This window comes from Ziziphus jujuba, chromosome 12 (assembly GCF_031755915.1).
Source record: "Ziziphus jujuba cultivar Dongzao chromosome 12, ASM3175591v1".
Classification (NCBI taxonomy): domain Eukaryota; kingdom Viridiplantae; phylum Streptophyta; class Magnoliopsida; order Rosales; family Rhamnaceae; genus Ziziphus; species Ziziphus jujuba.
The window spans coordinates 26,876,938-26,948,440 of record NC_083390.1 but is presented as its reverse complement, the minus strand read 5'-3'; the positions used below and the strand labels follow the sequence as shown (position 1 = coordinate 26,948,440).

General features: G+C 34.4%; 1 pseudogene; it reads left to right on the top strand.

Annotated features, from left to right (window-relative positions):
* The first annotated feature begins 32,330 nt into the window (after nucleotides 1-32,330).
* LOC125418535 (ATP synthase subunit beta, chloroplastic-like) lies at nucleotides 32,331-34,217 on the top strand (annotated as a pseudogene).
* The last annotated feature ends 37,286 nt before the right edge of the window (nucleotides 34,218-71,503 follow it).

The window sequence follows — 71,503 nt, the reverse complement described above, 5'->3', positions numbered from 1 at the left end:
ACGCGCTATCTCAGAGTCCCTAAACCCTAAACCTAACCCTAAACCCTAAACCAACCCTAAACCCCTAAACCCTAAACCCTAAACCCTAAACCCCTAAACCCTAAACCCTACCAACCCTAAACCCTAAACCTAAACCCTAAACCCTAAACCCTACCCCTAAACCCCTAAACCCTAAACCCTAACCCTAAACCCACCTAAACCCTAAACCCCTAACCCACCCTAAACCCTAAACCCTAAACCCTAAACCCTAAACCCTAAACCCTAAACCCTAAACCCTAAACCCTAAACCCTAAACCCTAAACCCTAAACCCTAAACCCTAAACCCTAAACCCTAAACCCTAAACCCTAAACCCTAAACCCTAAACCCTAAACCCTAAACCCTAAACCCTAAACCCTAAACCCTAAACCCTAAACCCTAAACCCTAAACCCTAAACCCTAAACCCTAAACCCTAAACCCTAAACCCTAAACCCTAAACCCTAAACCCTAAACCCTAAACCCTAAACCCTAAACCCTAAACCCTAAACCCTAAACCCTAAACCCTAAACCCTAAACCCTAAACCCTAAACCCTAAACCCTAAACCCTAAACCCTAAACCCTAAACCCTAAACCCTAAACCCTAAACCCTAAACCCTAAACCCTAAACCCTAAACCCTAAACCCTAAACCCTAAACCCTAAACCCTAAACCCTAAACCCTAAACCCTAAACCCTAAACCCTAAACCCTAAACCCTAAACCCTAAACCCTAAACCCTAAACCCTAAACCCTAAACCCTAAACCCTAAACCCTAAACCCTAAACCCTAAACCCTAAACCCTAAACCCTAAACCCTAAACCCTAAACCCTAAACCCTAAACCCTAAACCCTAAACCCTAAACCCTAAACCCTAAACCCTAAACCCTAAACCCTAAACCCTAAACCCTAAACCCTAAACCCTAAACCCTAAACCCTAAACCCTAAACCCTAAACCCTAAACCCTAAACCCTAAACCCTAAACCCTAAACCCTAAACCCTAAACCCTAAACCCTAAACCCTAAACCCTAAACCCTAAACCCTAAACCCTAAACCCTAAACCCTAAACCCTAAACCCTAAACCCTAAACCCTAAACCCTAAACCCTAAACCCTAAACCCTAAACCCTAAACCCTAAACCCTAAACCCTAAACCCTAAACCCTAAACCCTAAACCCTAAACCCTAAACCCTAAACCCTAAACCCTAAACCCTAAACCCTAAACCCTAAACCCTAAACCCTAAACCCTAAACCCTAAACCCTAAACCCTAAACCCTAAACCCTAAACCCTAAACCCTAAACCCTAAACCCTAAACCCTAAACCCTAAACCCTAAACCCTAAACCCTAAACCCTAAACCCTAAACCCTAAACCCTAAACCCTAAACCCTAAACCCTAAACCCTAAACCCTAAACCCTAAACCCTAAACCCTAAACCCTAAACCCTAAACCCTAAACCCTAAACCCTAAACCCTAAACCCTAAACCCTAAACCCTAAACCCTAAACCCTAAACCCTAAACCCTAAACCCTAAACCCTAAACCCTAAACCCTAAACCCTAAACCCTAAACCCTAAACCCTAAACCCTAAACCCTAAACCCTAAACCCTAAACCCTAAACCCTAAACCCTAAACCCTAAACCCTAAACCCTAAACCCTAAACCCTAAACCCTAAACCCTAAACCCTAAACCCTAAACCCTAAACCCTAAACCCTAAACCCTAAACCCTAAACCCTAAACCCTAAACCCTAAACCCTAAACCCTAAACCCTAAACCCTAAACCCTAAACCCTAAACCCTAAACCCTAAACCCTAAACCCTAAACCCTAAACCCTAAACCCTAAACCCTAAACCCTAAACCCTAAACCCTAAACCCTAAACCCTAAACCCTAAACCCTAAACCCTAAACCCTAAACCCTAAACCCTAAACCCTAAACCCTAAACCCTAAACCCTAAACCCTAAACCCTAAACCCTAAACCCTAAACCCTAAACCCTAAACCCTAAACCCTAAACCCTAAACCCTAAACCCTAAACCCTAAACCCTAAACCCTAAACCCTAAACCCTAAACCCTAAACCCTAAACCCTAAACCCTAAACCCTAAACCCTAAACCCTAAACCCTAAACCCTAAACCCTAAACCCTAAACCCTAAACCCTAAACCCTAAACCCTAAACCCTAAACCCTAAACCCTAAACCCTAAACCCTAAACCCTAAACCCTAAACCCTAAACCCTAAACCCTAAACCCTAAACCCTAAACCCTAAACCCTAAACCCTAAACCCTAAACCCTAAACCCTAAACCCTAAACCCTAAACCCTAAACCCTAAACCCTAAACCCTAAACCCTAAACCCTAAACCCTAAACCCTAAACCCTAAACCCTAAACCCTAAACCCTAAACCCTAAACCCTAAACCCTAAACCCTAAACCCTAAACCCTAAACCCTAAACCCTAAACCCTAAACCCTAAACCCTAAACCCTAAACCCTAAACCCTAAACCCTAAACCCTAAACCCTAAACCCTAAACCCTAAACCCTAAACCCTAAACCCTAAACCCTAAACCCTAAACCCTAAACCCTAAACCCTAAACCCTAAACCCTAAACCCTAAACCCTAAACCCTAAACCCTAAACCCTAAACCCTAAACCCTAAACCCTAAACCCTAAACCCTAAACCCTAAACCCTAAACCCTAAACCCTAAACCCTAAACCCTAAACCCTAAACCCTAAACCCTAAACCCTAAACCCTAAACCCTAAACCCTAAACCCTAAACCCTAAACCCTAAACCCTAAACCCTAAACCCTAAACCCTAAACCCTAAACCCTAAACCCTAAACCCTAAACCCTAAACCCTAAACCCTAAACCCTAAACCCTAAACCCTAAACCCTAAACCCTAAACCCTAAACCCTAAACCCTAAACCCTAAACCCTAAACCCTAAACCCTAAACCCTAAACCCTAAACCCTAAACCCTAAACCCTAAACCCTAAACCCTAAACCCTAAACCCTAAACCCTAAACCCTAAACCCTAAACCCTAAACCCTAAACCCTAAACCCTAAACCCTAAACCCTAAACCCTAAACCCTAAACCCTAAACCCTAAACCCTAAACCCTAAACCCTAAACCCTAAACCCTAAACCCTAAACCCTAAACCCTAAACCCTAAACCCTAAACCCTAAACCCTAAACCCTAAACCCTAAACCCTAAACCCTAAACCCTAAACCCTAAACCCTAAACCCTAAACCCTAAACCCTAAACCCTAAACCCTAAACCCTAAACCCTAAACCCTAAACCCTAAACCCTAAACCCTAAACCCTAAACCCTAAACCCTAAACCCTAAACCCTAAACCCTAAACCCTAAACCCTAAACCCTAAACCCTAAACCCTAAACCCTAAACCCTAAACCCTAAACCCTAAACCCTAAACCCTAAACCCTAAACCCTAAACCCTAAACCCTAAACCCTAAACCCTAAACCCTAAACCCTAAACCCTAAACCCTAAACCCTAAACCCTAAACCCTAAACCCTAAACCCTAAACCCTAAACCCTAAACCCTAAACCCTAAACCCTAAACCCTAAACCCTAAACCCTAAACCCTAAACCCTAAACCCTAAACCCTAAACCCTAAACCCTAAACCCTAAACCCTAAACCCTAAACCCTAAACCCTAAACCCTAAACCCTAAACCCTAAACCCTAAACCCTAAACCCTAAACCCTAAACCCTAAACCCTAAACCCTAAACCCTAAACCCTAAACCCTAAACCCTAAACCCTAAACCCTAAACCCTAAACCCTAAACCCTAAACCCTAAACCCTAAACCCTAAACCCTAAACCCTAAACCCTAAACCCTAAACCCTAAACCCTAAACCCTAAACCCTAAACCCTAAACCCTAAACCCTAAACCCTAAACCCTAAACCCTAAACCCTAAACCCTAAACCCTAAACCCTAAACCCTAAACCCTAAACCCTAAACCCTAAACCCTAAACCCTAAACCCTAAACCCTAAACCCTAAACCCTAAACCCTAAACCCTAAACCCTAAACCCTAAACCCTAAACCCTAAACCCTAAACCCTAAACCCTAAACCCTAAACCCTAAACCCTAAACCCTAAACCCTAAACCCTAAACCCTAAACCCTAAACCCTAAACCCTAAACCCTAAACCCTAAACCCTAAACCCTAAACCCTAAACCCTAAACCCTAAACCCTAAACCCTAAACCCTAAACCCTAAACCCTAAACCCTAAACCCTAAACCCTAAACCCTAAACCCTAAACCCTAAACCCTAAACCCTAAACCCTAAACCCTAAACCCTAAACCCTAAACCCTAAACCCTAAACCCTAAACCCTAAACCCTAAACCCTAAACCCTAAACCCTAAACCCTAAACCCTAAACCCTAAACCCTAAACCCTAAACCCTAAACCCTAAACCCTAAACCCTAAACCCTAAACCCTAAACCCTAAACCCTAAACCCTAAACCCTAAACCCTAAACCCTAAACCCTAAACCCTAAACCCTAAACCCTAAACCCTAAACCCTAAACCCTAAACCCTAAACCCTAAACCCTAAACCCTAAACCCTAAACCCTAAACCCTAAACCCTAAACCCTAAACCCTAAACCCTAAACCCTAAACCCTAAACCCTAAACCCTAAACCCTAAACCCTAAACCCTAAACCCTAAACCCTAAACCCTAAACCCTAAACCCTAAACCCTAAACCCTAAACCCTAAACCCTAAACCCTAAACCCTAAACCCTAAACCCTAAACCCTAAACCCTAAACCCTAAACCCTAAACCCTAAACCCTAAACCCTAAACCCTAAACCCTAAACCCTAAACCCTAAACCCTAAACCCTAAACCCTAAACCCTAAACCCTAAACCCTAAACCCTAAACCCTAAACCCTAAACCCTAAACCCTAAACCCTAAAACCCTAAACCCTAAACCCTAAACCCTAAACCCTAAACCCTAAACCCTAAACCCTAAACCCTAAACCCTAAACCCTAAACCCTAAACCCTAAACCCTAAACCCTAATTTTCAATAAGAATACAAGCTTGAGTTGTATAAGCCTTTGCAATTCCTACCTATCCTTGGGTAGATTTGTCTATGGATTTTATTCTGGGTTTGCCTAGGTCAAGGACAGGTAAGGATTCAATATTTGTTGTAGTAGATAGGTTTTCCAAAATGGCACATTTTATTGCATGTAATAAAATTGATGACGCATCCAATGTTGCTAATTTATTTTTCAAGGAAATTGTGAGATTGCATGAAATGCCAAGAACTATTGTTTCGGATAGGGATTCTAAGTTCTTAAGTTATTTTTGGAAGACTTTGTGGGCTAAGTTAGGTACTATACTTTTATTTTCAACTACTTGCCATCCACAAACAGATGGGCAAACTGAAGTTGTGAATAGAACCTTGTCCGCTTTGTTATGTGCTTTAATTAGTAGAAATTTGAGAGCTTCGGAAGAATGTTTGCCACATGTTGAATTTGCTTATAATAGGTCTTTACATTCAGCTACTAAATATACACCATTTGAAAATGTTTATGGTTTTAATCCTTTGACTCCATTAGATCTAACATCTTTACCTTTGAGTAAGCGTGCTAATCTAGATGGAAAACAAAAAGCTGATTTTGTAAAAAAGATTCATGAGAAGACAAAGGCAAATATTGAGAGAAGGACCAAGCAATATGCAAAGGTGGCTAATCAAGGCTGAAAACCAATGGTCTTTGAACGTAGAGATTGGGTGTGGCTGCATTTAAGGAAATAAAGATTTCCCGAACAAAGGAAATCAAAACTCATGACGAGGGATGATGGACCTTTTCAAGTTTTGGAAAGGATGAACGATAATGCCTACAAACTTGATCGACCAGGTGAGTATAATTTTAGTGCCACCTTCAATGTTGCTGATTTGTCTCCTTTTGCTGTAGGTGATGACTTTGATTTTAGGGCAAATCCTTTTCAAGAAGAGGGGAATGATCCAAATCCGCCCGAGCTCGCACAACCGACAACTCACTAGGGTACTGATCCGATACGGATGAAGACTGGACCAATCACTAAGGTTCAAGCTAGGAGGTTTAAGGACAACCTTGCTGCCTTTATCCAGAAAGTAATTCATTCTCAAAAGGGCTTGTCCATACCTAAAGATATAAGACCTGTTTTAAGTATCCAAGTGGTGGAGGCGAATACATCGGACACCCATACATCGGACATTTTATATTGGACACCCATGCCTTGGACATCTGACCTCGGACTTTGGACATCAGACATAACTTAGTTCGGACATCAGGCAGACATAAGTTAGCTCAGACAGTCATGAGTTAGCTCGGACAGTCATAAGTTAGCTCGGACAGACATAAGTTAGCTCGGACAGTCATCAGTTAGCTCGGACAATCATAAATTAGCTCGGACAGACATAAGTTAGCTCGAATAGTCATGAGTTAGCTCGGTTGAAGACATAATTCAGCCTAGATGTCAAAGTCAACTCGTTACCTAATTTGCGTTTGACTTTGGGTTTTTATTTATTTATTTGCTGGACAAATAAGTTTAGGAAAGTTTTTATTTTATTATTTTGTTTATAAATTAATTAATTCCTAGTTGAAAATAAGGGAATGAATTAATTAGATTAGGAAAAGAAAAGATTCGGTCAAGCTAGAACTCTTCATTGTGTGTCCGGTTTTTCCTAGGGTTTTTAGGGTTTATTTTGTTTCTTTCAAAGCCTATTTAAAGGCTTAATTTTCAATAAGAATCCAACTTTGATTTGATTGAGAAAATACTTATGGGATTAATTATCTCTTTGTTCTTTGGGAACACCTAAAACACCATTAGAGAATTGGTTGTTTTAGCTTGACTTATCAATAGGTTTTCCATCCCATATTGTGGCGTCTACATTATACCAAGGTTTCTAACCACAGGTTGTACAGGGGTTGAGGTCAATTCCATTAGAACTTGAACTTAATTAAGATCCGGGCTAATATAATACGGGTTTAGGAGCAGGTCGTCCTAGATTCGTATCAAATGTCATCAAACTCCTGCAACAAAGAAAAAATAGAGCTGGGTAATTCTTGTCACTCTCGGGTTTAGAAAGCTTACCTGAGTGATGTGGATTGGCCTTGTCCTCTCGTTTGCTTGTTGAAGTCGTGGGTGGCATAATGGTTTTCTCCTTTTGTCATTTGGCCTCCCTCCTTTGTTGCATTTGCATTTGATCTCCAAACACCTAACTTGGTTTCAACGATTCAAGCTTAATTTTCTTACCTTTAAATTGGAAGACAATGGAATTTTCTTGACCATAGCATATGATATTTTTGTCAAATTGCCATGGTCTTCCCAATAAAATATGTCCCGCATGCATAGGTACAACATCACACAAAACCACATCCGCATATTTATCAATACTAAACTTTACCTTGGCTTGTTTATTTACCTTCATCTCTCCACTATCATTAAGCCATTGAAATCTATATGGTTCTGGATGTTTGATTGTTATTAACACTAATTTCTCCACCACAATAGTGCTAATAACATTGGCATAACTCCCACTATCTATAATCATACTACAAATATTACCTTGGATATCATATCCAGTATGGAAGATGTTTTCTCTTTGCACATGTTCTTCATCTTTATACATGGTCAAAACTCTTCATGCCACTCAACTTAACTCGGCCTTTGAAGCCTTTTGAGTTACGGGTTCATCATGTTCTTCATCTTCGGGTTCTCCTTCATCATGCTCATCTTCGGCTTTTGACTCTTCACTGTCTAACTCCAGCTTTCCATTATCCTTCAGCACGATAATTCTTCTATTTGGACATTGGTTGGCAATATGTCCACAGCCTTGACATTTAAAACACACAATATCAAGAGCTCTAGATGGTTTAGGATCATCCTTACCCTTCTATTTTGGTGTTTGTATAGGTTTGGCCTGGTTGTCTCTCCTTGGCCGAATGGCACTTCGTTCCTCTTGCTTCAACTTTGGTCTTGGCTCAAATGCGGGATTGCTTCTCCAACTTGTTGAACCAGTCCTCCAACTACTTAAAACTCCTCCAAGCCATGTGTTACTACCCCTTCTCTTGAGATGGTGCTCAATTTTGATCGCTACGTACAGCATCTCTTCCAACTCCATATATGGTTATAGATCCACTTGGTTTGCAATCTCTCAGTGAAGCCTTCTAAGAAACCTAGCCATTGTTGCCTCTTGGTCTTCATTCAAACTCAACCTCATCATGAGCATTCCCATCTCCTTGTAGTAATTCTCTACCGACCTGCTTCTTTGAGATAAAGATTGCAATATTTGAGGCAACTTCCTATTATAATGGCTTGGTACGATTCTTTTCCTCATGGCTCCTTTCATACGTCCCCAAGTGGTTACTAACTCATCACCAACTCTCCTTTAGGTATTTTGCTCATTGTTCCACCATTGTAAAGCATAATGTCCAAATTCTACGGCTGCTAACTTAACATTTTTTGCCTCTAAATAGTTATGGCAATAAAAAATCATCTCCATGTGTTCTTCCCATTCCAAGTAAGCCTTCAGATCACTTTTTTTTTCTCAAAAATGATGGTATACTAACCTTGATATTTCCTAAATCATCATCTTCCTCCCTGTTCTGCCTACCACGGGTTTGCCTTCCTTGGAGTGCAAATATGTCTTTGAACTCCTCCTCAAAATTGCCTCCAAATTCTCTTTCTTCAATTTCCTCCCGATAACATCTACGGCCTCCACTTCTTCGACCAGTCCTCCTTGTGGTTCCATCCTAAGGTTCGGCTTTCTCTGTGTGTTCTCAAACTTTTCCATCCTTTGATCGAATTTATCAAGCCGAGCATTCATCCTTTGCAATTGCTCCAACACCGCCTGCATTTTAGTACATTCTTATGAACTCCTTGACACTCTAGACTCTCACTTGAACCCCACGGAATCCTCTCCAAGTTTTCTTAAAGAATCACCTCATCTTTGTACTCTTGAACCTGTCATGTTAGTGAAATAATGCACCAAGTTCACTCCTTCACGTGTAACACTCAAATAAGGTCTCATTCACTCGTGTTTCACACTAGATTTGCCTATTAACCCTCCTATGAGCTCACACTCTCTTGCCTTTTTTTTTTTTTTTTAACTTCAAAGATTATCTTAAAGTTATAATAAAACACACTTAAAACCAGTAACTAGATCACAAGTATGTCCTAATTAAACTTATGAATAGATAGAAGCAAGAAGCAAGCAAATTTCAAGTGAATTATAAATCCTAATTCTCGGCTTTACTGTTCAAAAACAATGAAAAATAATAAAGCAATTTTCAGATTCAATAAAGAATCAAACCAGAATATTAAGATATCAACATTCAAGGATAAAATTTAGAAAAGGATTCAAACAATTAACAAGAACACAATTCGAACAAAATATGAGATAGTTGGTTGTAATTCTCATAATTTAGGTCTTTGTCTCAAATCCTTAAACCAATTTCAATCCAATCAATCGGCATAAATATTCCAATATCTAGCAACCAATATTGATTAAACAGAAACTACAACTATCACAATTGAATTTTTCCTAAATCCAAACAAACTCAAATTTGCAATTCTCAAAACTGGCCTTTTGCATAAATTTTTTTTTTTTAAATTCGGCTTTTATTTTTTATTTTTATATCACAAATAGAATAATATCATATGAATTCCAGCAGCACAATCACCATAAAAAAAATGCAACTCCAATGCCTAACAATTTCTGAAATCAGAATTACACCTTCTAACAAAACAAATTGCAATAATTTAGGGTTTTGCAATATGTTTTTTGAAATTCCTTTTTTTTTTTTTTTTAATGTATGAGTGCAACTAATTAAAATTAAAACCAACAAAGGAAAATCAACAATAAACTAATGAAAAAGAACTAATATGCAAAACCAACAAATAAGCTAGAAAGTAAACAAAAATTCGGCTAAGCGAAAGGAAACCCTACTTCAGTTATGAATTTTTTTTTTTAAATGCAGAACGTGTATGGGTAGAAAACAACCTTAACCTAATGCTAAAGTTACAGAATAACACAAAAATAAAACAAAGCAAATAAGATAGATCAAACCTGAACAGAATTCGACTCTGATACCAAATAGATGAACCTAGGTCGATTACTTCTAAACCCGTATTATATTAGTCTGGATCGAAATTAAATTCAAATTCTAATGGTTATCTTGACTCCTATCAACCTGCGATTAGAAACATTGGTACATGTTAAAGACACCACAATAGGTTATAGATTGTCCTATTGATAAGTCAAACTAAAACACTCGTTCTCTATTCAGTGTTTAGGTGTTCTAAGAGAATAAAGAGAAATCTTTCTTACAATAATTTTTCTGAATAAATAATGTAGTGTCATTTATTGAGAAAATAAGCCTTTAAATAGGCTAAAGTAACAAAAATCAAAAACCCTAAAACAATAGGAAAAATTGGCCAATATAGCTAAAACCATGATGTGACAGAATTTCACATTAATTAATTTACAATAAAAAATATTAAAATTCAACCTTCCTAAATAAATTTGTCCACCAAATAATTAAATAAAAAAATAAAAGATTATTTCCTAAAACAACAGTCAAATTTCATATTTGGAAAGTAGTTGACTGGCTTTCCCAATAAGCTGTCCTTGTCGAATCTCTTGCAGATTTAGGCTTCAAATCTGATCCAATATGCCTTGTAAAATGCCTATAGAATTAGAACTGGTCCCCACATGTTGCCATTGGTTGGAATGATCAAACCTTGCTTGGATTCCAAGTAAATCCCTTCCTAGCGCGAATAATGCAAAATCCAGCCAATGTGGAAGCTTAGACGTTAATGTCATACTTCGGTGCCCTTGTTTCTACCTTGGCATGATTTCATGGCCTCTTGGTGAGCTCAAACATGCTCATAAGCCAACAAACTCACCCCTTGCTATCTGGAGTCCTCAAATGCAGCAAAACAGCTTCCCGAGTCCATTTCTGCCTTCATAACTTGCATACTCAGCACGTGCTTAGAATCTTCTGATATTAATACTCCTTATTGAGATTTAATTACTCTTTGTATGAAGCTAACAAGATTGTCGTTAAACCTCTTTGCTTAAGCTTTAGTAATTGGCCCGGTCTTCAGTTACACAAGATCAGCACCCTAGCAAGTAGTTGATTATATAGGTATGGGGGGGTTATCATACCCATACAATCATTAGGCGATGCTTAGTTGTTTAAATTAATGATTTTTTAAATTAAAATAAACTTCGAGAAGTTTAATTGCTTTAAAATTGAAAAGCATTAAGCGACACTTTTAACATCAAAAGCGTCGCCTGTTGTCTTAATTTTTGGAATTTTATGTAATTCTATGTTTTATTCATATGCATATTAATGTTAAATAAATTAATTAGTAATAAGAAGTAAAATAATTAATCTGTGCATTTAATTTATTTGTGTTTATATTTTAAATTGATGATTTTTTAAATTACTATAAAGTTTGATAAATTTAATTATTTCAAAATTGAAAGCATCAAGCAACGCTTTTAGCATTAGAAGCATAGCCTGTTATATTAACTTTTAGTATTTTAATTAATTTTATGTTTTAATATTTTGTATATAAAGATTAAGCATATTAAATGGCAATATAAAGCAAAGTAATTAATCTATTCATTTAATTTATTTTTATTTGAATTTTAAATTAATTCTTTTTTAAAGTAATAAAATTTTGGCAAGATTAATTATTTTATAATTTAAAAGGATTAGGCGACGCTTTTATAATTTATTTTTATTTGAATTTTAATTAATTATATATTTTACTCATATGTATATAAATATTAAATATATTAATTAGTAATATGAAACAAAATATTTTATATTTTAAAAGTATTAGACGACATTTTTAACATCAAAAGCATTGCCTATTATCTTAAATCTTGAAATGTTATATAATTTTATGTTTCATTCACATGTATATGAATATTAAATATATTAATTAGTAATATGAAGTAAAAAACAATTGATCTATGCGTCTAGTTTATTTATGTTTCAATTTTAAATCAATAAAAAGTTTGATAAATTTAATTATTTTAAACTTAAAAACCATCAAGTGACACTTTTAGCATTAAATTTGTCGCCTATTGTGTTAATTTTTTATATTTTAATTAATTTTCTTTTTTGTTATTGTGCATATAAATTTTAATTTTAATAATTTAAAATAATTTATTTATGCTTCATTTTTGAATTAATTATTTTCTAAACTAATAAATTGTTGGCAAAATTAATTATTTTAAAATTTAAAAGCATTATGCGATGCCTTTAGCATAAAAAGCATCGCCTAATCTCTCAATTTTTGGAATTTTATTTAATTTTATGTCTTATTCATATGTATATATATATATTAATTATATTAATTAACAACATGAAGTAAAATAATTAATCTATGCTTTTAACTGATTTGTGTTTCAATTTTAATTTAATAATTTTTGAAACTAACAAAAAATTTAATAAATTTAATTATTTTAAAATTTAAAATCCCTAGGCGATGCTTTTAGCATCAAAAGCATAACCTGTTGTGTTAACTTTTATTATTTTAATTAATTTAATATTATGTATATAAATATTTAGTATATTAAATAGTAATATGAAACAAAATAATTAATCTATTATTTAATTTATTTGTGTTTCAATTTTAAGTTAATTATTTTTGAAAATAATAAAATTTTGACAAGATAAACTATTTTATATTTTTAAAGGATTAGGCAACACTTTTAACATCAAAAGCATCACCTATTGTCTTAATTTTTGAAATTTTAATTAATTTTATATTTTATTCACATGTATATAAATATTAAATATATTAATTAGGAATACGAAGCAAAAAAATTAATTTATTTATTTTTCAGTTTTAAATAAAATATTTCTTAAATTAATAAGAGCTTGACAAAATTAGATGTATTATAATTGAAAAGCATTAGACGATGTTTTTTAACATTAAAATCATTGCCTATTATCTTAATTCTTGGAATTTTATTTAATTTTAAGTTTTATTTGTATGCATATAAATATTAAATATTAATCAGTAATATGAAGCAAAATAGTTAATATACGCATTTAATTTAATAAAAGGTTTAATAAATTTAATTATTTTAAAATTGAAAACCATCAAGTGTCGCTTCTAGCATCAAAGGTGTCATCTGTTGAGTTAATTTGTTGTATTTTAAATAATTTTATTTGTTAGTTTATGTATATAAATATTAAATATTTTAATTTGCAATATGAAGCAAAATAATTAATATATTTATTTATTTATTTTTCATATTTCATTTTTAAGTTAATTATTTTTTAACTAATAAAAATTTGGTAAAATTAATTATTTTATAATTTAAAAGCGCTATGCGATGCTTTTAGCATCAAATGTATCGTCTATTCTCTTAATTTTTGAAATTTTATTTAAATTTATGTTTTATTCATATGTATGTATATATATATTAAATATATTAATTAGCAATATGAAGCAAAATAACTAATCTATACTTTCAATTAGATTGTGTTTCAATTTTGAATTAATGATTTTTTTAAATTAATAAAAAATTTGATAAATTTAATTATTTTAAAATTAAAACGCATAAGGCGATACTTTTAGCATCAAAAGCGTAATCTATTGTGTTAGCTTTTGATATTTTAATTAATTTTTTGTTTGAATATTATGTATATAAATATTAATTATATTAATAGCAATATGAAGTAAAATAATTAATCTATTCATTAAATTTATTTGTATTTTGATTTTACAAAATTAATTATTTTATAATTTAAAAGGATTAGCTGACACTTTTAACATCAAAAACCTCGCCTATTGTTTTAAGTTTTGGAATTCTATTTAATTTTTTATTTTATTCATATGTATATAAATATTAAATATATTAATTAGAAGTATAGAGTAAAACAACTAATCTATTCGTGCTTCAATTTTAAATTAATAAGAGTTTGACAAAATTAAATATTTTATAATTTAAAAGTATTAGGAGATGCTTTCAAAAGCATTGCCTATTATCTTAATTTTTGGAATTGTATTTATTTTTATATTTTATTCATATTTAATCTATGTATTTAATTATTTGTATTACAATTTTAAATTAATGTTTTTTAAAAATAAAAAGTTTGATAAATTTAATTATTTTAAAATTGAAAACCATCAGACAACACTTTTAGCATCAAAAGCATTGCCTGTTGTGTTAATGTTTGATAGTTTAATTAATCTTATGTTTCATTATTATATATATAAAATTAAATATATTAATTAGCAGTGTGAAGTAAAATAATGAATTTATTCATTTAATTTATTTGTGTTTCATTTCTATATTAATCATTTTTTAAATAAATTAAATTTTGATAAAATTAATTATTTTACATTTTAAAAGCATTACACGACACTTTTAACATTAGGCGATGCTTTTAACATCAAAAGCTTTGCCTATTCTTTTAATTTTTGGAATTTTATTTAATTTTATGTTTTATTCATCTGTATATATATATTAAATATATTAATTAGCAATATGAAGTAAAACAAATTAATCTATGCATTGAATTAATTTGTGTTTCAAATTTAAATTAATGATTTTTTAAATTAATAAAGAGCTTGGGAAGTTTAATTGTTTTAAAATTGAAAACCATTATGCAATTCTTTTAACATAAAAAGTGTTGCCTATTGTGTTAATTTTGGATATTTTAATTATTTTTATGCTTTATTATTATGTATATAAATATTAAATACATTAATTAGCAATATGAAACAAAATAGTTAATTAATAAATTTAATTTATTTATGTTTGAATTTAAAATTGATAATTCTTTAAATTAATAAAAATATTTGATAAATTTAATTGTTTTAAAATTGAAAAGCACAGGGCAACGTTTTTAGCATCCAAAGCATCACCTGTTGTGTTAATTTTTACTATTTTAATTAATTTTACTTTTTCTTATTATGTATATAAATATTAAATAAATTAATTAGGAATAGGAAGTAAAATAATTAATCTATCGATTTAATTGATTTGTGTTTCAATTTTAAGTTAGTTATTTTTTAGATTGATAAAAAGTTTGAGAAATTTAATTATTTTACAATTAAAAAGCGTTAGGTAACGTTTTTAATATCAAATGCGTCGCTTGCTGTGTTAATTTTTGGTATTTTAACTAATTTTATATTTTATTCAATATATTAATTAATAATACGAAGTAAAATAGTTAATCTCATTTAATTTATTTGTACATCACTTTTAAACTAATGAATTTTTAAACTAATAACAAATTTGAGAAGTTGAATTGTTTTAAAATTGAAAAACTTAAGACGAACTTTTTAGCATAAAAACATTGCCTATTATTCTAATTTTTGGTATTTTAACTAATTTTTATATTTATTACAATGTATATAAATATTAAATATATAATTAGCAATATGAAGAAAAATAATGAATCTATTGATTTAATTTATTTGCCTTTCAATTTTAAACTAATTATTTTTTTTATTAATAAAAGTTTGAGAAATTTAATTGTTTTAAAATTGAAAAGTATCGGGCGATGCTTTTAACATCAAAAGCATTGCCTTTTATCTTAATTCTTAAAATTTTATTTAATTTTGTATGTTTATTCATATGTATATAAATAATAAATATATTAATTAATAATTTGAAGCAAAATAATTAATTTATGCATTTAATTAATTCATTTCTCAATTTTAAATTAATGATTTTTTAAATTAATAAAAAGTTTGACAAATTTAATTATTTTAAAATTGAAAAGCAGCAGGTGAAGCTTTTAGGATCAAAAGCGTCGCCTATTGTGTTATCTTCTGGCATTTGAATTAATTTTATGTTTTAATATTATGTATATAAATATTAAGCATATTAAATAGCAATATAAAGAAAATAACTAATCTACTGATTTAATGTATTTGTGTTTCATTTTTAAATTAATTATTTTTAAAATTACTAAAAAGTGTGAGAAATTTAATTATTTGAAAACTGAAAAGCATCAGGCGGCGCTTTTAACATCAAAAGCATCGCCTATTGCATCACGTTAATAAAAAGAGAGATTTGAAGTCATATTGCATCAAAAAACTAAAAATTGTGCAATTTGTTTTTGTTTGGAGAGTGGATCGGGTTTGGTGATATTTTGGCATTGGAATTGCAATTTTGGTGTTGTTTCTTGCTACTATAGTTGGTTTTTATATTCTGGGAGTGATTTTTTTTGAAAAAAAAAAAAGGAACAAAAGACAATGATTAAAAAAAATAAAAAATTATGCGCAAAGGCTGGTTTTGGTAGATTATTGTTGGAAAATTGATTGTTTTTAGAAAACACAATTGTAACTGCTGAGTTGTTGATTATTTGTTTGATTATTTGTTCAATATTTGGTTGCTGGATTTTGAATTTTGAGTGCTAAATTTGTTTGGATTAAAATTGTTAAAGGATTTGAGACAAAGACTTAAATTACAAGAACTACAACCAACAACTTTTCCGTATTTTATTCAAATTATTTCTTGTTCGTTGTTTAAATCTCATTTCCAGATTTTATCCTTGAATTATTGATCCTTAATATTTTGATTTATCTCTTGCTAAATCCAAAAATTTACTTTTATTAATTTTACCTTTGATTTGGTTAGATTGACTGAGACTAAGTTTTGTCAAATCACTCGGTATTTGCTTATTTTAGTTGCTGTTTTGTTGATAAGTTTAATTAGAGCATACTTGTGGTTTAGTTGCTATTTTGAGTGTGTTTTAATAGAACTTTGAGATATTCTTATGAATGAAAAAAAAGTAAGAGAGTATGAGCTTAAAAGAGGGATAAAAGCCAAAATTAGCATGCAAACACGAGTGTCGAGATCCTGTTTGAGTGAAACACGTGAGGAAGTGAATTTAATAAGGTTTTTTGCATTATTTTTATAAACATGATTGATTCAATATTAAAAAAAGGAGGTGATTCATTAAGAAATATTGAAGAGGAATCCATGGGATTCAAAGAGGATTCTAGAGTTACAGAAAGTGGAGGTGAACCTACCGACATAATGGTGGTTTTGGAACAACTTCAAAGGATAAATGCTCGCTTTGATCACCTAGATCAAAGGATGGACATGTTAGAAACACCACAAGGAGGACCGAACCCAAGGCAAGAATTTCATGGAGGCCGAGGTCGAGGTCGAGGAGGCCACGGACGTTATGGGGATGACTTCGAAGGAGGTAATTATGGAGATAACCTAAAGGATGTGTTTGAAGATATTTTTGCACTCCAAGGAAGGCAAACCCGTGGGAGACAAGTTAGGGAGGAAGATGATGATCTTGGAAATATTAAGGTCAACATAGCACCTTTTATGGGAAAGAACAATCCGGAGGCTTACTTAGAGTGGGAGGAGCATATGGAGATGATATTCGATTGCCACAACTATTCCGAGGCAAAGAAAGTTAAATTGGCTGCTTTGGAATTTGGACATTATGTCCTCCAATGATTGAATAATGAACAAGGTACCCAAAGGAGAGTTGGCGATGAATTAATTACAACTTGGCAACAAATGAAATGAGCCACAAGAAAGAGATTTACGCCGACTCATTACCATAGGTTGCTGTATCAAAAACTTCAATCATTATCACAAGCAAGTAGGACTATGGAGGACTACTACAAGGAGATGGAGATGCTCATGATGACGTTGAGCATGAATGAGGATCGGGAGGCAACCATGGCAAGGTTTTTGGGAGGTGTGAATCGAGAGATAGCCAACGAAGTGGAATACAGCAATATGTACAATTGGAAGAGATGTTACATGTGGCCATTAAAATTGAGAACCAATTTAAGAATAAGGTATAAGCTCATGGTTTGGAGTAGTTTCCAGCAGCAGGAGACCTAATTCAAGTGTTTGGAGAAGGAATCCCACATATAACACAAAGCCAAAACTAAAACATGGTGAAAAGAGCTCCAACCGGCTAAGGAAAGACAACCTGGCCAAACACCCACTAGCATCTAAATCGAGTAGTAAGCTTGATTGTAGACCTTTTAGAACTCGTGACATTATTTGTTTTAAGTGCCAGGGTCAAGGACATATTGCCAATCAATGTCCAAATCAAAGAATAATGGTGCTGAAAGGCAATGGAGAGTTGGAGTCCGAAAGTGAAGAATCGGGGGAAGAGACCGAATTTGTTGATGAAGAACATGAAGAACCCGAGACACTTAAAGCCTCAAAATTTGAACTGAGCTTGGTAGTAAGGAAGGTTCTAACCATGTATAAAGATGAAGATCAAACTCAAAGAGAAAACATCTTCTATACTTGATGTAAAATACAAGGTAACATTTGTAGTATGATAATTGATAGTGGAAGTTGTGCTAATATAATTAGTAATGTGGTAGTTGAGAAATTAGGGTTAATAACCATTAAACATCCCCCAACCATATAGTTACAATGGCTTAATGATAGTGGTAAGATGAAAGTAAACAAACAAGCCAAGGTAAAATTCAGCATTGATAAATATGTGGATGTTGTTTTATGTGATGTTGTTCCTATGCATGCTGGCCATATTTTATTGGGTAGGCCATGGAAATTTGATAAAGATACCATACATTATGGTAGAGAGAATTCCATTGTATTTAAATTTAAGGGAAGTAAGATTAAGCTGGAGTCATTAACTCCAAAGGAAGTATTTAGAGACCAACTTCAAATGCAACAAAGGAGGGAGCCGAACGCTCAAGGACAAAGCAAGCATGACACCACGGCTTCACCATTTGTGAAGGGACGTAAGGTCGACTCATCCATCCAAGGTAAGTCTTCAAAAATTGAATTTGAGGGAAAAAGGAAAGATGAACCCGAGAGAGAGAAAAATGGTGAGAAAGTCGAGAATGAGGGAAAAATAGTGGTGGCCGAGAGAGGTAAAGAAAAAGAGAGAAAAGAGGAGAAAAAGAAAATTTTTTATCTTAGTTTAGGTGAGGTTAAAAAGGCAACTTTAAGTAATAAATCATTTCCGGTCATGATTTATAAAGATGTTTATCTAAATTATCAAGCTAAGCTTAAAAGCGCTTTGAATTGCCAAGTTCTATTTCTTCTTTTTTGCAGGACTTTAATGATGTCTTTTTGGAGGAAATTCCTAATGGTTTACCACCTCTTCGAGGGGTTGACTATCAAATTGATTTTATTCCTGAAACTGCATTTCCTAATAGGCCTACATATAGAAGTAATCCCAAGGAGACAAGTGAGCTACAAAGCTAGGTCAGTGAATTGCTTGAAAAAAGTTACATTAGAGAAAGCATGAGTCCATGTGCTGTCCCTGTTTTATTAATGCCTAAGAAAGATGGTTCATGGTGCATGTGTGTAGATTATAGGGCCATTAATAATATAACCATTAAGTATAGGCATCATGTTCATAGATTAGATGATATACTTGATGAATTGTATAGTGTATGCATGTTTTCTAAAATTGATCTTAGGAGTGGGTATTATCAAATTAGGATGAAAGAGGGGGATGAATGGAAAACCACATTTAAGTCTAAGTATGGTTTGCATGAGTGGCTAGTAATGCCTTTTAGTTTAACTGATGCATTTAGCACTTTCATGAGATTAATGAACCATGTCATGCATCCATTCATTGGAAAATTTGTGGTTCTTTACTTTGATGATATTCTTGTATATAGCCGAAATTTAAATGATCATGTAGGACATCTTAGGTTAGTTTTAGAAGTACTTAGGAACGAAAGATTGTTTGTAATATCAAAATTTGTAATTTTTGCAAAAATGAGCTTGTATTTCTAGGATTTGTTGTGATAGTGTTTAATCTAAGAGATTGGGTTTGGTTGCACTTAAGAAAGGAAAGGTTTCTGAAACAATGAAAGTCAAAGCTTATGCCTCCAGGGGATGGACATTTTTAAGTCTTGGAGAGGATCAATGAAAATGCTTATAAACTTTACTTACTAGGTGAATATAATGTGAGTGCTACCTTTAATGTTGTTGATTTATCTGCATTTGCTGTAGGTAATGATTTTGATTTGAGGGCAACTCCTTTTCAAGAGGAGGGGAATGATGAGAATCCGCCTGTACCCGTACAACCAACTACCTGTCGAGGAGCTGATCCGATACAACTGAAGACGAGGCGAATCACAAAGGTGCAAGTGAAGAGATTTAAGGATAACCTGGTTAGCTTCATTCAAAGTGTGATTAAATCTCAAGAGGGCATGGTAAAACCTGAAGATCCAAAGCCTGTCTCATCCATCTAAGTTATGAAGGCGGAAATGGACTTGACAAGTTGTTTTGGTGCATCCAAGGGTTCCAGACAGCAAAGGATTACTTTGTTAAATTGTGAACATGATTAAACTCAACAAGGAACCATGGAATTATGTCAAGGCAGAACTGAAGCTATTCAAATGAGGCATTTGCATATGGGGTTCAATTTGGCCGAAAATGCATGGTTTTGGTGCTGACTTTGACCTTTCTTGTGAATCAAGCAAGTTTTCCTTATTCCAATCAAGGGAAACGTATGGGAACCTATATTAATCCTATTTGACATCCTACATGGCATATTGGAGCTGATTTGGAGTATAAACTAGCTGGTGGTTAGTCAAAAATAGCTTATTTGACAAACTAGTCAACTAGTTTCCTAATTTGAAACTTTGACTTTTGTTTTAGGAAATAGTCTTTATTTTGGTTATTTATTTATTTATTTGCTGGACAAATTACTTTAGAAAAGCTAGAATTTTATTATTTTGGTTCTAAATTAATTAATTCGTAATTCAAAATAAAGAAACTAATTAATACATTAGATTAGAAAAGTAAAGGAAATTCACCCACATCATGTTTCCTGAAGCTATGGCCGATTTTCCTAATGTGATTTAGGGTTTTTGTTTTATAAACCTTAGCCTATTTAAGGGCTTATTTTTCAATGAGAAAACAGTTTAGATTATTATTCAAAAATCATTTGTGAGAAGAATTCTCTTTGTTCTCTTTGAACACCTAAAAAACTTAATAGAGATCAAATGTTTTAGTTTGACTTATCAATAAGACACCCATCACCTATTATGGCGTCTTCATCATATACCAAGGTTTCTAGTCACAATTTGATTAGGGGTTAAGGTGACCATTAGAATTTGAACTTAATTTCGATCCGGACTAGTATAATATGGTTTAGGAGTGAGTCGACCTAGGTTTGTATCAACCAACTAACCATATATACATATTCATTATTGCTGCATCAGCTAGGCAGCCTCAACATATGATTAAGTTGACATAAAAGGCTATGATAATATGCATATAATGGTATCTTATATTATTTTTAAACAAAGATTATACATATGGTGAATAAAAGTCTATTAAAATAATATCTTTTTTACTAAAATATCAATTATATACATACGTACGTTGTTCGGCAACTATAAATTATACATCTTTTTTATTAAAAGAAAAAAATCTATCTTTCCTAACAAAGAACCAACTAAAAAAAACGTACGGAAGATATATTTCATTTTTTGATAACTTGTTTTTAGATACAATACTTTTTTAGGTGACGCTGCATGATAAAATAATTTAATTACTTTGTATAAGTTTTTGAGATGGTTGCATCGACAAATTAGCTATTGAAATATGATGCTCAGATTAATTAAATTGAAAAATTATGTTAAAATTAGTACCAGAGGACCAATGGAGTGCATATATGTGAGGTGTAGTGAGTAGTGTCCAACAGAATATGTTAAAATTATGGCATGCCAGAGGAGCAGTGGAGTGCATGCATGTGAGGTGTGGTGATTAATGTCCAAGAAAATATGGTAGAATTTTTCTCCCGTCTCAGAGTGTCCCTTTTAATTATTTATAATAATTTCTCCTTCTTGCATATTTTAAATTTATAATTTTTAAATTATAAATATAAATAATTTATCAATTGATTATTTAACATTTTATACTATTTTAAATAAAAAATATAGATATTATGAATAAAAATATATTAAAATAATATTCTTTTTAATGAAATATCAATTTCATACATATATACCGCGGTCCAGAAACTAAAAATTATGCACTTCTATATTCAAAATAAAAAATAATGATCTATACATATATTTTATTTTATTTATTTATTTATTTTTGTTTTCATATCTAAATCTAGATATAGTACTTTTTCAATTGACGATAGCATGTTTAAATTAATTTAACCACTTTATATAAGTTTTTGAGATAGTTGCGTCAACAAATTAGCTAATAAAATATGACACTAAGATTAATTAAATAAAAATAAAATTTGTTCGCTCTAGAGCATTGCAGACTCCCTAGTACTTTCTTTTATTCTTATCTAGAGCAACTTAATTTCCAATTGGTACGTGATGTTACGGTACATGACATCCGCAATGTGGAAGAAAAATTTAATACATGTCACATTAAATTATGGAGTACCAGAGGAGCAGTGAAGTGCATACTTCTGAGGTGTCGAAGAAAATAAGTTATAATTTTCATCCGTCTTACACTGTGTTCCTTTTAATTATTTAAAATATTTTTTTTCACTAATTTAAATTTATAATTTTTAAGTTATAGATGTAAGTAGTTTATCAACTAAAAGTATCTCATATAAAACTATTTTTTAACACAAAAAAAAAAAACATGCTATAAACAAAAATATACTAAAATAATATATTTCTTACTAAAGTATCAATTATATATGTACTTATCTTTGTTCAGCAACTATAAATTATACATCTTTGTTATTCAACAAAAAAAAAAAATGATCCATAAAAAAATAAAAAGTTGTTTATAAAATTTAAAAGAAAAATCGGAAAAATATTTTAAATAAGTGATTATATTTATTGCATGTATTTTTATATGGTTTTGTTAAATTTAAAACATGTGGTTTTTATTTTTATTTTTTCTTATGATCAATTAACATTGTATATTACAATTTTTTATTGTATTTAAAAAAAAAAAAAAAAAAAACTTTGCCCTCAAGGGTCCACCCCTGGTTACATGCATAAGTAAAATTGGTTCTCAAAATATTTGCAGACCATAGGATAACACAATTTAATAATATTTCATTTGAAAGACCATAGCATTAACAAAAGTAATATAAAGTTGCCATATCATAAACTGTAATGGCACCATAATTACATACAAACATATTAATTATGACTGCATTAGCTAGGCAGTCTCAATATACAATAACATCAAAGGCCATGATAATATGCATATCATGGCATTATTCCACATACAATACATGCATGCATGCTTGCTTATTACTTATATATATGACCAGTGCTAGCTAGCAACCTAGTTGTTGCTTTTGAACTATGGTGAGAGTACTGCTTGAATTGAAGAAGGTAACTAACTGTGTGTATTATTTTGTGTATTTAAGCTTTACAGAATGGATAGAATTTATAAAGGTGTGGTTTTGAGCAAAAAAGGAAGCTAATTAACATCTTCCTATGTTAGAAAAAATTCAAAAATATTAAAAGAGGTAAACTAATGTCTTAAAGGCATTTGTTGTCAATGGAAATCTTGTAAGTCTTGCCATATGGGAAATCTCTTGACTTAGAAAGTGAACATTGCTTTTTTATGATCGAGCAATCGTAGTTGTTGATGATGTTAATGCAGTGGATATGTTTGTGTTTGACTTCTCTTATTCTTTATCATGCCCCCTAAAGCTTGGAGAAGGTGCTATATAAACTCCAAGCTTATTCCTTAATAGTTGAAAGACTGCTCCCGAAAGTGGCTTCATTTGTATATTTGTAACTTGTAAATGTGAAAGGATATAGCGACTGATGAGCTATCCAACTTCTACTTTTTCTCTGAAACAGTGGTAATCGATCTGAATGTGCTTCATTTGTCCATGTAAAATAGGATTAATGGTCATGTGTAAAGTTTGTCACACAGTAGGTGAGGTTGTCTGTATAGAGCTATGCCAATGTCTCTTAGCATGTAGGTAAGCCATGTTATTTCTGTCGTTGCTATTGCCATAGCTTGATATTCAGCCTCAATGCTGGAACAAGCTATTGTTGGTTGCTTCTTGGAGACCAAGAGAAGCAATTCGCACCAAGAAAGATGCAGTAGCCACTCATGCTTTGTCTTGTGGTTGGACAGCTTGTCCGGTCCGCATCGTAGTATCTTGTCAAGTTGAAGGAACTTTGAGATAGAAAATGTAACCCATACATGATGGTACCCTTGAGATATCTTAGTATTCTTTTAACTTCTCTATAATGTTTCAGGTGTTATTTGAGAGATATTATGATATGTAGTTGGTGCTAATTCACCGTTTTCATGTGTTGGAGTTTTTTAGAAGGTCTGGTCTTCTTTGTTTGTGTGTGTTACAGGGTATGAGTTTTTAGATTTGTCTATTGGTTCACTATGTGTATGGGTTGTACATATGGGAGTTGAATTTCTTGGAGAAGAATCTAATATGGGGTTCCACGATGTGGTAAATGGATAAAGGCAATCAGGAACATTAAGCGCTGTGTCTTCTAAGTTATTTTCTAGAAAATTAACAAGCTCAAGATGTTTTTATGAGTTAATATGGTAGATAAGTATGGAAAATATTGTTCGTCAAAAACAACATGCCTGTTGATGTAGACCCGATTGGTTGTTGGATGGAAACAACAAATCCTATATGTTGGGAGCTGTATCCAATGAAGATGCAAGGAAAAGTTTTCTTTGAAAATTTATTTACTGCATAATTCCAAAGATAAGGGTAGCACCTGCAACCAAAGACTCTTAAACTTTGATAATTTGGATGCCTTTGAAGGAGACAAAAACATGGGGTTTTAGTTTTTAAAACAGATGAAGGTAATATGTTAATGAGAAAAGTTGCAGTTAAGAAAGATTCCACCCATAGTTTCATGGGTACATTACATGGAACATCATAGTTAGATCCATTTCCGCCACATGCCTGTGTTTCCTATCCGCAACCCCATTTTGTTCTGAGGTTTCTGGACCGGACATTTGATGAACAATTCCATGCTTACCTAATTGACCTTTAAATGTTGAAGATATAAGCTTACCTCCTTCATCAATCTGAAGAATTTTAATTCATCTGTTGAATTGGTTCTCTACCATTCTTTGAAATTTGAGGAAACATTCAAAACATTCTGATTTTTTTACATAAAGGAAATAGCCAAGTGTACCTGGAATAATCATCAATGAAAGCAACATAGAAATGGTATTTTTGTGTGGAAAATGTTGGGGCTTCCAAATATCAAAATGGATCCAAAGGAAACAATGAAATTTTATTAGATAAAGAAAAAGGAAGTTTGCAGCTTTTCCCTAATAGACAACTAGTATGAATGCTAAACTTAAATTGTCCAACTAGAAACATTAATAACATTATTGGAATGTAAACTTTTTAAGGCCTTTAAACTGGGATGTCCCAAGTGTTGGTGCCAAGGATCTGCCGAGGTGTTTGTTGCACTCAAAGCATGATGCTTTCCTTTATTCAGAACGTACAACTTTCCCTTCTTGTTCACCATTGCTATGATTCTTTGATTGCAATCCTTTATCATAAAACCATTGGATGAGAATTCAAAAATACAATCATTATCTGTTGTTAGTTGGCTAACTGATAAGAGGTTCTTTTTCAATTCTGGAACTACAAGAACATTTTGAAGATCTAAAAATCCATTTTCAGTTTTTGGTTTAGCATTACCAATGTAAGATATTGCAAGGCTATTCCCGTTGCCGACATATGTACTATCACTACCTTTATAAGGATAAGAATTACCTATTTTACCATTGTCATTTGTCATGTGTGCAGTGGCACCCGAATCTTCATAGAAGTTTGGATTGGAGTTGTCTGCAATGTTAAGTGTTGCTAGTGCTTATGGGATGTTGTCCTTGATATTTGAATGATCAAACCTATGCCAGCAATTTATGGCACTATGGTTAAGTTTATCACATACACTACAACAAATTTGGGCAACTACTACACAGCTAATTTATCAGGTGAGGGCCATTTTTGTCCATTTATCGCATTTAGGTGGCAAAATTAGATCATTTTACGTTTGCCGTGATAGACTTGTCACAAAGCAGTTTAGTGATAAACTGTGTAATTTGTAACATCCCACATCGGTTGGAAAGGGGAACGAAGCACGCCATATAAGTGGGTGTGGATACCTTTCCCTTGCGAGGCCTTTTCCTGTGACCCACCGTTGTTCTGGGGTCAAGAAGAGCAAAACCGTGCGGGCCGGGCCCAAAGCGGACAATATCGCAAGCGGGTGGTCTGGACTGTTACAGTGGTATTAGAGCTAGTACCCGGATCGGTGTGCCAGGGAGGACGCTGGGCCCTAAGGAGGGTGGATTGTAACATCCGACATCGGTTGGAAAGGGGAACGAAGCACGCCATATAAGTGGGTGTGGATACCTTTCCCTTGCAAGGCCTTTTCCTGTGACCCACCGTTGTTCTGGGGTCGGGAAGAGCAAAATCGTGTGGGCCGGGCCCAAAGCGGATAATATCGCAAGTGGGTGGTCTGGGCTGTTACAAATTTGTAATCGAATGAGCATGCAATTATGAGAAAAAAATATCTTTATCATGGATTAAAGCTTTATTGTGACATCAATTTTTGTCACTTAACCTTCCTCTTTTTGTCATTGTATGTACACATTTTATTACCAATATAGTTGTAGGAATCAGTCAAACTTATCCATCAGTGACAATACATACAGTGCTAGGACCCGCCCCGGGAATCCTCCCAGGATCTCCCGAGTGGTCCCGCCTGGTGAAACTCCACTGGACAATCCTTAAAGGATATCCAATGGAACCTCACTTAAAACGTGGACAACCGAACACAAGCATTATCAATAATACCTCAATATATAGATTAAAAAAAAAAAAAAAACCACAACAACATAACTATACATAAGGTCAATACTATGTCCAAAATTAGATCAGAGCATTCCAAAAGTATTTGTAAAATGTAGAAGAATAGCTCATACAAAGAAGTCTCAAAGGATAAAGATAAATAGAGAAAGATAAGTACTGCTGCTGCGGTGGAAAGTACGCAATAACAAGCGATGCGCGAGGTAGACTGCTACTAACTGCCTGGGCCTAGGGGAACAAATTTAACACGAATAAAACATGAGATAAAGAAATCTTAGTGGGTGACATAATATAATAGAAAAATAATAATGTATTTCCATAATACTTTATCTCAAGACCTCTCGTCCCACTCGTTTGAAAAGTTCCCCGTTTAAAGATCATTTCGTAAAATCCAAACTTGTACCCTAATATAATATCATAAAGTTGATGCTCAAAGGTATAAAGTGGACGATCAATACAATATTATAAAATATCTTAGTCAAGATATAAGTATTAAGCATAAAATAGTATAAACACAATTTCACAAAATAATTATGAAAGTGTACTAATAACCACCATATTGGAAAACCAACAATATACTCAAAACATATACAATGTACCATTTGATGTACCAAACTGTAACCCATGAGATATACCCACCTCACGATCCTTAATATAGGAAAGGCATCGTGGAAATAGTAAACCATCGGGATGTACCCAACCTCATGGTCTGTGGCAATAAATAACTTGTGCGATGAATCAAACCTCACGGTATCGTGCCAATGATAAACCCGTGGGATAAACCCAACCTCTCGGTCCGTGGCAATAAATAACCTGTGGGATGAACCCAACCTCATGGCATCGTGGCAAACCCAGCGCGCTGTAATATAATACTGAACCGAAACTCTGGTAATATATGGTCCATTAATTAAAAATAACCAATACAATATCCTTAAAACAATCTTGTAACATCATATATACTTTTCCAATAATACTGTATCATAAATAATACTTTAACATTCAAATTCAACCGCTTATTTAAATATTTCAAAATTTTCAAATCATCGTATCATAAACCAATTTTAAGCACATAAAATTATAAAATATTTGAGCAGGCTTAAAATCATATAATTTTCAATCTGCTTTCTCAAATCAATTAATTTTCAAAATGATTTAAAACCTCAATTCAAATACCAAGATATTTAAATACCACAAGTTCATTTATGAACTCATTAGAATTGGAAATCATTTAAAATATTGTCAAAAGTCACATAAAATGATAACACATATATGTGGAAGCAGATATTTATATATGCATAAAACAAACATTTCAATTAAGTGGTATATACTTAAAATATTCGAAGCACATATATTATACTATATACCTAAAATATTTTAAAATAATATAACCATTCACAGTACTGTAGATGCTCACTCCTGCTTCCCTACAGGACCGCCTCTAGATTCAACCCGAGTGTCTGTAATATTATAAAAACATTTCTCAGGCTCCAACAACTAAACCAATGACATTTATGGACATCAAATGTCTCAAATAATTTATACCACTATAAAATTTCATAAATTGGACACCGAACGGTCCAATTATACTGTGCATAGGAATGGCAATTTGCCCCGCATGGCTCGACAACCAGGGTGCACCACCCCTAATGGGATGGTTTTTCCCCAAAAAATCGGGATTACAGGGCGGGCTCGGGGCAAAGGTTTAAAACCTGTATTGAGGACGGGCCGGGGACAAGGAATAAATACTCTGCCTCGAACTGGCTCGATATTTTTGTTGCATTAAAAAAAAAATACCCTAAAAAAATTATATGAATGATAAAAAAAAAAAAAAGCAGGGAAAACCACCCCGCCCCGTCCCTTATTAGGGAATCCCCGTCCCCACCCCGCTTATAAAGAAACGGGGAAAACCGCAGGGATGGGATAGAAAATTCCTCGTAGAGATGGGGATGGAATTTTAAAAACTGGCCCCACCCCCTCCCGTTGACATTCCTAACTGCGCACCCTTAGGATTTGATACCCAAAATTGGGGCTTTTCATCCAAAGCCTAATCTTTCAAAATTGAACCTTCTAATAGGTCCTAATAATATTTAATTTCACTAATCCAACTTCAATTTTGTCCAATTTGACCAATTTTGTCCAAATATAGTCCGAATTTATCCGGTATTTAACTAATTAGCCTAAGAATGCAAAAATTATCAAACGACGTCCAAAATTCACAAACTTTATATCTATGGAAAGCCCAAGAGATAAGGAATGCAATGGTGTACTCGCCTCGGTCCAAAAGTGTCACTGGTGGCCTAAAAACTCATCGCAGTACTCGGCCGAACTCCACATTGACGTATCTCTCAAACAGTGAGGAATCTTGTCAAATGGACCACAGAAATGAGTTCAGAGGGTCCCAAAATGGTGGGATATGTGTATAGCTTGGCCTGAAAATGCCAAAAAATGGCCAAACAGCCGAAAAATGCCAAACAGCCACCGCAGGCTTCAAACGACCAATCCTTGCACGTTGGCCGATGGTTTGGCCTGAAATTTGGCTGGTAAGGTTGCCCTATGTGGGTAAGGAGGTTTTTCAGTGTGTACATAAGGAGGGTGGCTGGAATTGGGCAAAATGGTGATGACCCAGTTAGGCGTAAAACGGGTTCAAAACAACCCGATTAGGATCTGTGGGTTTGAAGAGAAATTTCTTAGGTTTGGGTGACAAAATGGGTATTTTGGAACTTATTTCCTACTGGACACACTTTCTACCATTTATATAAAGCCTTGAGTCACTAACAGATGAAAATTTGGGACTGGTTTGGACACTAATATAAAATTGATATTTGAAATTTTACAGAACCATAACTTTTTATTCGTAACTCAGAATTTGGCGTGCTACCAGTCTATGAACTCGTATCGGCGAGCTCTACACAATGGTACATTAGTTAAACCAAAAATCGTATCCATAGAAAAAGTCAACTTAGACCCACATATTGTTCACTTGTTCAAACCTGGTCAAACTTGTACAACAGGGGTATTTTGGTATGGATTGTTACATACAGTCAGCTGACAAAATATTATTTGTCACTTAAACCATCAATGGCACATTTGATTTGTCATTTAAAATGTTAATGACACATTTGATTTGTCTTTGAGCCTTTCCAATGACAAGTAAACAACCTTTTGTCACCGACTTGTTATGATATGACATAAACCATGGTAAAGTTATTCAATTTGTCACCGAAACTACTTTTTTTATTTGCTAACAATAGTTTTGTAACTAAAAATAATATATCAATTATCAATTTTATTTGATAAAAAAAGTTTTTTATTAGATCTTACAAATTAATTATAGTGTCGTTAATTGCCATTTACAAATATAAAATGACACTTCTGAAATGCAATTAACATAAAAGAATAGTACTTTATTAAACGTTTATCTAGTACTAAAAAATTCATTAAACACCAACTAATACTAATATAACGTGTATGAAATACAATAAGATTACATTAAAAGGAAAATATAAACAAAAACAGTTTGTAATTCTAGGGAAAAATATATATATATACAAGATCGTTGCCTGTACACACTAAATCTTTACAATCTCCATGTTCCAATGCAGTTCATCAATATATTCTCCAAGGATCCTACATTATAAAAAAATGAATCATTTAGTAAAAATCTAATTTAATTAGCAAGGAGAAAAGAACAAGATCAAGACTTCCTAAGTTCCTATAAGTTGGCAATCCTTTACCTATAAAGCATTCCCACCTCTTCTTCAATGTGGGTCAATCTAGTCCCATTCCATTTGTCTTTTACCTTTTCCAAGGGATTAATCATATCATGTTATTACAGACAAAGTGTGAAAGTTTCAGCTTATATTACTATATATGCACTTGAACATATATATATATTTGTATACTATGCAAGGTGTACCAAATACAGTAAGCTTACGCTAAAAGGCAAAAAATAAAGAAAAACATTCTCTATTTCTAAGGGGAAAAGACATGATTGTTGCCTATACCATCTAACTAATGTCTATCTCCATCTTTCGAAGTAGCAATCATCTCCAAAGATCCTAAATAAAAAAAAATGAATTAAATATATAGGGCATATATAATTGACCTTTTTCATTAACGATGTTTCTTGACCATGTTCCTCAAAATCATTGAGCTAAACATACTCAATTACATCTAGTCAATTACATCTAGAGCTAACAACATATATATATAGTCATGGTAAAGAAATGAATTAAGCTTGGAGAAAACCAATAACAAAAGCATACAATATCATGCATTGAGTACTATCATATACAGTTGGCAGTATATTTGAATGAAACTTCCATTCTCATTTCAAGAAAAATCACAGTTCAAAAAAGGAAAAATCTTAAATAACCAATAATAATGGATAAATTATTTACGAAATTGAAGCCTCAGAAGGGAGTAACAACTTATTGAGCGTAATTTTGAAATGTGCTTGAAATGTGCTGTCAGAGTGGGTTCCTTCATACTTTGCAAACGAGCATATTTTGAGCCAATTTGAGCTTCGATTCGACGGCGATCGAACTTAAATAGTGATCACCTGAGTTCAGCTCTTCTTGAGCACGTCGGGTAGTCATTTGTAGTATTCTCACCATGATTAATTCGCTAGTAGACTAGGCTTGGCGGCTGAGGCAGCGGTGTGGTGGATCAGCATCGAGATTAGAGTGATTTTCCTGTGGAAGTCTAGCCTGCATGGGTTTTGTAAAGCATCGAGGTTGCTTGCTGGAGAAGAAGAAAGCTTCATCGAAGGGGGTGTCCTCTTTTTTTTAATATTTATATTTAAATTAGTTACAAGAAATATTTGTCACCATTGTCATCACACAAATTAAAAACGTTTTCCCTCCAAAGAGCAATTAGTTACAAATATAGGTGACAAACTAAGAATTTATCACTAATTAAATGACCAAATCATTAAATGTAATAATGAAAATTTTTGCCACTAGTCGCCTAAAGTTATCTGTGCCATCCAATATCTTTTCATCGTTATCTATTTAGTAAAATTAGTTACAAAGGTAAAATATTTGTCACCATTGATGTCAAATAAATTAAAAAAAAATATAGTGCCTTCAATTGGCAATTAGTTACAAATGTAAGTGACAAAGTAAGAATTTATCGTTAATTAAATGATCCAATCATTAAATGTGACAAAGAAAATTTTTATCACCAATTGCCGATATAAACTGATAGATTTTTATTTGTCAAAGTAGTATCTAAAGTTATCTACAATACCCAATATCTTAAAATTAGTTACAAACATAAAATTTTTGTCACTATTAACACCAAGTAAAGTCAAAAAAATTTTGCCTCCAAACTGTAAAAGGTAATTAGTTACAAAAGTAGTTGACCACGTAAGAATTGATCACTAATTAAATGACCCTACTAGACTCTCTCCATCTAGGGTGCAGCACTCCACCGCTTTGCCTAGCAGTACGACGCTTGTATTGCTCTCCCATAAACCCATTTTCATGGTTTAGGATACTCCCATTTAGCTCGCCGCTGCTATGGGAATCGCTTTTGCTTTCTTTTCCTCTGGCTATTAAGATGTTTCAGTTTGCCAGGTTGTCTCTTGCCTACCCATGTATTCAGCAGCAGTTTGAAAGGTTGATCTATTCAGGAATCTCCGGATCTACGATTATTTTCAACTCCCCGAAGCATTTCATCATTTATTACGCCCTTCCTTATCTCTGGGTGCCTAGGTATCCACCGTAAGCCTTTCCTCGTTTGAACCTTGCCCTTAACTTTAAGGCTGTGCCATCCCCTAAGGTGCTGCTAAATGGGAGGATCTTATCAACGTCCATGAATGTAAAATCATAGCATAGATCGAACTGCTGGATTAGAAAAATTGGGTGCTATCATATAGCTTTGTATCGGCTAAGTTCACGAGTTTGAGATAAGCGGACTCAAACCGCTGACATCCGCCATAGGGTAAACCACCGCCTCTCAGGCTCTAGGCTGATTCTACCATAGAGGCCAATGATAGACAATAACTCCTTCCCGAACACAGCTTCCAACTTTAATTGTACTATGCTCTCTAAAGAGCAATTCTTCTCGAAATCTTAAAAGGTGCTGAGTTGGAAGCCCATTCTAACTAAGGATTCTTATGGTTCTGGAAGATCTAGCTATAGGAGAACCAAGAACAGAGAGCTTTCCCCCTTTTTCCACCTGACTCTTTGGTCTTAAGAATGCTGGTTTTAAGAATGAGTCATTGCCCTTCTTCGACCCTTACTGTCCAACCTGAAAGCTGACAGCTAATGCATTCCACTTATTGAAGAGGGTTTTATGATGGGTCCGCGATCCCTGGAGAAACTCACACAACATCTTCTATCCATACATCTATGCCTACCTTTATATAATTAGATACAGAATTATGGATTTTTGAAATAGGAATTAAAGTAGTAAATCTTTTAGCCCCTTATCGCCATGGAGGAAAAATAGGACTATTCAGGGGAGCGGGAGTGGGCAAAACAGTACTCATTATGGAATTGATCAACAACATTGCCAAAGTTCATAGGGGGTGTATCCGTATTTGGTGGAGTAGGTGAACGTACTTGTGAAGGCAATGATCTATACATAGAAATGAAAGACTCTGGCATAATTCATGAAAAAAATATTTCAGAATCAACAGTAGCACTAGTCTACAGTCACATGAATGAACCGCCGTGAGCACATATGAGAGTTGGTTTAACTGCCCTAACTATGGCGGAATATTTCGGAGATGTTAATGAACAAGACATACTTCTATTTATTAACAATATCTTTTATTTTGTCCAAGCACGATCAAAAGTATCAGCCTTGCTAGGTAGAATGCCCTCCACTGTGGGATATCAACCCACTCTTAGTACGGAAATGGGTTCTTTATAGGAAAGAATTACTTCTACCAAAGGGGGGTCCATAACTTCTATTCAAGCAGTTTATGTACCCATGGACGATTTGACCGATCCCACTCCGACCACAGCATTTGCACATTTAGATACTACTACCATACTATCAAAAGGATTGGCTGCCAAAGGTATCTATCCAGTAGTAAATCCTTTAGATTCAACGACAACTATGCTCCAACCTTGGATCGTTGGTGGAGAACATTATGAAACTGCGTAAAGAGTTAAACAAACTTTACAATGTTACAAAGAACTTCAGGACATTATAGCTATCCTTGGGTTGGACGAATTATCCGAAGAAGATCGCTTAACTGTAGCATGAGCATGAAAAATTGAGCGTTTCCTATCACAACCCTTTTTCGTAGTAGATGTATTTACCGGTTCACCAAGGAAATATGTTGGTCTAGCAAAAATGATTAAAAGATTTAAGTCGATCCTTTCTAGCAAATTAGATGGTCTCTCTGAACAGGTTTTTTATTTGGTAGGTAACATCGACGACGCAACTGCAAAGGCTACGAACTTAGAAACACAGAGCAAATTGAAGAAATGACCTTAAATCTTTGTGTACTGACCCCGAATCGAATTGTTTGGGATTCAAAAGTGAAAGAAATAATTTTATCTACTAATAGTGGACAAATCCGCATATTACCAAACCACACGCCTATTACCACAGCTCTATATATCGGTATTTTGAGAATACGCCTTAACGACCAATGGTTAACGATGGCTCTAATGGGTGATTTTGAGATCACTGTTTTAGTAAATGATGCAGAGAAGGGTAGTGACATTGATCCACAAGAAGCTCAGCAAACTCATGAAATAGCGGAAGCTAACTTGAGTAAAGCCGAAGGCAATAGACAAACAATTGAAACAAATCTCACTCTCAGACGAGCTAGGACACGAGTAGAGGCTATCAATGTGACATTGTAACTAGGTGGTGGGTACGAATAAGCAAAATAAGGTGTATAACAGAAGTTCTGTTTATACACCTTATTTTGTTTGCTTCTACCATTGAAATTGAATAAGAATAAAATATAATCAAGAAGAATTGAATTTCTATTAAAACAAAAAAAATATTTAATTCGAAATTAAATGGATACATAGAGTAGGATGAAAAAGATACAAAATCAATAAAAGAGCATGAGTAGAAAAATGTATTAGAGACTATTCACGCAGGTATCGAATAAGTTCTACCTACTATTGGATTTTAACTAATGACTCCCATCGTCTAAAAGCAATACTCTAACCACTGAGTTAAGTTGGTCATTTATCATCACAAAGAGAAACAATTGTGACCTATCGCATTGATAGGTTATAAATGGATTATTTTTAATAATAACCAATACCAATCAAACGAATCAAAGAGATATGATGTTGGATCATGTAATATTCATCTTGACAAGAAATTATATACATGATAAAATATGTATCACAAGCATAAAGGCTATAGCTCAGTTAGGTAGAACCTCATTTACCCGCGCCCTAATGTTTTTCAGAGGAGTCCATCATGGAATCAAAAGATTTGATCTTATTGAAAAATGGATGTCTTACTCTATGACGTTTAGGGAACAAAATAAGAGAACAATAGCCTAACAAATGGTTTGGTCCGATTCGGATTCGGGCGCCCATGTAAGCGCCAATATAGAACCCATCATTAAGTTGAGATAGTGATAAGGTGAATATGTTTAAGTGTGGCAATTTTGCCACTTGATGGTGCATGTCACCGGCTAGCATGCACACCTTGGTATCAAATCCTTTCCTTTTATGAGTTTATATTTTTTGTTTGTTTTTAATTGATGCAAGGTATATTTTGATAATGTTTTGTGCCTAAGTTATGTATGCAAAAGTATAGGCAAAATTATGCACAAAAGAGTAGGAATGTTATGCTTGAAATGCCTATGGTGCTGAATTCATAATTTCCAGCAACATAGTTCCACTATTTATCTTGTATCTCAGGTTGCAAATGGAGTTTTGGGCTGAAATTTTGAGAGATGTCTACAGACATATATAGAAGACTATGCTATATCTGATGGGCCCAGTATGCAGAGTATGGGTCCGTTTTGGAGCTTTTTGGCCCATGATCCGGTTCCAGAACTTTCCTAGCTCTTGGAAAAATATTTACTGATGACAAAGGCTGCTTCAAACCAAGTTTCATAAGCAGATAAAAAGGGGAACTAAGTAGGTGAAGCTAGTTTGGTTGTTTACCCAAACTAGTTAAACAATAGTAACTTAGTTCAAACCATGTGCCACTTTTTACTATATTTGGAATAGACATGTTGCAGCTGGTTTTTACCTCTTTTGTGTATGAAAAGTTAGGTGTTGACCATTTTACATTTTAAATTTCAAATACTTTACTCATTTTGTAAGCTCACATGCTTGGCATGTGTGAACTAGTTGTAATTTCAAGCTTATATTGCAAAATGAATGAAATGGCTACACATCCAAGCCTTATTTTCAAAAGCCAACGTGGACCCCTTCTTCTTATCTCTTCTTCAACACCTTAGAACACTTTAGGAACCCTAAAAACCAGAAAACACCGTAACCAAAACCTAAAAACACAACTCACACACAACCATTCCCAAGAGCATCACCAAAAGCTTGCTTGTTGCTAACACTTCAAGCTAACTTGCTCTTGGTCATAACCTTCTCACCCTAACAAAGTGGTATCAGAGCAAGGCACATTTTTGTGAGATTTGTGAGATTTTTAGGCTGGTTCATTCCTTTAGAGTGAAGAGATACTTGAAAGCACAAATATATTTTCATATTCCTTCATATTCGAAACCAACATTCACATGGCTTCTTCAAGTTTTTCAACTCCTTCTCCTCCTATCTTCAATGGGGAGAACTGCAACATTTGGAGTATCAAGATGCAAGCCTACTTGAAAGCTTATGGTCTTTGGGAGGTCACCATAAATCCCCAAGAACCCGAGCCTTTGAGACAAGGGGCAACGGTCAACCAAATCAAGCACCATGAGGAGGAATTGGCTAAAGGTTTCAAGGCTCTCACCGCCATTCATTCTTGTATTAGTGATACCATTTTCACAAGGATAATGGCATGTGAGAGTGCCAAAGAAGCTTGGGACAAACTTCAAGATGAGTTCCAAGGGAGTGCAAGGACAAGGCAAATGCAAATCCTTAACCTAAGGAGGGAGTTTGAGACTATCAAGATGAAAGACAAAGAAACGGTTAAGGAGTTCACCACAAGGCTTCTTAATGTGGTGAATCAAATTAGGGTGCTAGGTGAAAGATTAAGTGACCAAAGGATTGTGGAGAAGGTGTTGGTCTCCTTGCCCAAGAGGTTTGAAGCTAATATATCTTCATTGGAGGAGTCAAGGAACCTAAATGAAATTTCCTTGACCGAGTTGGTGAATGCCTTGCAAGCTACGGAGTAAAGGAGGAGGATTAGACATGAAGAATCAATGGAGGCTGTATTTGTGTCTAAACAACATCAAAAAACACAATCAAAAGAAGAACAAGCTTAAGGTCATAAAGGAGAAAGGTGAAACTAGCAAACCCGAGAGGAAGTCCTATGAACCTTGTCACCATTGCAAGAAGAAAGGTCATCATCCAAGAAGGTGTTGGTGGAGGCCGGATGCATTTTGCCATAAATTTCAACAAAAGGGTCATGTGGAGAGAGTATGCAAGGCTAACAAGAAAGATAAGCAACAAGAAAATGTTGCTAAAGATAATGCAAGTGATAGTGAATCTAAAGAGTTGTTTGTTGCTACTTGTTTTAGAAGCATCAAGAATGATGAATGATGGATCATTGATAGTGAAGCAACATACCATATGTCTCACAAGCATGAGTGGTTCACAAACTTGGACAGGAGAAGCCACAACAATGTTAAAATTGGAAATGGAGCCTTGATGGAAGTGAAAGGCAAAGGAGATGTGGTGATACACACCACCAAAGGTATCAAAACTATCCATGATATTCTCTATGTACCTTCTTTATGTGAGAACTTACTTAGTGTAGGTCAAATGCTTGAGAACAAATATGCATTACACTTCTCAAACATGACATGCACTATAGTTGATCCACATGGAAATGAATTAATGTGTGTTGGAATGAAGAACAAGAATTTTAGGTTGAATATGGATGAAAATGGTGCATCGGTTGCATTGAACACCAAAGTTGAGAACACCTCTCAACCTTGGCATAAAAGACTAGGCCATGCTAGCTTTAAGTCATTGGCAGGCACACATGAACTTGTTAGAGACATGCCATTGGTGGAGAAGCAAGAACATGTGTGTGAAGTGTGTCAAAAAGGAAAGCATACTAGGCTAGCATTTCAATCTTGTTCTTGGAGATCAAAGGAGAAGCTAGGACTTATACACTCGGATATTTGTGGTCCTATGAGTGTTCCATCCTTAAATGGCAGCAAGTATTTCATAACTTTCATTGATGATTACTCAAGAATGTGTTGGGTGTATTTCCTTGAAAGAAAATCACAAGCTTTGGAAAAGTTTGTAGAATTTATGAAGTTAGTGTAAAATCAATCCGGTTGCACTATAAAGGTGTTAAGGACAGACAATGGTGGGGAATACACAAGTGAGGCTTTCTGATGCGAATCCACCCGAGACAGCTCGACCAACAACCCGCTGGGGTGCTGACCCAATAAAAATGAAGGTGGGACCGATCACTAGGGCCCAAGCCAAGAGGTTCAAGGACAATCTTGCTGTCTTCATACAAGGAATAAGTCATAGCCAAGAGGGGTTGGCCACATCTAAAGAACCAAGGCCTATTTTACTCATACAAGCAATAGAAGCCAAAACAGGGTCGGGTGACGTTTTTGGTGCTAATAAGGAGGCCGGGTTGTATGAATTGGAACCCCATCTTTATGGGTTCAATTCATATGGAGGATGAGTCATAGAAACCAGCCAAAGCAGCTTCAAAGCCGACCAACAAGGTGGTTTGCGCACAAGGAGAAGGAAAGGGCCGGATTTGTTGTATTCTCCACGGGTTTTACTGTATTTTACTGTATTAACCTTTTCTCATACTTCCAAGCAAGGGAAACGTGGGGAACTTCACAATAAGCTTATTTGGCATCCTACAAAGCATATAGAAGCTGATTTGGAGCTCACTTTGGTCAAAGAATGGTCAAAGTCAAATTAGTCAAAAAGCTAGTATTTTAGTTTCTATTTATTTATTTTTTGGACAAATAAGATTAGGAAAGTTATTATTTTATTATTTCCATTGTAAATTAATTAATTCCTAAATTCAACATAAAGGAATTAATTAATCCAAATTAGTTTAGGAATAGGAAAGTTTCGGCCAAGGTAGAATTCTTCTTTGTGTGGCCGGTTTTTCCTAGGGTTTTTAGGGTTTATTTTGTTTCTTTCAAAGCCTATTTAAAGGCATACTTTTCATTAATAATAAAACTTTAAAACTTTGATTTGATTGAGAAAATACTTGTGAGATTAATTATCTCTTTGTTCTTTGAGAACACCTAAAACACCATTAGAGAATTGGTTGTTTTAGCTTAACTTATCAATAGGTTTTCCATCCCCTATTGTGGCGTCTACATTATACGAAGGTTTCTAACCACAGGTTGGTTAGGGGTTGAGGTCCATTCCATTAGAACTTGAACTTAATTAAAGATCCGGGCTAATATAATACGGGTTTAGGAGCAAGTCGTCCTAGGTTCGTATCACTTTCAAACAACTTTGTAAGGATCATGGTATAGTTCATCAATTCACTACACCATACACACCACAACAAAATGGTGTATGTGAAAGGAAGAACCATACCATCATGGAGATGGCTAGATGTTTGTTGTTTGAAAGTGGATTGCCAAAGAAGTTTTGGGCTGAAGGAGTTAATACATCCCTCTACATCCAAAATAGGCTTTACTCCAAGTCTTTGAGGAGTAAAACCCCATTTGAGCTTTGGTTTGGATATAAGCCTTCTCTTGATCATCTAAGGGTATTTGGAAGCATTTGTTACATCCTAGTACCACAAAAGAAGAGAGGAAAGCTTGATGAAAGGTCATAAGTTGGTGTCTTGGTTGGCTATAGTGATGTGACCAAGGGATATAGAGTGTATAACTTGGAAACCAAGAAACTTGTGATAAGTATAGATGTGAAAGTTGATGAGGAAGCTAAATGGGTTTGTAGTAAGGAAGAGTTGTCTAGTATGGATGAAGACAATTGGCTTGAAGCTCATGATAACGATGAGGAACAAGGAAATGATGAAGGTGCTGCCCATGATGATGAATATGATGAGAATGAACTAGAAATCTCCATAGAGGCTGATTTGGATGTTGGTTATGGTGTGAGAGGCACAATACCTCTTGATGAGATTTATGAAAGGTGTAATGTGGCATTGAGTGATCCAATCAATGTCCATGAGGCTATGGCAATAAAAGAGTGGAGACAAGCCATGCAAGATGAAATCGATGTGATAAACAAGAATGACACTTGGAGCTTGGTAACAAAACCGAAGGGAAAGAATGCTATTGGGGTGAAGTGGATCTTTAGGACCAAGTACAATCCGGATGGGTCCATAAATAAGCACAAGCAAGGTTTGTTGTCAAAGGATATGCACAACAAGCCGATGTGGATTATGGAGAGACTTTTGCACCGGTTGCAATGATGGAAACCATAAGACTTCTCCTTGCAATTTCGGCATAAAAGTCTTGGAAAGTATATCACCTTGATGTGAAGTCAGCCTTCTTGAATGGAATATTGAAGGAGGAGGTCTATGTTATGCAACCCGAAGGTTTTGTGAAGAAAGGAAGTGAAGAGAAGGTATACAAGCTACAAAAGGCCTTGTATGGCCTTAAACAAGCTCCTAGGGCATGGTATGCCAAGATAGATGGTTTTTTGACAAAGCATGGATTTAGGAGGAGTCCTAATGAGTCTAAATTGTATATTAGGACTCATGGTTGCATGGTGTTGGTGTCTCTTTATGTTGATGACCTCCTAGTGACTGGTGGTAATGAGAAAGAAGTGAGGAATTTCAAAAGTGAGCTAGCATTGAACTTTGAGATGTCTAGCCTTGGAGAGATGAAATACTTTCTTGGAATTGAAGTTATCCAATCATCCAAGGGCATCTTCATATCTCAAGAAAGCTATGTGAAGGAGTTGCTCAAGAAGTTTGACATGGAGGATTGTAATAGCGTTGCCACACCTATGAATGAAGACACCAAGTTGGTGAAGGATGATGATTCTCCAAAGGTAAATCCTTCCATCTATAGAAGTTTAATTGGTAGCCTTTTATATGTATGCTCTACTAGACCGGATATCATGTTTAGTGTGGCTGTTTTGTCAACATTTATGCATAGTCCATCACAAAATCATCTTAGTTGTGCAAAAAGAATCCTAAGGTATTTGAAAGGTACTAGTGATTTTGGTATATGGTATAAGGATGGCATGAATGAAGCTTTGCTTGGTTATAGTGATAGTGATTGGGCTGGTTCTTTGGATGATAGCAAGAGCACATCGGGCTACATTTACACTCTTGGAAATGGTCCTTTCTCATAGAATTCCAAGAAGCAACAAACCGTTGCACAAAGCACCGCGCAAGCCGAGTATATTGCTTGCTCAAGTTGTGCTAATCAAGGTGTTTAGCTTAGGAAATTATTGGGAGGACTTGAGCTTGAAGCAAGAGGAAGCCACGGTAATATTGTGTGACAATACTTCAGCAATAGCAATTGCACAATATCCAGTCCAACATGGGAGGACCAAGCACATACCGGTCAAGTATCATTCCTTAAGGGAATTTGAAGCAAGTGGTAAAGTGAAGTTGGAGTATGTGACTTCTGAGGAGAACTTGGCGGATATCTTCATCAAGCCATTGGGAAAGAAGAGATTTGAGATATTGAGAGGACTTCTCAATGTCTCATACAAAATTGCCAAGGAGGAGTGTTGAAGTGTGGCAATTTTGCCACTTGATGGTGCATGTCACCGGCTAGCATGCACACCTTGGTATCAAATCCTTTCCTTTTATGAGTTTATATTTTTTGTATGTTTTTAATTGATGCAAGGTATATTTTGATAATGTTTTGTGCCTAAGTTATGTATGCAAAAGTATAGGCAAAATTATGCACAAAAGAATAGGAATGTTATGCTTGAAATGCCTATGGTGCTGGATTCATAATCTCCAGCAACATAGGTCCACTATTTATGTTATATCTCATGTTACAAATGGATTTTTGGGCTGCAATTTTGAGGGTTATCTTCAAACATATCTAGAAGACTATTGTTCAAATTTCGGGTCAAAATGACATGGGAAAGTCCATTTTATAGTCCAAAAAGATTGCTCTATCTAATGGGCCTAGTATGCAGAGTATGGGTCAGTTTTGGAGCTGTTTGGCCCATGATCCGATTCAAGAAATTTCCTAGCTCTTGGAACAATATTTATTGATGACAAAGGATGCTTCAAACCAAGTTTCATAAGCAGATAAAAAGGAGAACTAAGTAGGTGAAGCTAGTTTGGTTGTTTACCCAAACTAGTTAAACAATAGGAACTTAGTTCAAACCATGTGCCACTTTTTACTATATTTGAAATAGACATGTTGCAGCTGATTTTTACCTCTTTTGTGTATGAAAAGTTAGGTGTTGACCATTTTACTTTTTAAATTTCAAATACTATACTCATTTTGTAAGCTCACATGCTTGGCATGTGTGAACTAGTTGTAATTTCAAGCTTATATTGCAAAATGAATGAAATGGCTACACATCCAAGCCTTATTTTCAAAAGCCAACGTGGTCCCCTTCTTCTTTTCTCTTCTTCAACACCTTAGAACACTTTAGGAACCCTAAAAACCAGAAAACACCATAACCAAAACCTAAAAACACAACTCACACATAACCATTCCCAAGAGCATCACCAAAAGCTTGCTTGTTGCTAACACTTCAAGCTAGCTTGCTCTTGGTCATAACCTTCTCACCCTAACAGAATACCCTGTTTATTCAATGCTAGGCATAATGAGTATAATGACCTCAAAAAAATTATCTTTTCGTTCTATCTTATGAACTTTATGGTGTATGAAGTTTCATATTTGATTTAAACGGGGCGATAGAGACTCCATTTAACTTAAGTTGATCTAGGCCTGAAGCAGACCTACGTCAGAATAACCTTTCTTTGAAACACTTTGGTAGTGCTCCCAGATTGGAATTCACATAATGAATCGAAGCACATGGAGCCATTTTTTTATCTTTCTGTCATTCAAAAAATATGATAGACTAACCGATATTTATACCGGTTAAAGAAAGAGCCCAATGCACAAAAATGCATGTTGGGTCTTTGAAACAGTTCAAATCATTTTGAAAACAATAAGTTTGATATGTTTTACCGAGAACGTCTACGGTTCAAGTTCTTATAGCCTTATAAACCTAAAACCTATAATTATAATTAAATTTAATATTTATAGAATATTAAAATATTAATAATTTTTAATAATTTGTATAATATTCTATATTCTATTTTAGAATTTTATTTATAATACAGAATGAATAAAAAAAATAGAATTTTGAAGTCATTTTCTTTAATTCTTTAGATTTAGTTAGATTTAGAGATAATCTAATCAGACTATCTAAAGTGAGGCGAAACCAAGGGAAGTTTATTTATTTGATTTTTATTTCTTTGTTTTTTCAATCCAAATTGAAGCAGTATGATTATGTCAATATTGTTAGATTTCAATGTCATAGAATGAATCAATAGTTTTCTATTCGGTTGGATACAAAAAATTAAGAGATAAATAAGCGTAGAATGTAAACCAAAGTATAAAAGAAATGAGAGGAACATAAGTAGTGATAGTGGACAAACAAAAAATATAGCAAACTTAGTGAGCAAATAGAACTTCTTCAATGAACTTAGAAAACTTATTCTCAAAAATAGATATAATTGTGGCTGTGTCATCCAAAAAGAGGAAATAGAGTGATTCTGATGCGAATCCACCCGAGACAGCTCGACCAACAACCCGCTGGGGTGCTGACCCATTACAAATGAAGGTGGGGCCGATCACTAGGGCCCAAGCCAAGAAGTTCAAGGACAATCTTGCTGTCTTCATACAAGGAATAAGTCATAGTCAAGAGGGGTTGGCCATATTTAAAGAACAAAGGCCTGTTTTACTCATACAAGCAATAGAAGCCAAAACGGGGTCGGGTGACGTTTTTGGTAACAATAAAGAGGCCGGGTTGTATGAATTGGAACCCCATCTTTATGGGTTTAATTTATATGGAGGATGAGTCATAGAAACCAGCCAAAGCAGCTTCAAAGCCGACCAACAAGGAGGTTTGCGCACAAGGAGAATGAAAGGCCGGATTTGCTGTATTCTTCGCGGGCTTTACTGTATTTTACTGTATTAGCCTTTTCTCTTACTTCCAAGCAAGGGCAACGTGAGGAACTTCACAATAAGCTTATTTGGCATCCTACAAAGCATATTGAAGCTGATTTGGAGCTCACTTGGGTCAAAGAATTGGTCAAAGTCAATGTAGTCAAAAAGCTAGTATTTTAGTTTCCTAATTTTATTCTACTTTTTGTTTTAGGAAACTACCATTATTTTTAGTTTCTATTTATTTATTTTCTGGACAAATAAGATTAGGAAAGTTATTATTTTATTATTTTCTTTGTAAATTAATTAATTCCTAATTCAAAATAAAGGAATTAATTAATCCAAATTAGATTAGGAAAAGGAAAGTTTCGGCCAAGGTAGAATTCTTCATTGAGTGGCCGGTTTTTCCTAGGGTTTTTAGGGTTTATTTTGTTTCTTTCAAAGCCTATTTAAAGGCTTATTTTTCATTAATAAGATAACTTTAAACTTTGATTTGATTAAGAAAATACTTGTGAGATTAATTATCTCTTTGTTCTTTGAGAACACCTAAACCACCATTAGAGAATTGGTTGTTTTAGCTTAACTTATCAATAGGTTTTCCATCCCCTATTGTGGCGTCTACATTATACGAAGGTTTCTAACCACAGGTTGGTTAGGGGTTGAGGTCCATTCCATTAGAACTTGAACTTAATTAAAGATCCGGGCTAATATAATACGGGTTTAGGAGCAGGTCGTCCTAGGTTCGTATCATTTGGTATCAGAGCTAAGTTTTGTTCAGGTTTGATCTATCTTTATTTGCTTTAATTGTTTTTGTGTTATTCTGCAATTTTAGCATTAGGTTAAGGTTGCATCCATCCTATCCACGTTCTGCATCTTAAAAAAAAAATAAAAAAAAATTCATTCCTAGTTGAATTAGGATTTCCTAGTTTTACCATATTTTTTGTTTCCTAGTTTGTTGGTTGTCTTTCATCATTGTTCTTGTTAATTTTTGTTTTTGTTGATTTTTCTTTGCTGTTTTAGTCTTAAATATTTGCATTCATATATTCAAAAAAAAAAAAAAAAAAAAGAAGTTTGCGGCAACATTTAAAAAAAAAAAAAAAACTGCACATTTTGTTTATTTGGAGGTCACGGGTTTGGTGTTTGTTTTGGATTTGGAATTGCAATTTTGGTACTTACTCTTGCTACTGCAGTTGTTTATGTCCTGTGAGTGAAAAAAAAAAAAAAAAAGAAGAAGAAGAGACAAAGCCGAATAAAAAAAAAAAAAAAAAGAAGAAGAAAAAAAAAATATTTCGGTTTGTTGGAGTTTGATTTGTTTGCTGGAAATTTGTTGGAGCTGCTGGTTTTTTTTATTATTTATTCAATATTTGAGTTTCTGGAGAGTTATTTTTGTTGCTGGATATTTGAGTTTGAGTGTTGAATTTTTTGGATTAAAATTAGTTAAAGGAATTGATACAAAACTTGAATTACAAGAACAACAACCAACACTTTTCTATATTTTTGTTCTCTTTGATTCTTGTTCGTATTTGACTTTCTTTTTCTGGAATTTTATTCTTGAACTCATAATCTACTACCATCTGGTGCAGTTTTCAAAAATTTCAACGTTTTCCCATTATTTTGTGTTTTCTTGTCTAGAAAGCCGAAAAATTAGGATTTGTTGGATTCTTTCGGTATTGCCTACTTTTTTTTCTACTGTTTTGTTGATAAGTTTAATTAAAACATACTAGTGATCTAATTGCTGTTTTGTGGGTGTTTTAATTAGAACTTTGAGATAATTCATTGAGTGGAAAAAGGCAAGAGTGTGTGAGCTTAAAAGAGGGTAAAAGCCGAAACTAGTGTGCAAACACGAGTGTCGAGACCTTGTTTGAGTGAAACACGTGAGGGAGTGAATATTGTGAGGATTTATTTTATTTTTTTTTTGTAGTATTTTACTAACATGGTAGATTCTAGAATAAGAAGAGGGGATCCACCCTTGACGATCAATGAGGAAGAGTCCGTAGCATTTCATGGCGATGACCGAGCTACCGGAAGTGGAGACCAAGTGGACTTGAGAACTATTTTGGAATCAATACAGCGGATGAGTGCTCAATTTGAGCATGTAAACCAAAGAGTGGGAAGATTAGAAGCCTCACAAGGAAGGCCGAATACAAGAAATAGGCAAGAATTCCATGGAGGACGAGGACGAGGCCGAGGACGAGGAGGTCGCGAGAGGCCGAGAGAGGAATTTGATGAGGAGCCATTGGACGGTGACTTTGAGGAAGGTATGGACGAAACCTTTGCTGTCCAAGATAGAGCTGGCCGTGGGAGATATAGGAGGGAGGATACAGATGAAGATTTGAGATAAAATCTGATCCTAAACTTCAAAAATCTAGAGAAATAATTTGTTTTAAGTGCCAAGGAAGAGGACACATATCCAGCCAATGCCCAAATAGAAGAATCATGGTATTAAAGGGTGATGGTGAGCTGGAATCCGCAAGTGAAGAAAGTGGCGCTGAAACCGAGCAAGAGGAGGAATGTAATGAAGATGAAACCGAACCTGTAGATACATCTAAAGCCGAGTTGAGCTTGGTTTCAAGGAGAGTACTTGCTGTCTACAAAGATGAAGAGCAGATACAAAGAGAAAACATCTTCCACACTCGCTGCGAAATACAAGGTAAAATTTGTAGCATGATTATAGATAGTGGGAGTTGTACTAATGTGATAAGTAATCTTGTAGTTGATAAATTAGGCTTGAAAACAATTAAACATCCTGAACCTTATAGATTACAATGGCTTAATGATAGTGGTGAGATGAAAGTAAACAAACAAGCCAAAGTAAAATTTAATATAGGTAGATATGAAGATGTAGTTTTATGTGATATTGTACCCATGATTGCTGGACATATACTATTAGGTAGACCATGGCAATTTGATAAAGATGCTACTCATTTTGGTCGAGAAAATAGTATTGTTTTCAGGTTTAAAGGGAAGAAGGTCAAGCTGGAACCATTATCTCCTAAAGAGGTTTACAAAGACCAATTACAAATGCAACAAAGGAGAGAAGCCGAAAAACTCAAGGAAAAAGCAAGTATGGCACCAACGGCTTCACCATCCTTTCAAGAAGGTAAGATTGAGGTTGCTGACCAAGGTAAAGTTTCTAAGGTTCATATTGAGTGGAAAGATCAAGGGAAAGCCGAAAGAGAGGGAAAAGGAAGTGGCAAACCCGAGAGCTTGGAGAAGGAAGGGAAATCCGAAGGTTTGCGCCAATCCGAGAGAGAAAAAGAAAAAGAAAGAAAAGAAAGGTCAAGTAGCAACTTTTATTTGAGTTTAGGGGATATTAATAAGGTTATTGAGTGTAAGAAACCTTTGCTGGTCATGCTTTACAAAGAAAATTATTTTAATGATCAAACTAATTTTGAAGAAATTGAATTGCCAAGTTCAATGATTTCTCTTTTGAAGGAATTTGGAGATGTCTTCCCAAGTGAAATTCCAAGTGGACTACCACCTATTCGAGGGATAGAACATCAAATTGACTTTGTTCCAGGGGCTGCCATACCAAATAGACCAGCTTATAGGAGCAATCCCGAAGAAACAAAGGAGCTGCAAAAACAGGTAAGTGATTTGCTTGATAAAGGATATATTCGTGAGAGTTTAAGTCCATGTGCTGTTCCTGTTTTGTTGGTACCTAAAAAGGATGGTTCTTGGAGAATGTGTGTTGATTGTAGAGCTATAAATAATATTACCATCAAATATAGACATCCCATTCCTAGATTAGATGATATGCTTGATGAATTGCATGGTGCTTGCATGTTTACAAAAATTGATCTTAGGAGTGGTTATCACCAAATTAGGATGAAAGAAGGTGATGAATGGAAAACCGCATTCAAAACTAAATATGGACTGTATGAATGGTTAGTTATGCCTTTTGGATTATCCAATGCACCTAGTACTTTCATGAGGCTTATGAATCATGTAATGCGTCCATTTATTGGTAAATTTGTGGTTGTTTATTTTGATGACATTTTAATATATAGCCGAAATTTAGATGACCATGTGGATCAACTTAGGCAAGTTTTGCAAGTTCTTAGAAAGGAAAGATTATTTGCTAACATTAAAAAATGTGACTTTTGCAAAGAAGAGCTTGTGTTTCTAGGTTTTGTAGTAAGTGCTGCAGGAATCAAAGTTGATCAAGCTAAGGTGAAGACAATCCAAGAGTGGCCGGTTTCCTACTTCCATTACCCAAGTGAGGAGCTTTCATGGCTTGGCAAGCTTTTACCGAAGATTTGTCAAGGATTTTAGTACCATAGCAGCACCATTGAATGAAGTTGTCAAGAAGAATGTTGGCTTCAAATGGGGGGAAGTACAAGAAAAATCTTTTAATTTGTTGAAAGAAAAATTATGTAATGCACCTTTGTTAGTTTTGCCAAATTTTTCTAAGACTTTTGAAATTGAGTGTGATGCTTCGGGTGTAGGTATTGGAGCTGTTTTAATGCAAGAAGGAAGGCCCATAGCCTACTTTAGTGAAAAATTGAATGGACCTACCCTAAACTACCCGACTTATGACAAGGAGATGTATGCTTTGGTGAGGGCTTTGGAGACGTGGCAGCATTATCTTATGCCTAAGGAGTTTGTGATTCATACGGATCATGAGTCTTTGAAGCATATCAAGGGACAAGGAAAGCTCAACCGAAGGCATGCTAAGTGGATTGAGTTTATTGAAACATTTCCATATGTGATCCGCTACAAAAAAGGTAAGGAAAATGTGGTTGCCGATGCATTATCCCGAAGGTATGTGCTCTTTTCTACTTTAGATGCTAGATTGCTTGGATTTGAACAATAGAAAGAACTTTATGAGCATGATAGTGACTTTGGAGAAATTTTTAGAACCTGTTTGAAACATGGATTTAATAAATTTTACATATTTGAGGGATATTTGTTTAAGGAAAACAAACTTTGTGTGCCTAATTGTAGTATAAGGGAATTGTTGGTTCGGGAAGGACATGGGGGTGGTTTAATGGGTAATTTTGGTATTTTAAAGACTTTATCCTTGCTGCAAGAACATTTTTATTGGCCTAACATGAGGAGAGATGTTGAGAGAATTTGTGAAAGATGTGTGAAGTGCCGAAAAACAAAATCAATATTGAAACCGCATGGATTGTATAAGCCTTTGCCGATTCCTACCTATCCTTGGATAGATTTGTCTATGGATTTTATTCTTGGGTTGCCTAGGTCAAGGACAGGTAAGGATTCAATATTTTTTGTAGTAGATAGGTTTTCTAAGATGGCACATTTTATTGCATGTAATAAAACTGATGATGCATCCAACATTGCTAATTTATTTTTCAAGGAAATTGTGAGATTGCATGGAATGCCAAAAACTATTGTGTCGGATAGGGATGCTAAGTTCTTAAGCTATTTTTGGAAAACATTGTGGGCTAAATTAGGTACTAAGCTTTTATTTTCAACTATTTGTCATCCACAAACTGATGGACAAACCGAAGTAGTAAATAGAACCTTGTCTGCATTGTTGAGAGCATTAATTAGTAGAAATTTAAGGACTTGGGAAGAATGTTTGCCACATGTTGAATTTGCATATAATAGGTCTTTACATTCAGCAACTAAATTTACTCCATTTGAAATTGTTTATGGTTTTAATCCTTTGACTCCATTAGATTTAACACCTTTGCCTTTAAGTGAGCGTGCTAATCTAGATGGAAAACAAAAAGCTGATTTTGTAAAGCAGATTCATGAGAAAACCCGAGCAAACATTGAGAGGATGACCGAGCAATATGCAAGGGTGGCTAATCAAGGCCGAAAATCAATGGTGTTTGAACCTGGAGATTGGGTGTGGCTGCATTTAAGGAAAGAAAGATTCCCCGAACAAAGGAAATCAAAACTCATGCCGAGGGGTGATGGACCTTTTCAAGTTTTGGAGAGGATAAACGACAATGCTTACAAGCTTGATCTACCGGGTGAGTATAATGTTAATGCTTCCTTTAATGTTACTGATTTATCTCCTTTTGCTGCAGGTGATGATTTCGATTTGAGGACAAATCCTTTTCAAGAGGAGGGGAATGATGCGAATCCACCCGAGACAGTTCAAATCATTTTGAAAACAATAAGTTTGATATGTTTTACCGAGAACGTCTACGGTTCAAGTTCTTATAGCCTTATAAACCTAAAACCTATAATTATAATTAAATTTAATATTTATAGAATATTAAAATATTAATAATTTTTAATAATTTGTATAATATTCTATATTCTATTTTAGAATTTTATTTATAATACAGAATGAATAAAAAAAAATAGAATTTTGAAGTCATTTTCTTTAATTCTTTAGATTTAGTTAGATTTAGAGATAATCTAATCAGACTATCTAAAGTGAGGCGAAACCAAGGGAAGTTTATTTATTTGATTTTTATTTCTTTGTTTTTTCAATCCAAATTGAAGCGGTATGATTATGTCAATATTGTTAGATTTCAATGTCATAGAATGAATCAATAGTTTTCTATTCGGTTGGATACAAAAAATTAAGAGATAAATAAGCGTAGAATGTAAACCAAAGTATAAAAGAAATGAGAGGAACATAAGTAGTGATAGTGGACAAACAAAAAATATAGCAAACTTAGTGAGCAAATAGAACTTCTTCAATGAACTTAGAAAACTTATTCTCAAAAATAGATATAATTGTGGCTGTGTCATCCAAAAAGAGGAAATAGAGTGATTCTGATGCGAATCCACCCGAGACAGCTCGACCAACAACCCGCTGGGGTGCTGACCCATTACAAATGAAGGTGGGGCCGATCACTAGGGCCCAAGCCAAGAAGTTCAAGGACAATCTTGCTGTCTTCATACAAAGAATAAGTCATAGTCAAGAGGGGTTGGCCATATCTAAAGAACAAAGGCCTGTTTTACTCATACAAGCAATAGAAGCCAAAACGGGGTCGGGTGACGTTTTTGGTAACAATAAAGAGGCCGGGTTGTATGAATTGGAACCCCATCTTTATGGGTTTAATTTATATGGAGGATGAGTCATAGAAACCAGCCAAAGCAGCTTCAAAGCCGACCAACAAGGAGGTTTGCGCACAAGGAGAATGAAAGGCCGGATTTGCTGTATTCTTCGCGGGCTTTACTGTATTTTACTGTATTAGCCTTTTCTCTTACTTCCAAGCAAGGGCAACGTGAGGAACTTCACAATAAGCTTATTTGGCATCCTACAAAGCATATTGAAGCTGATTTGGAGCTCACTTGGGTCAAAGAATTGGTCAAAGTCAATGTAGTCAAAAAGCTAGTATTTTAGTTTCCTAATTTTATTCTACTTTTTGTTTTAGGAAACTACCATTATTTTTAGTTTCTATTTATTTATTTTCTGGACAAATAAGATTAGGAAAGTTATTATTTTATTATTTTCTTTGTAAATTAATTAATTCCTAATTCAAAATAAAGGAATTAATTAATCCAAATTAGATTAGGAAAAGGAAAGTTTCGGCCAAGGTAGAATTCTTCATTGAGTGGCCGGTTTTTCCTAGGGTTTTTAGGGTTTATTTTGTTTCTTTCAAAGCCTATTTAAAGGCTTATTTTTCATTAATAAGATAACTTTAAACTTTGATTTGATTAAGAAAATACTTGTGAGATTAATTATCTCTTTGTTCTTTGAGAACACCTAAACCACCATTAGAGAATTGGTTGTTTTAGCTTAACTTATCAATAGGTTTTCCATCCCCTATTGTGGCGTCTACATTATACGAAGGTTTCTAACCACAGGTTGGTTAGGGGTTGAGGTCCATTCCATTAGAACTTGAACTTAATTAAAGATCCGGGCTAATATAATACGGGTTTAGGAGCAGGTCGTCCTAGGTTCGTATCATTTGGTATCAGAGCTAAGTTTTGTTCAGGTTTGATCTATCTTTATTTGCTTTAATTGTTTTTGTGTTATTCTGCAATTTTAGCATTAGGTTAAGGTTGCATCCATCCTATCCACGTTCTGCATCTTAAAAAAAAAAATAAAAAAAAATTCATTCCTAGTTGAATTAGGATTTCCTAGTTTTACCATATTTTTTGTTTCCTAGTTTGTTGGTTGTCTTTCATCATTGTTCTTGTTAATTTTTGTTTTTGTTGATTTTTCTTTGCTGTTTTAGTCTTAAATATTTGCATTCATATATTCAAAAAAAAAAAAAAAAAAAAAGAAGTTTGCGGCAACATTTAAAAAAAAAAAAAAAACTGCACATTTTGTTTATTTGGAGGTCACGGGTTTGGTGTTTGTTTTGGATTTGGAATTGCAATTTTGGTACTTACTCTTGCTACTGCAGTTGTTTATGTCCTGTGAGTGAAAAAAAAAAAAAAAAAGAAGAAGAAGAGACAAAGCCGAATAAAAAAAAAAAAAAAAAGAAGAAGAAAAAAAAAATATTTCGGTTTGTTGGAGTTTGATTTGTTTGCTGGAAATTTGTTGGAGCTGCTGGTTTTTTTTATTATTTATTCAATATTTGAGTTTCTGGAGAGTTATTTTTGTTGCTGGATATTTGAGTTTGAGTGTTGAATTTTTTGGATTAAAATTAGTTAAAGGAATTGATACAAAACTTGAATTACAAGAACAACAACCAACACTTTTCTATATTTTTGTTCTCTTTGATTCTTGTTCGTATTTGACTTTCTTTTTCTGGAATTTTATTCTTGAACTCATAATCTACTACCATCTGGTGCAGTTTTCAAAAATTTCAACGTTTTCCCATTATTTTGTGTTTTCTTGTCTAGAAAGCCGAAAAATTAGGATTTGTTGGATTCTTTCGGTATTGCCTACTTTTTTTTTCTACTGTTTTGTTGATAAGTTTAATTAAAACATACTAGTGATCTAATTGCTGTTTTGTGGGTGTTTTAATTAGAACTTTGAGATAATTCATTGAGTGGAAAAAGGCAAGAGTGTGTGAGCTTAAAAGAGGGTAAAAGCCGAAACTAGTGTGCAAACACGAGTGTCGAGACCTTGTTTGAGTGAAACACGTGAGGGAGTGAATATTGTGAGGATTTATTTTATTTTTTTTTTGTAGTATTTTACTAACATGGTAGATTCTAGAATAAGAAGAGGGGATCCACCCTTGACGATCAATGAGGAAGAGTCCGTAGCATTTCATGGCGATGACCGAGCTACCGGAAGTGGAGACCAAGTGGACTTGAGAACTATTTTGGAATCAATACAGCGGATGAGTGCTCAATTTGAGCATGTAAACCAAAGAGTGGGAAGATTAGAAGCCTCACAAGGAAGGCCGAATACAAGAAATAGGCAAGAATTCCATGGAGGACGAGGACGAGGCCGAGGACGAGGAGGTCGCGAGAGGCCGAGAGAGGAATTTGATGAGGAGCCATTGGACGGTGACTTTGAGGAAGGTATGGACGAAACCTTTGCTGTCCAAGATAGAGCTGGCCGTGGGAGATATAGGAGGGAGGATACAGATGAAGATTTGAGATAAAATCTGATCCTAAACTTCAAAAATCTAGAGAAATAATTTGTTTTAAGTGCCAAGGAAGAGGACACATATCCAGCCAATGCCCAAATAGAAGAATCATGGTATTAAAGGGTGATGGTGAGCTGGAATCCGCAAGTGAAGAAAGTGGCGCTGAAACCGAGCAAGAGGAGGAATGTAATGAAGATGAAACCGAACCTGTAGATACATCTAAAGCCGAGTTGAGCTTGGTTTCAAGGAGAGTACTTGCTGTCTACAAAGATGAAGAGCAGATACAAAGAGAAAACATCTTCCACACTCGCTGCGAAATACAAGGTAAAATTTGTAGCATGATTATAGATAGTGGGAGTTGTACTAATGTGATAAGTAATCTTGTAGTTGATAAATTAGGCTTGAAAACAATTAAACATCCTGAACCTTATAGATTACAATGGCTTAATGATAGTGGTGAGATGAAAGTAAACAAACAAGCCAAAGTAAAATTTAATATAGGTAGATATGAGGATGTAGTTTTATGTGATATTGTACCCATGATTGCTGGACATATACTATTAGGTAGACCATGGCAATTTGATAAAGATGCTACTCATTTTGGTCGAGAAAATAGTATTGTTTTCAGGTTTAAAGGGAAGAAGGTCAAGCTGGAACCATTATCTCCTAAAGAGGTTTACAAAGACCAATTACAAATGCAACAAAGGAGAGAAGCCGAAAAACTCAAGGAAAAAGCAAGTATGGCACCAACGGCTTCACCATCCTTTCAAGAAGGTAAGATTGAGGTTGCTGACCAAGGTAAAGTTTCTAAGGTTCATATTGAGTGGAAAGATCAAGGGAAAGCCGAAAGAGAGGGAAAAGGAAGTGGCAAACCCGAGAGCTTGGAGAAGGAAGGGAAATCCGAAGGTTTGCGCCAATCCGAGAGAGAAAAAGAAAAAGAAAGAAAAGAAAGGTCAAGTAGCAACTTTTATTTGAGTTTAGGGGATATTAATAAGGTTATTGAGTGTAAGAAACCTTTGCTGGTCATGCTTTACAAAGAAAATTATTTTAATGATCAAACTAATTTTGAAGAAATTGAATTGCCAAGTTCAATGATTTCTCTTTTGAAGGAATTTGGAGATGTCTTCCCAAGTGAAATTCCAAGTGGACTACCACCTATTCGAGGGATAGAACATCAAATTGACTTTGTTCCAGGGGCTGCCATACCAAATAGACCAGCTTATAGGAGCAATCCCGAAGAAACAAAGGAGCTGCAAAAACAGGTAAGTGATTTGCTTGATAAAGGATATATTCGTGAGAGTTTAAGTCCATGTGCTGTTCCTGTTTTGTTGGTACCTAAAAAGGATGGTTCTTGGAGAATGTGTGTTGATTGTAGAGCTATAAATAATATTACCATCAAATATAGACATCCCATTCCTAGATTAGATGATATGCTTGATGAATTGCATGGTGCTTGCATGTTTACAAAAATTGATCTTAGGAGTGGTTATCACCAAATTAGGATGAAAGAAGGTGATGAATGGAAAACCGCATTCAAAACTAAATATGGACTGTATGAATGGTTAGTTATGCCTTTTGGATTATCCAATGCACCTAGTACTTTCATGAGGCTTATGAATCATGTAATGCGTCCATTTATTGGTAAATTTGTGGTTGTTTATTTTGATAACATTTTAATATATAGCCGAAATTTAGATGACCATGTGGATCAACTTAGGCAAGTTTTGCAAGTTCTTAGAAAGGAAAGATTATTTGCTAACATTAAAAAATGTGACTTTTGCAAAGAAGAGCTTGTGTTTCTAGGTTTTGTAGTAAGTGCTGCAGGAATCAAAGTTGATCAAGCTAAGGTGAAGACAATCCAAGAGTGGCCGGTTTCCTACTTCCATTACCCAAGTGAGGAGCTTTCATGGCTTGGCAAGCTTTTACCGAAGATTTGTCAAGGATTTTAGTACCATAGCAGCACCATTGAATGAAGTTGTCAAGAAGAATGTTGGCTTCAAATGGGGGGAAGTACAAGAAAAATCTTTTAATTTGTTGAAAGAAAAATTATGTAATGCACCTTTGTTAGTTTTGCCAAATTTTTCTAAGACTTTTGAAATTGAGTGTGATGCTTCGGGTGTAGGTATTGGAGCTGTTTTAATGCAAGAAGGAAGGCCCATAGCCTACTTTAGTGAAAAATTGAATGGAGCTGCCCTAAACTACCCGACTTATGACAAGGAGATGTATGCTTTGGTGAGGGCTTTGGAGACGTGGCAGCATTATCTTATGCCTAAGGAGTTTGTGATTCATACGGATCATGAGTCTTTGAAGCATATCAAGGGACAAGGAAAGCTCAACCGAAGGCATGCTAAGTGGATTAAGTTTATTGAAACATTTCCATATGTGATCCGCTACAAAAAAGGTAAGGAAAATGTGGTTGCCGATGCATTATCCCGAAGGTATGTGCTCTTTTCTACTTTAGATGCTAGATTGCTTGGATTTGAACAATTGAAAGAACTTTATGAGCATGATAGTGACTTTGGAGAAATTTTTAGAACCTGTTTGAAACATGGATTTAATAAATTTTACATATTTGAGGGATATTTGTTTAAGGAAAACAAACTTTGTGTGCCTAATTGTAGTATAAGGGAATTGTTGGTTCGGGAAGGACATGGGGGTGGTTTAATGGGTAATTTTGGTATTTTAAAGACTTTATCCTTGCTGCAAGAACATTTTTATTGGCCTAACATGAGGAGAGATGTTGAGAGAATTTTTGAAAGATGTGTGAAGTGCCGAAAAACAAAATCAATATTGAAACCGCATGGATTGTATAAGCCTTTGCCGATTCCTACCTATCCTTGGATAGATTTGTCTATGGATTTTATTCTTGGGTTGCCTAGGTCAAGGACAGGTAAGGATTCAATATTTTTTGTAGTAGATAGGTTTTCTAAGATGGCACATTTTATTGCATGTAATAAAACTGATGATGCATCCAACATTGCTAATTTATTTTTCAAGGAAATTGTGAGATTGCATGGAATGCCAAAAACTATTGTGTCGGATAGGGATGCTAAGTTCTTAAGCTATTTTTGGAAAACATTGTGGGCTAAATTAGGTACTAAGCTTTTATTTTCAACTATTTGTCATCCACAAACTGATGGACAAACCGAAGTAGTAAATAGAACCTTGTCTGCATTGTTGAGAGCATTAATTAGTAGAAATTTAAGGACTTGGGAAGAATGTTTGCCACATGTTGAATTTGCATATAATAGGTCTTTACATTCAGCAACTAAATTTACTCCATTTGAAATTGTTTATGGTTTTAATCCTTTGACTCCATTAGATTTAACACCTTTGCCTTTAAGTGAGCGTGCTAATCTAGATGGAAAACAAAAAGCTGATTTTGTAAAGCAGATTCATGAGAAAACCCGAGCAAACATTGAGAGGATGACCGAGCAATATGCAAGGGTGGCTAATCAAGGCCGAAAATCAATGGTGTTTGAACCTGGAGATTGGGTGTGGCTGCATTTAAGGAAAGAAAGATTCCCCGAACAAAGGAAATCAAAACTCATGCCGAGGGGTGATGGACCTTTTCAAGTTTTGGAGAGGATAAACGACAATGCTTACAAGCTTGATCTACCGGGTGAGTATAATGTTAATGCTTCCTTTAATGTTACTGATTTATCTCCTGTTGCTGCAGGTGATGATTTCGATTTGAGGACAAATCCTTTTCAAGAGGAGGGGAATGATGCGAATCCACCCGAGACAGTTCAAATCATTTTGAAAACAATAAGTTTGATATGTTTTACCGAGAACGTCTACGGTTCAAGTTCTTATAGCCTTATAAACCTAAAACCTATAATTATAATTAAATTTAATATTTATAGAATATTAAAATATTAATAATTTTTAATAATTTGTATAATATTCTATATTCTATTTTAGAATTTTATTTATAATACAAAATGAATAAAAAAAAATAGAATTTTGAAGTCATTTTCTTTAATTCTTTAGATTTAGTTAGATTTAGAGATAATCTAATCAGACTATCTAAAGTGAGGCGAAACCAAGGGAAGTTTATTTATTTGATTTTTATTTCTTTGTTTTTTCAATCCAAATTGAAGCGGTATGATTATGTCAATATTGTTAGATTTCAATGTCATAGAATGAATCAATAGTTTTCTATTCGGTTGGATACAAAAAATTAAGAGATAAATAAGCGTAGAATGTAAACCAAAGTATAAAAGAAATGAGAGGAACATAAGTAGTGATAGTGGACAAACAAAAAATATAGCAAACTTAGTGAGCAAATAGAACTTCTTCAATGAACTTAGAAAACTTATTCTCAAAAATAGATATAATTGTGGCTGTGTCATCCAAAAAGAGGAAATAGAGTGATTCTGATGCGAATCCACCCGAGACAGCTCGACCAACAACCCGCTGGGGTGCTGACCCATTACAAATGAAGGTGGGGCCGATCACTAGGGCCCAAGCCAAGAAGTTCAAGGACAATCTTGCTGTCTTCATACAAAGAATAAGTCATAGTCAAGAGGGGTTGGCCATATCTAAAGAACAAAGGCCTGTTTTACTCATACAAGCAATAGAAGCCAAAACGGGGTCGGGTGACGTTTTTGGTAACAATAAAGAGGCCGGGTTGTATGAATTGGAACCCCATCTTTATGGGTTTAATTTATATGGAGGATGAGTCATAGAAACCAGCCAAAGCAGCTTCAAAGCCGACCAACAAGGAGGTTTGCGCACAAGGAGAATGAAAGGCCGGATTTGCTGTATTCTTCGCGGGCTTTACTGTATTTTACTGTATTAGCCTTTTCTCTTACTTCCAAGCAAGGGCAACGTGAGGAACTTCACAATAAGCTTATTTGGCATCCTACAAAGCATATTGAAGCTGATTTGGAGCTCACTTGGGTCAAAGAATTGGTCAAAGTCAATGTAGTCAAAAAGCTAGTATTTTAGTTTCCTAATTTTATTCTACTTTTTGTTTTAGGAAACTACCATTATTTTTAGTTTCTATTTATTTATTTTCTGGACAAATAAGATTAGGAAAGTTATTATTTTATTATTTTCTTTGTAAATTAATTAATTCCTAATTCAAAATAAAGGAATTAATTAATCCAAATTAGATTAGGAAAAGGAAAGTTTCGGCCAAGGTAGAATTCTTCATTGAGTGGCCGGTTTTTCCTAGGGTTTTTAGGGTTTATTTTGTTTCTTTCAAAGCCTATTTAAAGGCTTATTTTTCATTAATAAGATAACTTTAAACTTTGATTTGATTAAGAAAATACTTGTGAGATTAATTATCTCTTTGTTCTTTGAGAACACCTAAAACACCATTAGAGAATTGGTTGTTTTAGCTTAACTTATCAATAGGTTTTCCATCCCCTATTGTGGCATCTACATTATACCAAGGTTTCTAACCACAGGTTGGTTAGGGGTTGAGGTCCATTCCATTAGAACTTGAACTTAATTAAAGATCCGGGCTAATATAATACGGGTTTAGGAGCAGGTCGTCCTAAGTTCGTATCAGATTCCTTCATGATTTTTGAAAGTATCCCCCGACACTATCAAGGAATAGTTGTTTTGAATCAGGTAATGAAGTGAGTTTTTCAAAAACATCATAAAAAAATGAAACACAGTGTTTTGAAACATCTAAAAAAGTGATCCATTTTTTTTTACCATTTAGACGAATAAACTATTATGATTACTTAGAACTCAACGGGCCTACCCCCTCTTTCTTTGTCTGATTCGAAGGGGCACTGTTGAGTTCTTACACCTTCATGTCATGTCGACAACTCGATTCATCTGACTACTAAAAGGTTGAACCTAATCCAAAATATGAACTAGAAAAGAAAATACCGATTAAACTGATCACAAGCATACCGATTACAGTACCTATTAGCCAAAGAGGAATCATTCTGGTAGTCTCGGCCATTTTTCCTACTTTCCTCCACATTTCATCAGGGGATCGTGCTAGAGACATAAACAGCCATAGATAATTATAAGATTATATCCTTCCAAATGAGATAAGAGAATTCCTACTATATTTTTACTATTCTCTTTTCTTCTTTTAATTGAAGAAATAATTGGAAAATAAAATAGCAAGTTCAAAAATGAGTAATAACCCCCAGGAGAGACTAGTACGATTCAATTCAACATATTGTTCATTCGGGTTTGATTGTGTCGTAGCTCTATGATTCAGATTATATTTATCATTGGATGAGTTGCATTGCTGATATTGACTCCAAAAAAGAAACGGTAAGTACAGTTAGTGCATGAACAGCTAACCATCGCACTGTAAAAATTGGATAGGTTCTATCTATAGTCATTGGGGCCTCCTAAAAAGATTTACTAAATTCATCAATAACGGCCAGTTACTAATGGAATTCCTTGTCGGCTCTCTGTAAAATACTCATTTGGATGAAGACTTCCAAATACATCGTAGCTTAAATGTGCTGACAAATAGCCAACCCGCAATGAATAGGGAAGGTATAGTAATGCTATGAATGACCTCGTATTGAATACAGGTAATAATATCAGTAAAAGAACATTCCCCTATGCTCCCAGACATGTTAAGCTTCGCATATTATTGTATAGCCAAAGGGGGATCGATTCCCTAAAAGTTGAAATCAGTAAATTTCCATTTACTAAAATTGAATATTTTCTTTGTGAGATCGTCAATATTGTACCAAGGGTATCTTTAGAGTATATCGAATCAGTATAGCTATCCTTCTTCCGACACAGCAACAGAATTTCACAATCTATATCGAAATGAAGTGTTAGATAATTTCTTTCTTCTTTTCTTATTGCTTGCCCATGTATAATTATGTACTATTCAATAGAAAATACCTCAAATTCCTGTAGTACCTATATTAGTACTTGTAATATTAGGGTTTTCTCTATTATTGGCTTTCGGCTCGAAACTGAGGATCAGGTAAAATGTGAATCTGATGGTTCCTTGGTTTCCAATAACGTATGAAGGAGATTATCATATTCTCAGGATTCAATTAGATGTTCCATTTTAAAAAATACTTTTTTGGTTGGAGAAAATGTTTTTGTTGGAATTTTTTTTTTCATTTTAAGGAATTGGTTAGTCATCCAGTAACAAGTAACAATAGTAGATAGTATTCAATGAAAGAACAAAGAAAATAAAAACAAATACTCATGATATACACATTGGTGTTGTATTAGACCCAAAAGAATGGTTCGTTCTTGATCTAATTACAAGGATGGGGCTGTGTAATATGGAAAGACAAAATGTAAAACCCCATTTTGAGTGATCTGATTATACGAGACTTTTTTTCTTTTCATTCGAGAGATTATGTGAATGAACCTACTACTAAATCTAATAAGTTCAATTTCAATTTAAAATATAAATAAAAAGGCATTTTCATTATAAGATAAGATCACTTATCATTATAAAAAAAAAATGGATTCGTCGATACAATAAAAAAAGATTAAACTATAAATTTTTTTCTCATTTTTTTTTCCATAGTCATTCAAAGAAACTTTCGTTTTTTAAATGAAATTCTAAAACAAAGTTTATTACTTTAATATTAATAATATTAATAATATTTATAATAATAAAATATTTATAATAATAATTAATATTCTATATCTATATACTATAGATATATATTGGTTATTAGTATTCTAATTACTTTTCTATTAGTTACTAGTTTACTTAACTCAAGAGTTGCTCAAGGAATCTGTTGATTCCAACTTTCAGGAGGGGTAGATGTCCCAGATGATGAATTGTTTCTTACCTATGTTACTCTATTTTTGTTAGTACCGTCTAATTATTATAATTGCTGAATAAAAAACTTTCAATTGAACTTATCCTTTCAATTGGTATTTTTGCTTATCCTCATATCTTTCAAGAATGGAAACTTAGGGAAGTGCTTTATAAACATATGTATAAAAAAAAAATATATATTGTATTTAAGTTTATCCCCTTCATTCTTAGTATAACTAGTTATTTCAGTTTTCTACTAGCAACTTTGACTATAACCTCAGCTCTATTTATTGGTCTAAACAAGATACGACTTATTTGAAATTAATTGCATGAACCATTCCTAAAAAAACCCTTCTGTGGTAGTTCATATATTTTATAGTTCCTTACCCGGTCAATTTCCAATTCTTGGTCATTGAGATTCATGGGTAATACGGATTAATATTTAAGGATAGAATAGATATATTTTCTCTGTTCAAAGAAATTGAAATGATTGAAGTTTTTCTATTTGGAATTGTCTTAGGTCTAATTCCTATTACTTTGGCTGGATTATTCGTAACAGCATATTTACAATATAGACGTGGTGATCAATTGGACCTTTGACTAATTAACATCTATTTTTTTGATTGACCTCGTACTTTCTTTTTCTTTAATCTACAGGAGGTCAAATTAAGATTCCTGTTCAAGTATTTTAGTGTAATTTTCAACCGAATAAATAACAAGAATGGAATCATGCTCTGTAGAATTTAAACCTACGACATCGGGTTTTGTAGACCCACGTTCTACCGAACTGAACTAGGAGTGCTTTATTATCATAAAAATTATTTTGTGACCTAATTTGTCCTGCATGTATATACTATCATTAAAAATATAATAAAATTAAAGATTGATTTTGTATATCCAATTTTAATCAATTTCAATTGATCCCTCGTTACTGCCCATAAGTAATAGGTAGGGGAGTTGAACCCGTGACATTTTGTTCCGAAAATAAACGCGCTACCAAAGCTGCGCTTCATCCTCTTCAATTGGCTACAGTGTCATTGTAGAGAATCTCTGTCTTGTTTTCCACATCTTTATTTCTTCCATTGATATACATAAACTATCTTGCTATTTCTTCTTTTTTGTCTCATATATCATATAACATATAATAATAAAAGACTTATATTATATACGTATTAAATAAAGATAAAACCCGCCGTAAAGTAACAAAAACAAAATTGAATATTTTTCGGGAATTCTCAGGTAGAAGTAAAAAGGGACTTTTTTTTGTTTCAAGAAAGGAATATCGACTATTTATTGTACTGCCTACTGTACTGAATTGTTGTACATTTCAAGTCAAGTTGTACATTTCAATTTAAATTAGGGATTCTACATATAAATACAAGTGGTCAATCGTTAACTACATATACACATCGGGTCATATATGTATTACCATTATGTAATACATTTTGGAATAAAATTACAATAACAAATAAAGAAGGAGCATTTTCAATGCGAGATCTAAAAACATATTTCCGTGGCACCAGTAGTAAGTACTCTATGGTTCGGGTCTTTAGCGGGTTTATTGATAGAGATCAATCGTTTATTTCCGGATGCATTGATATTTTGTTTTTTTTCATTCTAGTTAGTGAGATGGAGAGCGGGGCGAGGTGAAGAAGATTAGAGATACAATCAAATATATGTGTCTAATCTCTCTCCTTCTTTTTTTTTTATATTTTAAATTAATGGAAATGTGATGGCTGTGGCAACAATATCATACAAGATACTTAAATGGAATATTGTACAGTGATTTGTATTTATTATAAAGTGTAAATTAAATAGAGTTAGAAATCATTATATTTCTTATAACTATTATAGTGATTATTGATTGATTGAAGTTGAAAGGAAATCTTTCATAATTTTATTTCGAGTTAGCAACTTCTATATATATATATATATTTTTTTTTTGGTTCCTTTTTTCTTCCCTTCGGATTGGAATATAGAAAAATGGAGTTAGTCAAAAACCCAAAGGAGGTTCATGGCCAAGGGTAAAGATGTACGAGTAACGGTTATTTTGGAATGTACCGCTTGTGTTCGAAACCGTGTTAATAAAAAATCAATGGGCATTTCCAGATATATTACTCAAAAGAATCGACATAATACGCCCGATTGATTGGAATTGAGAAAATTATATACCTTTTGTTACAAACATACGATTCACCGTGAAATAAAGAAATAGATCAAACTGATCGCCTCTATGTCCACCTTCCAATCCAAGGAAGGTGAAAAACAACATATTATATATAACATAACCATTTCCATAACATATATTAGATATAAACAAATCCTATTTATTAATTAATTCTAAATCATTTTTTATCGTTTTTGTTTTCATCCGATCGAAATACGAGTAGGATTTTTGGGATAAGGAATAAATAAACCATGGATAAATCCAAGCAATTCTTTCTTAAATCCAAGTGATCTTTTCGTAGGCGCTTGCCCCCGATCCAATCAGGGGATCGAATTGATTATCAAAACATGGGTTTAATTAGTCGATTTATTAGTGAACAAGGAAAAATATTATCTTGATGGGTGAATAAATTGACTTTAAAACAACAACGATTAATTACCACCGCTATAGAATAAGCTCATATTTGATCTTCATTACCATTTCTTAATAATGAGAAACAATTTGAAAGAAGCGAGTCGACCACTCGAACTGCTGGTCTGAGAACTAAAAATATATAACTCTTCAATTGAATCAAAATAAAATTCCAATCCAAACTCAAATGCGAATTTACGTTTTGTTCAAACACTTTGAGAATCCAGGTTTGATTATCGTGTCATAAGAAAAAAATAATTGGGAAAGAATAATAAATCTATTTTTATTGAACATGTTTGCTCATTTTGACAATTTCTCATAGGATGATATTTTATCATACTAATTTCTACTCTACCTTCCCGGAGTTCATTCTCCAGGGAACCCCATTTAAAACATTCCAAAGGATTACTTCCAATCTCCTTATTTTATGATCTCATTATAAATCATACAAAAACATATCCTATTTAATATAGCTATTTGTGCAAGTATTTTACGATTAAACAGCAAGTGCCCCTTGTATAGATTGTGTATTAGTCTACTATAACTATAGTATATATTATTGTCTCGACTTTTGCCTTTATCTGAGTGATCCACAAACACTGAAAATCTCTATTTTGCTTATCTCTATCCCAATGAGCTGAAACCAAGCTCTTATTTTATGTTAAGTAATAGTCCGAGTAAGTCTTGAATGAGCCCCTCGAAAGCTTGAGGCAAATAAATGAATTTTTGTTCTACATCTTCGAGCTATATATCCCCGTTTAATTATGGTCATTGAATAAATGAAACTTTGATGAATAACTAATTGATTTCTTTTCTTTCAGTTATATTCTTCCCCTTTCCTAGTCTATTAATAACAAAACCGATTCTTCCAATGCATAAAACAAAATTCCAATGGCTTTCGCTACTATAACCTTCCCGACCATGATTTTTTTTTATAGGCTTTCGCCTTGAAATATTAAATTTTTTTGATACCTAGTATCAAAAAAACATAGTAAATCAAAAGTAGTAAATATAAATGGGTATAGTGGGTTCCATCGTTTCTATGGTTTCTTCATAAACGGTGAGGTCCTCTCTATACACCGGAGCCCCTTCTTTCATTTAATGAATGTTATTGTTAACTTGTACAGTTCACACTCTTTGGCTCTACCCATAATTATCTAGTAATAGGTCTTTCACAACGAAACCCACTGATAGAGTAATGGTATTTAATTATGAAGATTAGCTGGGTAGCAATGATACGAACCTAGGACGACCTGCTCCTAAACCCGTATTATATTAGCCCGGATCTCAATTAAGTTCAAGTTCTAATGGAATGGACCTCAACCCCTAACTAACCTGTGGTTAGAAACCTTGGTATAATGTAGACGCCAAAATAGGGGATGGAAAACCTATTGATAAGTCAAGCTAAAACAACCAATTCTCTAATGGTGTTTTAGGTGTTCTCAAAGAACAAAGAGATAATTAATCTCACAAGTATTTTCTCAATCAAATCAAAGTTTTATTGTTATTGATCACTAAGCCTTTAAATAGGCTACAAAGCCACGAAATAAAACCCTAGAACATAAAGAAAACCGGCCACCACACATAAAGAAACCTAGTTGGCCGAAACTATACTTCCTTTCCTAATATAAGTTTGATTAATTAATTCCTTTATATTAAATTAGGAATTAATTAATTTACAATGGAAAGAATAAAATAAAAACCTTCCTAAAGTTATTTGTCCAGAAAATAAATAAATAAAAGCCAAAAAGTAATGGTAGTTTCCTAAAAACAAAAGTAAAAACAAATTAGGAAACTAAAAATGCTAGCCTTTTGATCAAGTTGACTTTGATCAATCTTTGACCTTTTTTGAACCCCAAATCAGCTTCTAGATGCTTTTTAGGATGCCAAATAAGCTGAATATGAAGTCCCACATGTTGCCCATGCTTGGAAAAATAAGAAAAGGCTAATACAGTAAAATACAGTAAAGCCAGCAAGCAATACAGCAAATTCGCCCAAATTGTTGATGCTGTCCGTACAAGCCCTTTTTGATTGCATTTGAGGCTGCTTTAACTTGATTCCATGACCTCTTAGGCATATGTATTGAACCCATAAAGCATTGGAACCATTTCATACTTCCCGAACTCCAAAAATGTACCAAAACCGTCACTCGGGTCCGTATCGGCTTCCACCACTTGGATGCTTAGCATAGGCTTTGTATCTTCAAGTATGGACAAGCTCTATTGATATTGATTACCCCCTGTATAAATACTCCCAAGTTGTCCTTAAATCTCTTGATTTGAGCTCTTGTGATTGGCCTAGTCTTCATCCGTATCGAGTCAGCACCCCAGCGGGTTATCGGTTGAGCGGGCTCGGGCGGAATCACATCAGTAGCTGACCCCGTTAATCTGTTCTTACAAAAGTCAAGAATAAGGGCATAACCTTTCGGCCTTTTAAATCGAATTTCCCTGCTTAATGAATACCATTTCGTACCAATGGGGAATTCTTTCTCGTCATAAATTAAAAATTGAAATGGTTGGGTTTGGTACCAATGAAAACCATAAATTTGATAACATAATAGAAAGATATGCTAGATCTTTTTTATTTTTGGATTTACCTCTTTAGTTTTAGATAGTAAATGGGCTTCTTTCATTCTATCCTATTCATCGGTCTTGATCGCTAATACTGGATCAATTGTTTTCTTTCTTTTGGCCTAGCACATTATCCGAACAAGTCGCACATACACCCTAGTACATGTTCGTCATCGCTGAGGATATCCTTGAAGAGTAGGAGATTTTGTGTCATTTTTGATTGACTGTCTTGTGTTTCTAATAAGTTATTTGATAGTTGGCATGTTGAATCATATATATAATGAGATGGTTTAGATCGATCCTAACTGGATGATTATGAATCATATATATATTAGTGGATTAATTTATATATATTAATAGATTTATTATTAATTAATAGAATATTAAACCCGGTAAAAGCTCCTGTTCTATTAGTTTTAGTTTTTATTATTTTTTTAACCGCTACACAATCAACAATTCCATGAGCTTGGGCTTCTATTGCTGACATAAAATATCTCTTTCTATGTCTTCGGAAACAACCTATAAAGGTTTGCCTGTTCTTTGTACATAAACCCTTGTGATGGTTTCACATAGCTTCAGTAGTTCTTCCACTTCCAAGACAAATTCTCCCGTCTGTGCCTCATAAAAAGCACTAGCAGGTTGATGCATCAATATAACACCCCGTCCCGAACCATGTCGAAATTTTCGCACGTTGACCGAGGTTGACTGTTGATCGTTGACCGAAGGGGTCAAAAGTTGACTTTTTGACCCGGTTGGAATTCTAGGTTGACTGAGGTACCGTTATGAAGTACACATTGGCACGAGTTCGTAGACTAGTAGAATGTTGAAAACGGAGCTACGGTTTGAAAGTTATGAGTAAAACAAGTTGAGGTCCAAACTGTCCAAGGGGTGCCGGAGTTGACTTTTTATTCATGTAAAGTTGAGCTTTGACTCATGCATGGTTGTGAAGTGCTCGTCGATACGAGTCCGTAGACTAGCGGCACGTCTGATTTGGACATGTGGTTTGAAAGTTATGGACCTGTAGAGTTTTTTTTAAATACTGTATTATTTTAATATTATTTTTTTTAAATGTGTAACGATGTGCCATGTGTGACTTAATGAAGGTGACCATGTGTCACCATGTTGAGAAGCCACATGTCAACCATGTGTAATATCATATTATTTTATTATTATTTTAAATAATAATATTATTATTTAATTATTTAATTATTTTTATTTTATTTTATTTTTCTTTTTATTTTTCTTTTCTTTTCCCCACATGGGAAAACACCTTCTCTTTTCTTTTCCTTTTCTTCCCTTCTTCTTCCCCGAGCCCGTCAAAAAGCCAGCAGAAATTTTTCCCTCTCTCTCTCTCCTTTGACTCTCTTCCCCTCTCTCTTTCACCGGCCTTTTGGCCGGATTTCAGTCGCCGGACGGCCACACGCGCCTGCCACCGGTGAAGTCCAGCTCGCCGCAACCTCAGCCTCCAATTTTCCCGGCCAGTCGCCGCCGGAAGCGCCCAGATCGGGCCGGTGAAGTTGGCGGCGGCCGGTTACATTTTTCCGGCGATTCTCGCTGTTTCCGACCAACCCAGCCCGACCCATACCTCTATTCCACCATTTTCGACCCCTCTAAGTCCAAATATGGCCTCCAATTTCCAAAATTCGAAGCGGTTTACGAGATACGAGGAGATCAAAACTGGTCGAAGCTTTCCGGCCAAATTCCGACCACCTCCGGTGGAATTGGGGTCGATGGAGACCGGATTTGTAATCCTCGTCGCTCAAGCTTCGATTCAGTATATTATTCGACTATTTTGGATAACGTTTGTGTTTGACCCCCCGGGTACCTGGTATTATTTATCCGAATAAAATATTAATTTATTTGACTGTGTGTTAATTGTGTTCTAGGAGTACCAGTGAGTCGTGGAATTGATCCCATGGTGGATCATGGTTTAATTGCGTGCTCCAGGTGAGTGACCCACCTTTAAAAATGTTTTTGGGGTAATTGATTATATTTATGTGGTGTTAAATTGATATCTGTAATTTGTGCTCATGTGGCGTATTTTAAATATAATCGGGAAAAATATTATTTTATATATATATTTACCCATTGGTGTTAAATGGAATTTTGGGGTCATTAAGAAATTCCCGATTACTATTTTATTGTGATTAAATGATATTTATTACACATGAGCAAGTATTTTCAGTAATTCGTTGTGTTTGGATTTTATATTATTTTTGGGCATAATTGGTTTGAATATTTTAAGAAACTTATTTGTGTAAATTGGTGGTTTCAAATTTTATAATTATGCCCGCGGTATTTTAATTGTTGAACCTCGTATTATGAGAAAATTATGGTTTATTTGTTATCGATGTTTTCGTACCGATTTGTTAAATAAAAATATGTGGGATGGTAAGTGAGAAATTTTGGTATATTTCCCACGGTAATTTTGGAAAACGGTACGGTTGGTTTAATAATTATTTTAGACGCATTCACACAGTATTGGTGTTCTGGTATATGTATATGTGGTTCAGCGAGCAAGTATTATTACTTCTCCCGTGAGTTGTCATTGGACCGTGGGCAGGCAAGTCTTATATAGTGCACACAGCCGCCCCCCTCCTTGGCCGGGATGATGGTTTCAGCAGCGGTACTGTCGGGACGCCGAAGTGCCGTTTGCAAGTTTCTCTCTTTAATCTCCCCACCAGTCGGTGCTCAGGACGCTGGGTATCGGAGGGCATCACTGGTATATGGTGTGGTGCGTCAAGTGTAATTTTCAGATAAAATTTCAAGCCCCAAAGAGTACAAATTATTTATTATAATTTATTGCAGTTTATTTATATTTGGGGTATTTATTTATTTATTTGTTGTTTATTAAATTATTTGGTCCCTTGGTTTTCGGGAAGTACGAATATCGAGTTTTGTGAAAATGTTTTAAAAGGGGAACATTTCCAACGGAGTGAATAGTGAGGGTTTTGAGAGAAATTGTTACCTCAATTGTTTATTTATTTATTTATTTAATTGTTCGGTATTGATTAATTAAATCCCTTTATTTGCTATATTATTAATATTAAAGGTGTTTAGTAGATAGGGTCACTCACTGAGATGATTAGCATCTCACGTTTTTAAATTCCGTTCCCCTAGGTCTAGGTTGGGAGACGTTGATTGTCCGGGGCGAGCCCAACGTCTCAGTTCGTTGCCGAAAGTCCAAGAAGTATTTCTTCCCTTTTTCCTCTCCATCCTGTATTACTTCTTATCTGTCATTGTATAAATTCCACATTTATCTGTATAATGCTCTGTATACTGTATTGGACGTGTAGTTATTATTTATGCACTGGGTTGCTGCTGTTATTATTTGAAGTGCTGAAATTTGTGGAATCAATTTGTAGTATTGTGGGAGGAATAAGGGGATGTTTATAGAAGTGTGTTTTCAGTGCAGGTAATTTTTGGTTAGTCCTACCCTTAGGGGAGGTGCTGCCGGATTTTCCGTTGGAAGGTTCGGTGGTATTTCCCTGACATCAGTATCCTAATAATATAACATAATAGACGGTTCCTCTATCTTGCATGATGAAAGTCGAAGAGATAAAGAATAATAAACAAAAAAGTATGAAAAAAAAATAGAATTGAACAACCGTACAAGCCTCTTTTGCGCATTGCATACGACTCTACAATGGAATTCACTTTTACCTTTTTTTACCTTACATCGAGAAAATAGATAAAAAAAATAGAAAATATACATATATATAGAGTCTGTTAGATTCAAGGTAAATGATCCACTAACCACCTTTCCTTTTGGAGTAGTTAAAAGAATACTATGATGGCTCCGTTGCTTTATTATTTCGTCTGTTATTTAGCAATCCCAAAGTTTCCTTTTTCTTCAATACAAATAAATAAGATTTTTTTTACTTATTTTTTTTTTTTACTATTAGTTTTTTTTTTTCGTATTCTTTCATAACATAAATATTGTTATCTTCGGTGTGAAAACAAAATTGGAAATACGCTGAAATAGGTCTCCCAATAGGTTAGATAAAATTGGAAATTCCCTTTCTTTATCTTATACAACTCTTTCGATACATAATGTAAGTATTTTGAAAATTTTTTATTTTTTATATCGAATTCGAAATGCCATGCTATTATTACTTAATATTCATATTTCCTATAGTACGAAGGCATAGTCCTCGTTTTTTCTCTCAAATCTAATAAAAAACTCGTTGGCGCCAAGCGTGAGGGAATGCTAGACGTTTGGTAATTTCTCCTCCGACCAGAATAAAAGATGCCATTGAAGCGGCTAATCCCATGCATATTGTCTGTTTATCATAAGACCAATAAGTTGATTCGAGATCTCGTTATCAACCGGTTCACCTAAAAAAAGTAATCTTTCCCGATAAAGTCGGTTGATTGGGATAAATTGTATCCCTTAGGAACCTTACATGCACCTTTTGATGCATACGGTTCAACACAAATTGCAAAAAAAAAAAAAAAAAAAAAAGAATCAATGTGTAGATTCTAGCTTTCTCTCTTTTTTTATATTCATAGCAGGCTCTTTTTAACTTGTAACAAAGGGGGGCTTTTTCTTTCATGTTTCAAGAAAGATGAGTTTTGGCCTATTTTAATTTATACATAAGTTAAAAACCTATAAATAAAAAAAATTCACTAAACTTGTCGGACTAACTTCTCATTGGTGTATTGTTTCATCAGGATATAATCCAAATCACGATGTAATTTTCTTGTTCCTGAACGGTCTTCTTCAACTTTTTTTAGGTTTAGGCTCTACTCCGAGTAAAGATCTGGCCGATTTGGATTTGCACATATAGGACAAATACCTCAATACCACGTCTTTTTGCTACGACTTCCTTTTTTTTTTTTTATTCCATGTCTCTTGCCAAATAGTAAATATTCAATGCATTCATCACATTACTCGATTGATTAATAGCTTGAGATCGTTATTATATATCATTATTAAATATTATAAGTGGAAAATCTTTATAAATAGAATATGAAATAAGTGGTAATCATAGATATATTACCAATTGGCTTTTTTTTTTTTTTTTTTCTAAACGGAGCCTGTATATTAATATTATATTTCATTTTCTTGGTCTAACCAAGCCAACCATAAATTATAAATTATTATAATTAAGAATATTAATCTGTATACCCCCCTAAAAAATAGATTGAATTGCACTTCATTGTACTTCACGCTCCAAATTTTGTATGATTCAATCAACCTTTCTTGGGCGAAAGAGAGGATATCTCGATTGGGTAAGAGAATAGGGAAATACCA